General features: G+C 39.6%; 1 protein-coding gene across 5 annotated transcripts; it reads left to right on the top strand.

Annotated features, from left to right (window-relative positions):
• The first annotated feature begins 19,253 nt into the window (after nucleotides 1-19,253).
• Dab2 (DAB adaptor protein 2) lies at nucleotides 19,254-69,714 on the top strand. 5 transcript variants are annotated; one of them, XM_047555776.1, is made up of 15 exons: nucleotides 19,254-19,564; nucleotides 48,381-48,573; nucleotides 49,538-49,677; nucleotides 50,432-50,530; nucleotides 52,369-52,500; nucleotides 52,982-53,062; nucleotides 53,464-53,490; nucleotides 53,711-53,764; nucleotides 54,177-54,239; nucleotides 58,901-59,554; nucleotides 60,542-60,704; nucleotides 64,803-65,429; nucleotides 65,965-66,074; nucleotides 66,649-66,716; nucleotides 68,018-69,714. In XM_047555776.1, exons 2-14 carry the CDS (start codon nucleotides 48,483-48,485, stop codon nucleotides 66,709-66,711), a joined length of 2,304 nt encoding a protein of 767 aa, XP_047411732.1. In that variant the 5' UTR covers nucleotides 19,254-19,564; nucleotides 48,381-48,482; the 3' UTR covers nucleotides 66,712-66,716; nucleotides 68,018-69,714. The 5 variants fall into 5 exon arrangements, with proteins under 5 accessions (XP_047411732.1, XP_047411734.1, XP_047411735.1 ...); XM_047555777.1 differs by lacking the exon at nucleotides 19,254-19,564 and adding an exon at nucleotides 20,953-20,974; XM_047555778.1 differs by lacking the exon at nucleotides 54,177-54,239.
• The last annotated feature ends 2,375 nt before the right edge of the window (nucleotides 69,715-72,089 follow it).

Genomic DNA, 72,089 nt, shown 5'->3' with positions numbered 1-72,089 from the left:
TGAACTCTAAATGGGACATTTTTTGAACAGATTGTCAAGCAACCCATTTTTTAAAAATTTATTTATTTTGCAATACTGAGGGTTGAGCCCAGGGCCTCACACACAAGCACTCTACAGTTAGCGACAACCCCAAAAGTCCTCTTTTAATTTGAGACAGAGTCTTGCTAAGTTGCTGATACTGGCCTCAAACTGGAGATCCTTCGGCATCAGCCTCCAAAGTAGCTGGGATTACAGGCATACACCACCAGATTCAGCAAAAAATTTAAATATATACATATGTATCCTTCTTGAGGAAGCAACAGGTTTTATTTAAAACATTTTGATAAAATATTTCAATGGGTGATAAGAATGGAGGATGTGAAAAGGACTGAGGTGTAAGTGATAGAGAGATCAGCATGTCACCGGCAAGGATTTGGTTGCTGTCAAACACAAGAAGTGTACTCCAGAGGCTGAGACAGAAGGATGGTAAGGTCGACTCCAGTCTGGGGATCTTAGCAAGACACAGTTTCAAAATGAAAAGTAAAAAGTTCTGGAGATGCAAAACAGTACAAGAGTGTCCCTGGGTTTAATCACCAGTACCACCCTTCCCACAAAAAAGGTGAGGTATGGAGGAACTGGGGAAGTAGCTCATGGTAGAGTACTTGCCTAGCCTATAGAAGCCCCTGAATTCATTCCCCAGTACTGAAAGGAAAAGAAAAGAAAAGACTTTCATAGCCATGCATTGCTTAACTAAGAGCACATATTATGAAAAAGTGTCATTAGGCGATCCTGTTTTGTGGACACATTCAGTTTGCCTACCTAGACTATACAGTATGTACAGGGTGTAGTTATAGCTCCTGGGACCACAGTGAGCAAAGCAACACAAGATTAAATGGTGCACAAGAAAAAATGGTGCAATCTGAGATGCAATAAATGCAAGATATTGTAGGCTGCCACTGGCATTATATGGCACACTGTTTTACAGTTAAGCTTTTTTTTTTTAATAAGGAGAAGGAGTACACTCTAAAATAATAATGAAAAGTATATTATAATAAATATACCAACCAGTAGCGTAGTTCTTACCATTGCCAAGTATTATATATTGCATGTAGTTATTAATGCTGTACTTTCGTACTGGCAAGGCAGTGGTCTTGTTTATACAGCATTGCCACAGATACCAGGACATCACTAGCTGACAGGAATGTTTCAGCTACACCATAATCTTACGGGAAACAATTGTATTTGTGGTCCATTGTTTATCAAAGTGTTATAACATGACACATGGTTGTAATTAAAGGGATTTTCTACTATTCTAATATATGTCAAAATGAATATACATGCATTTTAACATACATTGAAATATATGATATAAATTTTAAGAACATATGTTTATTAAATATATATATATATGTGTGTCACATTTTTAAAGTAAATATCATTCTTTTTTGTACCATCAGAAAAGACTAGGCTTAAAAACTTTGTTTAGGTGGGTTTCATGTGGGCATTAGAGTGAACTGATGAGGGAAGAATGTTGAGTTTGAAGTGGTGTAAAACAGGGATGGTAGGCAAGGAAGAGCAAATTGAACCACGAACTGAAAAAAATTGTCATCAGAAAAAAGAGCCCAAGTCAGTTGTGGCCAGGAGAACTGTAAATCATCCACCCTGGAGAATCCTTAGACAGGAAGGAAATCAAGATTTCAGCAGAAGTTCAGAGTGTATCACCTGACATCTGAGTTGCTTTTGTGCAGTGTTTCTGAGCCTTGAAGAATGCAAGCAAACCCTGTAGCTCACTAACAGAGGCTGAATTCTACAATGTATGTTCTCTTAATGAGGACCAAACAGAAAGAGTTTAACATAAGTAAGGACACAACTGAAGGTCTCAGGAATGCCCTTTGCTGGAAGTTTTATAGAGTTAGTCGAATCACTTCTTGGTGCAGGAAGAAGTATTCTAGAAGCATTGTGGGTGCTGGACTAGAGGACCCTGCATTCTTAAGGATTTTGAGAGGTGTTGGTTCTAGAAGCTACACAGACTCTGCCCATTTCAATTTTCCCCAAATGTAACTAAAGTAAAGCTTTAAAATATACTGCCTCAAAGCTCTGTTAGCAAAGCCCAGCAATACCACACGGTAGTCCTTATTCCTGTTCAAGCGGGTGATGGGGAAATGGATGTCTTGCAAAGCCTATTCCAGTATTTCCTGTTGGATAAACCCTGTCATTCTCTAAAAACACTGAAAGGAGCAGTATACCGCATTAGAGGTGGAAAAGCTTTCAAAACCAACAGGAGAGACCAGGTTGGAAGAGTGGGTCTGCCTCTTACACCAAGGACAAGACTGAGTTTCTTCTCTGTGAAGAGGGTCTGTGTGCTGAGCTGCAATTTGTATTTATAATGCTTCCTCATAAGTATCCCCTGGGGATTTGCATTTTAATTCAGGAAGCAGTCTTTTTTTGGGGGACAAATCAGTAAAACGGGTCGACACCAACCTGTCATTTTCCTCTTCTATTTTGAAGCTCTCTGTAAGGGAGTTAACGTCTCCCAAAAAAAGCATTTAGAAAATTCCTGGTTAGGTCACTTTGCTTGTTTTGTGAATGACATTTGTGGTCAGCTATAACATATATAGCATGCTTGCTTCTTACTGCTGCCTTTTTCATGCATGTTTTTGTTATTTTGGCATTTTTCTGGAAGCAATTAAATATTATTTGGTTTCAAGCCGATGTAGAAACTATGGAGATGAAGAAAATACTCTGTAGCCAAACTCCAAACACACATACACGTGCAATCATAAACACACACACATGCATGCAACATTCCTCAAATGTGTCCAGATCTTTTCTGTTTGATCCAGCTTGCTTGTTTTCTTGACCCCCTCTCGCCTCAAGAGAGAGAGTGTACAGGAGGGAAATGAAAGTAAATATGATTTCCATTTCATTTTAGGCTTGCTTTCTAATAGAGACAGCATTTGTTTGCATGTCCAAGCTTCCTGCTTTGACCCAGACTTAAATGTTGTAGAAAAGTCTTCCAGTCTTATTCTGAATGATCGAAAGACGTTTGCAGGGTGACACCTTCGCAGCCACCATCAATGTTTACTGTTTGAAACAGAAGTTCTGTTGCTTTAGTAACTGCTATAGGGATGTTCTTCCCCACCCCAGCCTACCTCCCAAAAACATGAAGCAGAAGAGAGAGTAAGCCCTGGTGTTTAGACCAAAAATTTCTAATGCACTGATAGTATTTAGTAAGTTCCAAAATCCATCCCAAAGAAATGCAATGTTTCTTATTCTATTAAATCAGTTTAATATAATGTAATATAAGAAAAATTAACAATTTTAAGATAAAATCTCTTTTTGTTACTAAACTTTTGTTTTCATTTGGGAGATGGAAATATGAAATATAAAAATTGGGTTTTGTACCAGAATATATTTTTATGAAGAATCCTAAAACTCTTAAGAGTAAAAATGCCCGCTCAATATTCCATACCAACTTATTGATAACAAGGAAAAAACTCTATTCCATTTAAACATTTCCAGGCTGGGGTTATATTATAGCTCAGTGGATATGTCTAGGGCCCTGGATTCAATTCCCAGCATCACACACACACACACACACACACACACACACACACATGCACACACACACACACACAAAGGCCCCATTTAAATACTTTCTAGAAGGTTTAATTAGAATATTTGGCTTCATTGCTATGTAATCCAGTAGTTAGGTCTGCATAATATCTATAACTGAGATTATACATGGATACATTTTAAAATATTCCATGTCTTCCTTATCTTATTATAATAATAATTCTTTATTAAAGGTATATTCCCAAACTTCTTAGCTCTCCATATTAGTTAGTTGCTAGGACACATAAACTAATTGTCTAATATTATTATTAAATGAGTCATAATCTACTTCCAAATTCACAATGCCCATTATTTTGGGACTGCATTTCTTCTAACTGTAGACAAACTGTATAATCAGTAAAAATAACAATATCTTTCTCTACCTGGTCTTCATTCACAATCTGGGGTCAGGTTAAGAAACATGAACTATACAAAGTACCCTAAAATATAAAATGACTTTTAACTCAGAGCATGGTAAAATTATTTGCAATTTGGAATCATTTGTTGGGGCTGGGGATGTAACTCAGTGGTACAGCGATTGCCTAATATGAGTGAGGCCCTGGATTCCATTTTCAACACTAAAAACAAAACAGAACAAAGCAAAATCCCACCTTATTTGTGATTTACAAAAATCAACTGAAAGCAAATACCCAATGTGTTTAATTCTCATTTTCTTTTATTTTGGTGTAGGTGGGTGAGTACTGGGGATTGAACTCTGGGGCACTCAACCACTGAGCCACATTTCCAGCCCTATTTTGTATTTTATTTAGAGACAGGGTCTCACTGAGTTGCTTAGTGCCTCACCATTGCTTGGCTGGCTTTGAACTCGGAGACCCAGTTGTCTCAGTCTCTGGAGCCACTGGGATTACAGGTGTGCACCATGGCGCTTGGCTTAATTCTCATTTTCAGAACAAAAATCTGTGACATCAGCTCTTTCAAAACAGAATATTTTATATAATGTTTCCATCGGGCTTTTATCTCTTTTATCATGAGATACAGAACAGGGTTTTTTTTCCATATTTTTTTAAGACAGGTATTTTTAGAGGAATGCCAGGCATTCTTCTAATGTGTCATGAAATTAGGCATTGAGATTAAAGATTAATCATCTGCTACAGGCTGGGTGAGGTGGCTGTGCCAGTACCAGACACTAGGCCAGCGGTACTCCAGTCAAACGTACTCTTCCATTGACTAAAACCAGACTTCTTTGTTGAGGAACATCAAATATTAGCCTCTCTTGTTATGAACAATTATCCTATGATTTTATTTCCTTACCAGTATTTGTGTTCTTTTTCACTGTTGCTTCTGTTGCAGTGCTGGGCACGGAACCCAGGATGCAATACATCCCAGGCAATGGCTCTATCACTGAGCTATATCATAAACCCTTTTTATTTTATGTTTTTATTTTGAGACAAGGTCTTGCTAAGTTGCCAAGGCTGGCCTCGAACTTCCAGTCCTCTTGCCTCAGCCTCTCAAATAGCTGGGATTATAAGCGTCACCTCAGGGCCAACCCCCCTGACTGTTCTATAGAGTTAGCATCTTCTGTTATAGTTTAAGAATATCCACTGAGTAAAATAACAAGTGTATTTAACCAGTTCTTTTGTGAACATTGTATTTCTACTGTTAAAAATGCTTGGATTTTTGTTGGGTTCAGACTTACCTGGCAACTCAATCTGGAGACTATTCAATAAAAATGAGTAAAATGAATTCTCCAAAATGATTATTGCAACCCCACATGTTTTCCAATTCAAAAGGTAAGCTTTCCACTTGATTTAAATCAGGTTTTACTCTTTCTATAAACAGCACCTCCCTGCCTGCCCTACATCTATTCCCTCACATTTTTCTCCTTGCTTGGATTGAAGGTTTTATCTCTTTTGATGAGTTTTGTTCTGCGCTGCTGTAACCGATGGGCATTCCTCAGCTAAGGAGAACCAGATGGCTATGAAGAAACACTAATGTTTCCTTCATGTCTCTTCTGGGCAATCCTTTCTCACAGGGGACAAGTATGCTGGCTTAACACTACTCTTAGATGGACAACAGTCTAAATACTGTGGCAGGTGTAAGAATCCTATATTTGTGTCACAAGAAGTCAATGTGTTCAGGAAGATAAAGTCCTAAAGATCAAGATGAGGACTAAGTCATACTATTACAAATGGCACTAAAATAATTTTTTGAAACTATGAAAGTATTTAAGAAAAATCTAGCAATATAACACATCATAGAATTATAAAGTATAATGTAAATACTTAGAGAAACTTGGAGATATACATTTACATGTAGATACATTTACACATAAATATATAACTATATATGTGTGTGTGTGTATCTATATGCAATTAGAGAAAAAAGAACAAAATCCAAAGAACCTCTGCTAATGGAGACATTGTGGATAATTTAAATGCGTAATAGCTATATCTTTCTTCTTTTTTATTTATCAAGTATTTAAGAGGTCATGATTTACAGAACAGTTGAAAGATCACCAGGTAGGGTACTAAAAGTAGAAGATTTTATTTTATTCTTGGCAACTTCACCAGCAATCTACACATACTTGAAGGCGTTCCTTGACTTCTTCAAGATTCAATATTATCATCTGTAAGAGACAATTATAATGATCTATTAACTTGCAAGATGGATATTAGGATCAAATTAGAATTTTTTAAGTTTATTTAACTATGAAGTTGCATGCAAATAGTTCAAAATCAATATCATTTTCATCAAGATGCAAGTCGTTTCCAAGTTTTGGCCCATTCCTGTTTCTGTTCTCCATTGGAGGCCCTACTAATGCATAAGTAAAAGAATAAAGAGAACTCACTCCCCCCAAATATAAACAGAGTCAACACAATATAGAATTGCCTTTGCAGACATGTCCTGACTACCAAAGATGCCCCTAAAAGTAGATCTCCTTAGAGCTTTGCGGATTGATTTCTTGACTTTCTGAAGCCAGGAAAAAGAAAATAGACTCTGGAACATCTCATCAGACAAGCACATGACAGCAATATAAGTCTCTGTCTAAGACTCTGAAGCCAAACAGACTTTGTACCTATTTGTTCTTCTCATCCTACCCTCCACCCCCATGAGAAGCAGACAAGAAAGAGATGAGGTTATTTCACAAACCATCTGACTTCAAACTGCAATTAGTAACCCAGAGAAATAAGCCTGTTGGGAGCATGGGGTAACTAAAGGGGCCCTGGTCTGTGCATTCTAGTAAGACTTAACACTGGGGAGAGTGGTTAATATGACTCAATTGATCCTTTATCCCAGGTGGCTCTCCCCTGGCACACACAGATGTCTGGGTCCACTGTGAAGGGAATTGGAGGAGGAAGATCAAACTCTCTCAGTCACGGGAGCGTCAATTTGTGACGTTCTCTGATGTAAATCATAGAAATCCCAGAGAATGGGTTTGCAAATTGTTATCTCCAGCACCCTACTAGTGACCCAGTAGCAACTGGCAAGTGGAAAATGATAAAGGAAGGAAGGAAGGCAATCAGTCTGTGGAAAACCTATTGGAAGTATGATCTTCATTTGTCATGGAAATTTTCAAATGTAAACAAAAAATAGAATTATATATATATAAATTACATGTAAACTTGATTTAAAGGTCCAAGAATCATCTTACACTAAGTGATGTGAATTAAAAACTTATTCTCATCTCAATTTCAGTTTTAAATTAAAAAGCATTAAAAGTATATTGAATCCACATACACCACTGACTCTTCTTCATCAATCTTGTTTTCTTTATGTCCCTTTAATTTTGTGGATTATTTTAAGGAAAATTCAATATATCATACTGTCTCACCCACAAATATTTCACCGTATATCTCCAACCCACAAAAATGGTGTACTCACACACTTTTAAAAATAGCAATTATTTCTTAATAACTTCCAAAATAGCAATTTCTCTGTCTCAAAAGTATCTTTTATCAAATAGTTGGAATCAGAATCTATAAGACTCACAAAATCACAAATTTTTTGTCCCCTTCGTCTCCATAAATCTCTAATAATCTCTCCCAGTTCACCCTACTGCATTTGTTAATGCCATCTGTAGACTGGTTAACATTCTGAATTTGGCTAATTTGATCCTCTACCTATGCATTCCTTCTAAACTGGTAGATAAATCAAGGGACTTGGTTAGTCTCCACATACTTCAAGTTAACTTCATTGTTGGCTAAGTACTTCCTACTGTATCTCACAGAAGTTGTCTTTCCAAAAGCACCAAATAGAAATAAATTCAGCCTGTCTACATGCCAAGTAAGAATAGAGCAGGTATGGGACTAGGGTCTGGCTCAGGGGTAGAGAGCTTGTCTAGCATGGTGAAAACCCAGCATTGGGGGATGGGGCAGGGAAGAATACTGAAGGTCTATATTCTAGACCCACTAGAAACTAGATCTTGAAATTTAATTATATGAACAGTATATATTCTGTCTATCACCAGACAATAGACTATGGGAAGTGTAAGAGCAAAAACAGTTAGAGGTTATTAAGTATTGCTATCAGATCTGCTATTTTGCTGCTGCCATTATTCTCCCTCCCCCAGACCACTTTACAACCCAGATTGTTAACCCGGAACTCCTTAGCCAGTAATTGGTCCAGATTGTTAGCCCTTGAACCTCCTTACCAGCCATTGGTCTGTCTTTAGCCCAGGAAATTCAACTACTTAAGAATGGCTCCACCGCCATTTTTTCTCTCTCTCCCTCACTCTTGCTCTTGCACTTGCTCTCTCTCTCTCTCTCTCTCTCTCTCCCTCACCCTGCAGGCAGACACTCTGCCTGACTACTTAAGAAAATTTCTTGCATGAGTCCCCACATCCAGAGTGTTTTGTGGTTTCTGGGTGCTTTTCATTAAGTAACCCATGTGAGACGGTGATAGCTTAGCCTGGGTATAGAAGTGAAGGTAGTAAGATGCATCTGACTATAAGAGCAATACATAAAAGTGTTGTGATGTTTTTACCATCAGTACTTACCTGTTCTGTAGTCAGGTGCTTTGTGTCTGTGAGTACTCATTACTAAATAATGAATGCAAGTACCAGGAGTTTATGAATTCTTTTTATAAACCAAACAAGGTAATCCCAGTGACTGACTGAAGCAAAAGGATGGCAAGTTCAAGGCCAGCATGGGCAAATTAGTGAGCCCTTCTCTAAAAAATTAAAAGGGATTGAGATATGGCTCATTGGTGGAGTGCCCTGGTTCAATCTCCAGTACTAAAAAAAAAAAAAAAAAAAAAAAAATTCTTTTTATGAGAAAACCTTAAGATGGAAAGATTGTGAATGTTTCCCTTTATTTCTGCAATCAATAACAATAGTTAACCATACATTCCGGTATTTGCCAGAAATTTGTTATTTATATCCATTAGTACATTATTTAATTCTCAAAACGAACCAGCAACATGAGCATCATTTTCCATTTTACAAACAAGAAATTTAGGTTGCAGAGAAGTTAAGTAATTTATATAAAATTAAAATTATACAAATAATTAACGACAGGGCCCAGATTCTAATCTTGGTCCCACACTATCTCCATTAAGCTCCAAAGTGAATTATGAAATGCCACCATTCCATTTGAGTCTCTAGTCTTTTGGGACCAAATCTTTGAACACTATATTCCCACAGACTTCATTGTAGATTCTTCATAAGTCTTTGATTAATTATTGACTTGACCAATTGTTATTGGCCAGGAATGTTGTGAAAAGAGGGTCTCCAATGGTGAACATATTAGGAAGAAAGACTAGATCCAATCTCCTAATCAGCATGGGGGACAGCCAGCACTGCTCCCCATAAGAAACAATTCTGTGCTCATCTCTTCCTGACTCCACATTCATCACTGTCCCACGGTACCTCAAAAAATCCACGATGGGAGTTTTAACCACCAGAAACCAACATACACAGTGAATTGGGGCATTTTTAAAATTCAGAGATGTAACTGCCAGCCTACTTTTGCCTGCAACGTGAGAAGAGGGAGGAGACTGTATTATCAATGTGCTAGGTGTGGTTAATGTCTAACACTAGTTTTTAAAAACTGCCTAATGTTCACTAGAAATCATAACAAAGTGTCTACGTGTCAGAAAAATGTATCTTAAAGTTTATGATTACACATATCCTGATTGACCTCAGCAAAATGCCTCTAGGACTTACACATCTTCGGAGGCAAATCTCAAATTCTAAACTCTGATTTTCCCTCCTCTTGAACCCACGCCTAGCATTCTTTTTTAATTTTTTTTCCCCCAGTGTTGGGGATGGAGCCCAGAGCCTCATGCATGCCAAGCAATCTCTCTACCACCGAGTCCCATACCCAGCCTACACCTCCCATTCTTAGGGGATGTTTCTCTAATAATGTAAAAATAGTGAGTTCGATTCTTTCACAGAAGACCCAGGCAAATGCAATCCAGTTTGATGAGTGGATATCAGAAGCTTGGGCTCCTCTACCAACAGTGGCCAGTCTTGTAATTTCCTCTGATGGGACAACCTAAGAGAAAGTCCTTTCACTAGGGGAGGCTAGGAGGAGAATCAGTCTATTAACTGGAATGACTGATTGCTTTGCCACTGGAGAAAAAAATCAGAATAGCTTCACTTACATGGATTGAATATCTGAAAGCCAAGTAGAAATCATTTGAGGGACACTGAGTCCTGTGGTGCTCGCTCATAATTCCAGCTTCTCTGGAAGCTGAGGTCAGAGGCTTACAAGATGGAGGCCAACCTCAGTAACTTAATGAGACCCTCAACAACTTAGTGAGACTCTGAAAAAAAAATGTAAAGTTGTTTGAGGGTCACTGGGTATTATGGATTTTTTTCATATCTCCCACAGTATTCTGCTAAAACCAGCAACTTATAGCTATAAAACACACTCACACCTGTGCTCTGCTACCACCCACCTCTACTACCCCCTAAATTCTCTTAAGCCCTTTCTTAGGGAACCTTCTCTCTCAGTCAGATTTCACTGCTGTGCTGAGCTTCCATGTACAGCTTCCCATTTTCTCTTCTCTGTCACCAACCATTGCCCATTCAATCCAGACCCAGGCTTAGAGTTGAGTCAGGACTTTTTCCCTTATGGTCAAAGTCCAGACATGCCTGGAAAGGGTGCTGAGGTTGCAATCAAAGCAAGAAAAATGAATCTAAATGAAGTCATTGATGCAGGGAGAAGATAACAGGAACTGATGTGGGATTCAAAAAAAAGGACAGGGTCCTGGAAAGCTAAAACTCACAATGCAGCAACAGGAACATATAAGTTGAATGTGGTCAACCCACATCCCACACTGCATTGAGTTGATGCCGCTTGCAGCCTTTTCACCTCTTGGTATAGTTCTGAGAGTCAGTGGAGCCCGGAAACAGGCTATGTTCTGTGATCCTCACCAATTTCCTCAGTTTCCTCATCTGTAAAACTGTGATAATAGGATTTAGCTCACAAGATTTTTTATGAGGTATAATAAATTAATATCTTTAAAGTGCTTAGAAAATTATCTATGAATAGATATTAAAGTAAAATAATACCCATGCACACTTGCCTAGCATACACAAGGCCCAAGGTTCTCCCCAGCACTGACAAGAAAAGAAAAGAAAAGAAAAGAAAAGAAAAGAAAAGAAAAGAAAAGAAAAGAAAAGAAAAGAAAAGAAAAAGAAAAGAAAAGAAAGAAAAAGAAAAGATGACAGACTTACTGACATGAATGGAGTCACCTTTACTTATTCCCCTCCCTTCTCTCAGAAGTAATCACCATTTAGAATTTGTGATTTATCACCATCATTTTTTAAAATTTAGTTAGTTTTGCAGAACTGGTGATCAAGCCCAAGGCCTCTGGCATACCAGTCAAGCATTCTGTCATTAAACCACATCCCCAGTTGTTTCATTTTTATGTGTTTAGTGACAGGGTCACTAGGTTGCCCAGGCTGGTCTCAAACTTATGACCCTTCCACTTCAGTCTTCCTAGTAGATAGGATTCCACATCACCTGTCTCCATCATGCTTTATGTCTTCTACAATTTGTTTTGCTTACCCAATCCACTCATGCGGATACAGGCAATTCATGCCACTACAAGCAACCCTCCACCTCCCCTCCACATCATTCCTGTTACTGTAAGAATATTCCCATGGATGCATGCGCCATAATTTATTTGTCTGTTATTCTGTTGATAAATTGCTTCTATCTTTTTCTCTCCTAAACACTCAGACATATATATGGCAAATGAGTGAGAGCTCTTATAAGGTTGTTCTAGGAGTGAAATTTCAGAGTTTTAGGGTAAGATTATTTTCAAATTTACTTGTTACTTGAAAAATATTTTCAAGATATTTGGACAAATTTACCTTATCCTCAGCACTGTACTATGTGAGAACTACTGCATAAACCCTATTAAGACACACTAATTTTGTACTTCTGATATTAACACTTTAGCAACTTTCCTTGGGTCACAAAGCTAATGAAGTGTGGAACTGGGATTCATGTCTAGAGACACAGTATCTAGAGTTATACAGAATGCAAAATGTAATGTAATAAAAATTGGAGACACTCTGACCAAAAAGTAGTACAGTGCACATAAAAAAGATTTCACTGACACTGACAAGACTTCATATAAACTAGCAGAACCTCGTCTCAACTATTTAGACCTGCAAACCCTATTTCAAAATCAGGCACATTTTGAGGTCCCAGGAACAACTTTGGGGAGACACCATTCGACCCACTCCATGATCTCTTTCTCCTCCAAAGAAAGGAGTGGAATCCACTGTTTTTCATGACAAGCCTTCGGTTATTAGATAAGAGCTTTACTATTAGCACATATGTCTGCTCTGCCCCACCTCCCAGGCCTACAGCTACGCTTGTCCTGGCAACACCCGCCCTTTGCAGTGAGGCCACATCTGCAAAGCTCTTAGATGACCTTGTTGCCTGCAGTGTCCCTTCACTATCCCAGTGGCTCTGCTTGGGACACCTTTCCACTTGCCAGTGTCTTTTTCCTGAAAGAATAGCCATAACAAAATTATCTTCCAGTCATAGACAGAACAACACCGGGTACTGTGAACCCTGAGAGTTGTCCCTAACAAGTGGAATTATGGCTAATACGTGGCTGCACCAACCACACAGTTCTCGATCATTCAGGAAACTTGTAATAGTTCTAGCTCGATCTCTAACTCTGCGAAACGAAATAACCCTGGTTTTTGCACTTAACATTTCTTAATCTTTGGAATCAGGAATATCTGCTCCATTCTGTTTAAGGATCTAATTGTGAGAATAAATAGCAGATTGGTCCAAAAGACAGATAAAAGCCTCAGATAAAAATGGAAAGGAAGAATGTGAAATGACTATCAGTTTACAATACAATGGGAATTAGCTTTGTTTTGTGCTCTCGGGTTTTTTGGCAATTCAATAGAATCTTCAGTGCATCTTGCCAGAAAATACACTTAAATGACCCTGAAGTTCAGAAAAAGGTTTCCCTCCATTCTTCAAATAATAAATGACTTTTAACAGGAAACGCTGGCATACACCTTGGAAGACTGAGGGAGGAAAATCCCTTGAGGCCAGGAATATGAGACCAGTCTGACCATCATGGTAATAACTCATCTCAAAGAACAGTCACTTTTGAGTCAGAACATTAAGAGTTGAGCGGATGACAGTCCTTCTGGATTCACAGTGGCTGCTCCACCACAGAACTGAGGTGACTGAGCTCAGTGGCAGAGCAAGCACAAGGCCCTGGGTTCCATCCTCAGCTCTGCGACACAGCACTGAGGCTACCAAGCCAGCCCGTGAACCTCAGCATGCTGTGTGCACACAGTTGGAGTTGAGTGGAAGTTTTTTAGATTGAACTGAATATCTGTGGACGATCAGGCCTCTTTCTTAGTAGGAACAACAGATTTAAGAAATAAGTTAGTCTTTAGTGCCAATTTTCTCATTTTCTACCTCTTCCCTCTTTTAATAGTCTCATTTCAGCATAAATTTACTCATCTCTCTTTAATAGGATTAAATTGATCCATTCAACTAATCCTCACTAGTATCTTAGAAAATTGAGGTTTGAGACTATGCTACTTAAGGAGTCAGCAGTAGGAAATTTCACCAGCTGAAGTAGCAGAGTTATTAAGCACATGACTTCGTAATAATGGAATTCTGATACTTGTCATAGAAATAACTAAGGACCAAAAGCTCTCTTCAGCAATAATGTGGGGTTTTATTGCATGCTTCTACATAATTTACTTCATTTTAATGCTTTTATACCTTCTAAAATCCTTTCATGAATATAAGTTCATTTATTTCCCACCAAAACCAACATAGGAGGAGGCTATAGAAAAATTAAGTCCTTGAGAAATATGTGAAAGAGGTGACTACTACAGCCTTTCTTGCTGGTAGTAAGATGTGTAGCCAGAGCCAAGTGTGGTGGTACACACATATGATCCCAGTGACTCTGGAGTCTGAGGCAGGAGGATCACAAGTTAGAGGCCAGCCTTGGTAACTTAGTGAGATCCTGTCTCAAAATAAAAATAGAAAGGATGGGGTGTAGCTCAGTTGTAAAGTGTCCCTGAACACAGTACCAGAAAAAGAAGAAGGAGAAAGAAGGAGAAGGAGAAGATATTCAGCCAGGACTACACACCAGATCTGATCCTAAATTCCACCCTACTTTGGTATATCATGAGGTCAAATATCCCTAAAATGCAATATCAGTGTTCAAATGGTCGCTCTGAGGCCAAGATACAGTATGACCTCCGGGAGAGTAGAGAGAAGATTGTCCAAAATATTGGAAGTACGATTCTTTAGGGTAACTTAAGCTTGGTGCAAAGTAGAGTTGACAGTTGCCTCCATCTTCTAAAGCAGAGGAAGAAAAATCTCTCTTTGTTCTTACAAAGGTGACTGAGAAGCCTTTTACAATGGGTTTCATTCCATGATAAGGGACAGGATTGAAAAAGCAAATATCTGGGTATATGTCAATGCAAATGGCTGACACCAGATCTTTCTTTGAAAATAATCTTTGATAGGTAAGGAGGCCAGGAGGGCTATTACTATCAGAGTCAGAACCCCAGCTGAGGTTTCAGAGAGCCAAAAGGAGAGACAACACCTGGTGGCTAATGCCAGGAGGCATCCACCTCTCAACCTTGTGGCTCTGATTGTGGCGAATCCCACCCCCACGTGTCATCCTCATCCCACACAGAATGAGAAGTAGATTTCCTCTGGACCTCAAGAGAAATGCAGCATTTCTCAAAGTGTGGTCCTCACAACCACAGCATCAGAATCACCCAGAAGTGTCACTGAACATACAGATTTCCAGGTACTACACACACACACACACACCTTTCTATAGGGATCTTTGTGGCAAGGCCCAGAAATTAGCCTTTGTAGCCAGCTCCCAAGATGACTGAATGTTAAAGTCTGAGAACTATCACTCTAGAGGCTGAATCATAGATACTCTTTTTTGAAAGACCTGGAGGTGCAGCTTCATGAAGGCGATTGTGTGGGCTCTCTTTTGTATTTCTTTCCTTTCCTTATCTGAAAATCGCAGGATATATTTTTTAAATTACACAAACCTAAGCATGTCATTTCACTTTGAAGCATAAATATATCTCTATCTATATTTACACGTGGACTATTTTTCTTATTTCTTATTTTTGCATGACTCTCATCCTTTCTGCTCTCTTATCTACCCTCATCTCCACCAAGACCTAGGAATCTGTATTGTAGTCTCTCATTTCCTTTATAATCATTCATCCACATGCACAAACATACACTCAAGCTTCAATGTGTAGGGGTTGCTTTATGTCTTAATAAAACAGTAACATATTTCAAATTCTTTTCTGTATTTTACTCTTCCCACCCAACAAAATCTATTAGAAATGTTTCCATATTACAAGACTGAACTCTAATTCTTTTGAATGACTGCCTGTGATTTCACAGCATGGAGAATCATCTTATCCAACCATTCCCCAACTGATGGGCATACTTTGCTTCCCAGTTCTTACTGTTAGTAATAATGCAGCAATTGACATCCTGACACATTATATATGTTTTATTTCTAGGTCACAGATTCTTATTCCCAGGATGGGAACTGTACAAGTGTTTTCTTAATAATAATTAATATTAGTACTTTTGTAGGATTGTATATAATTTTTATTATTCCATTTACAGGGCCAGGTGTACTTTTATTTTTGATAATTCTTGTCAGCTTTCTTTCCAAATAAAACAATATTTTAGTGATCATCTGTATAAAAACACTTTTGCCACTTTAAACTTCTCGTTATGAAAATTTGTATTGGTGGGCAAGCGTAATCAGTTATATAAATTTATAATCTTGAATTTTAAAATACCCTTCATTTCACGATGTTCCCATTTCTCAAGGCATGGTAGTGGCTCCTCCCTGGAGTTTCACTAATATTGCACATCACAAACAAATAAGGTACTATAGGAATGTAAGCAAGAAAACAAGTCAACGTAGCCAATAAGACTAAACACAGGCAGTCTTCAATGAGACTATCCTCTGAATATTTCAGATTTGACAGGTAAGTAGGTAAATAGGATAAAAAACAAAACAAAAATCACCCTTATTTGTCCTGCTCTGCCAACAGACAAATCTGATATGGTCAGATTTTTCTACAATGTTAAATATTCAGGAGCAGTCAAGGTCAAAGAACATTTTCTGGGAGCAAAAGCCATTTTCTTCTCCTTCTTTAATGACAGCGATGAAGGGGGGAAAATATGTGAACTTTGCACTTTTCACTATGCATTTAAACCAATTCTGGGGTTTTTGTTGTTGTTGTTGTTTGTTTGTTTTTGTTTTTTGGAACTGGGATCTTACTCTGTTGCCCAGGCTGGTCTCAAATTCCTGGATTAAAGTGATTTTCCTGCCACAGCCTCCTGTGTAGTTAGAACTTCAGTCAGGCACCATGGGCTCAGCTGGATTAGTTCAATTTGTTAGTTTTTATGGTACTAGGATTGAACTCAGGGACTTACACACTCCAGTCAAGAGATCTGCCACTAAGGTTCATTGCCAGTCAGTTGATTTGTTTGATTGGAATATCTCTTAAGAGTCCAGGAAGGCATCAAGTTGCATAGACAGTTTACCCTGCAGTCATTTCCACCATCTATAGTTCTTAGGAAATGGCAAATCAGAAGTTTAAAGAAGACAAGAGGAGTAGATAGAAGAGAAAAAGGAGAGAAAGTATTTGGTCCATGAGCTAAGAAAGAAACCAACTTAATTATGGAAGAAAAGACACATACATAGGATAGCTCGCACAGGCAGAGTTGCTGTGGAAGCACATTCCAGGAAAATCTTAAGAGATTACTTTAATAATAAACCATGCATTCTTCAGCAAGCCATCACGGGATTAACTACCCCTTTCCTAGGCTGGGAGCACAGTCCTTTTTTTTTTTTTTTCCTTCTCCCTCACAGTCACAGTTGTCATGTGGGAACATAGTTTTTCTTTCTTTTTTTCCTTATTTATATTGGTGTTTTATAGTTACACAGAATGATGGGAAAACATAGTCTTTTTGACTACAGCATTGAATTTTCTTCACCTTAATTTTCTGAACACATTTCAGTGGTGGCAATAAAAGAAGCATGGTTTAGGCAGGTGAATGTCTGGGTGGGCTTTGGTGTTATTGTCCAGATGCAGAGATGTTCATTTTAGAACTCGTGAAAAGTGACAACTTAGATATGACAGCAAACAGCACTTCCTGGGATAAAACGAGTTAAATTTACTTTCACACCCCTCCCTTTTTTTCCCTTAATGTGAGCAGGACATTGGATTACTTCCAGAAGCAATATCAGCACCCTAGAGATATAAAAATACTCTTCAAACCAGAGTTCCTCGTTGTCAACTCAGGATTTCTGTGTAAAACAAGAGGTGTCCATTTTAAGCTGTACGTCTGAGCCCTCGGTTCACAAATGTACTATTTTCACCAAAGTCTTCTCTTCAAACTATAGTTCACAACAGATGAAATCATCTTCTTCTTTCTCTGGTTTCTTAGGCAAATCTCTGCCATTTGGTGGAGTACAGTAAACATAAGTTAAAATTTCTTTTCTTTCTCTTTTGTTTCTACTTTTTCTGTGATGCAGAAAATAAGTTAACATTTTTTGGTAAGAGTATTAGAATTTTAAAAAATTATATTTTCAGTATTGGGGATGGAACTCAGACCCTTGGCATGCTAGGTAATTGTTCTACCACTGAGACAGAACCCCAGCTAAGTTGAGAAAATATTACATATTGAAGGTCAAAGAGACCCATTTCTTCTGCATTGTCAAAACCCCCTTTTGGCTGAAATCAGAAGTCTTTTTCTTTTTCTTTTCTTTTTTTTTAATCCAGCTACTTAACTTTTAGAAGTGAAACCATTCCTCTGTACTTTTAGATTTTGGAAATAATGTTCTCAGATTCTCCAGAATTTAAGTTCTTTGTCTAAATGTTTTATTTACAGGGTTAAAACTTATATACCTCTTGTCATTCACACAAGGCATTTAAAAAATAATAGCAAATTACATCAGAAAGAAAATTTCAGATTTAGCACCAGGTTCCCTGCCCTTCATGTACAGGTGTGGGCAGATAACACTCAGAACAGAAACAGTAGAGACGAAAAAAGGTAGTATCCTTGGCCAGCTGTGCTTCATGGTGCCCCTCAATCTCTTCTGCACACTAGATGTTCCAAGCCTGACCTACTTGCAAGCAAGGACTGCCACTCACATTGAGTTACCCCAAATTACACAGTGGCTTTGCAGTCCGGGATAGGCATTGACCACAAAATACATCCTTGGTGTCCCATAAGCCCGATTTGAATCCTCAGGTTCCAGCGGTAAAATGCAAATCCATTGTGTTGCTTACTCAATAAAATCAATAACCCCGCCCTTCCAAGTCACAATTTGGCATTTTCATATTCAGTACACTCTACCTCCGACTTTGGGGGAGAAAAGGAAAACATGCTTTTTATAAGAATAATTTCATAATTATTTTAAAAAGCACCAGAGCGTCTGTGGAGATTTTACAATTGTTCCTGATTTTAAAAAATGGAGAAGACGAATTCCTGGCTTGTAAGTCTATACTGAGATAGGCTGCGCAGTGCCTTCTACTGTTGAGCACTGAATTTTGAAACATTATTTCTTACATCTGCTTTTCGTGGAAGGAAAGAAAACACTGAAAATTAGTGCTGATAAAGTCATGTTACGTGTCTATGGGTGTACATGCACGATAAGGGAAACCAATATACAATTATATGTATTAGAAATTTAGCTCATTTCAATAGGTTACATTTTGTATCTGTATATGCAGGATTATATTTCATATATAAATATAGTGTGTTTTACATATGCATAGATTTCCCTCCAATTTTAAGTGCATCCACGTCTGCAATGAGACCCTGTTTTCTTTAAAGGGGGCGACTGCACGTTCAACTTCAGAAATAGCAATCCCTTGCTGGGACCCGCAATCCCTTGCTGGGACCCACAGCCCCTTGTCGGGAAAGTCAGAAGTAAATACAGCTCTTTGTTCAAAGGGCTCCAAAGGGTTAGGATGACTTCGCGTGCCACATCACTCGAAGGAACGGATTTGTGAAATGTGTCTCAGTGGATCCCACCCCTTTCCTTTAGAGTTTCCCTTTCCTGTCCTTATTTGCACCCTGCCCCCACCCCGCCCGCATCGGTCTGGGGATCCGGACTTCTCCCAACTCAGTTCTCCTCCGCGTCGCTGGGGTTCCTGCGATCGCCCCCAGCTGGCGGGGCTTGCAGCCAGGTCCTCTGCGTGTCTGCGGCGCTAGTTAATAAACAGTTAAGTTTGGAAGACTCGGCAGACACGTTGAGGGGGAGTTACCAAGCCCAGGCAGCAAAAACATCCCGGCACATTCCTGGGGAGTCCTCAGCTGCCAGCATCTGATTAGAACCATATCTCTCGCCGGGAGTGGCCGCGCGGCTCCAGGCTCCCGGCCGGCGGCTATTTAAGCGGGGCCCACCGTGTCGGCTGCGCTGCAGCCTGGAGGCTCCGGCGCGGCGCTGCGCGGGGAAGTCATGCTCGCTTCGCAGAGGCGCTAGCTAGCCGGTGAGTAGCTCTGCGATCCTTCTTTCCTTTGGCTCCGTTTTTTTCGACCTCCTTTTCTCCTTTGCTCCCCCTTCTCCGGTGCGGACCTTGGGCTGTGGGGAATCTTAGAAATTAGGCAGTGTACTGGGGGGAGCGAGCGTTTTTGTTGCCTGACATCTGTGGAATGCTTCCACGGAATGCATTTACCTTTGGGGTCGGACTCCAGATGCCCATCGTCATGACATTTAACAAGCGCCTCCTTGTGTGTGTGTGTGTGTGTGTGTGTGTGTGTGTGTGTGTGTGTGGTGTGTGTGCGCGCGCGCCTGCTTGTTTAAAAGCTCTGCGGGCAGCCCTGGTAGGACGCTGGTGTGGCTGCTGACCGCCTAATTAACTCCTCCAAGGGTGTTTATTTTTGCCTTATGACAAAGGCTCCGGACCTGGTTTGTGCCTATAAGGAGTTTTTTTTCCTGGTGACTGACAACATATGGCATTAAAATGTGAACTTTATCTTGCACCAGCATTCCTAAGAAAGTATGTGCCCAAGGGACTTAACGAACTTGTTTTAAATCCCCGAAGCTTTTAAATGGTGCTTGCTTGACTGCTATAAACTGTTAGAAAGATTTAGTAAAGGGGGAGAAAAAATGAATGGGTTAAAACCTTGGAGCCCCAGTCAACATAGCGGTTTTCATAGCATAGAGCTGACTCTGTTATTTGTTTCTGCCGTGTTTCCTTCTTGACTTAATTCTTAGGCTGGAATTCAGGCCCACAGTCAGTTTCAGCAGGGAGCTGTTTGAGTCCAAAGGGAAATTTAACTGGATTAAAAACACTTAAAGAATCTGGATGTTATCTCCACCCTCTGCTCCCCCCCCCCCCCAACCTTTTCCTCTTTCTTTTTAGCTTGTATTTGGAAGGAAGAGAGCCACACTGTAAGACGAGAAGAGCAGAAACAAGCTTCCAGACACATGGAAAGACTTAAAAATTATGGAGGGGCAGCCTCATGAATAGTAAATGTTGCTATTGCTCTATAAAGTGACTTAATGAAAAAATTTCTGACCCTAATCAGGCAAAGTAGGAGAATGGAGGAGAAGGAGGTAAGATGTAATTCAAAGAGAAGTAAAGGCAGGAAAGAAGGAAGGCAGCTACAAAAACGTTTGTCTTTGAGATGTCTGATAAGGCTCCCGGAATGACTTTGATGGAATATATAATGAATCTCCCTTAAGATCTCGAGGTTGACTTCCCACACAGAAGCAACTCCTGGCTTCTGGGGAAGGAGGAACCAGCAGGGGAAGGTGGAGCCTCCTAGCTACCAAATGGCTTGTCACCAGGCTCTCTTCTTGCCGTGATGAGGCTGCCCTTCTCTGGGCTAGGTGACCTCCCACCTACCCAGCTTCTCTCTCTCTTCTTTGAAAGGAAGTAGGCCTCAGTGACACAGTAAGTAAGTTTATTGCCTTGAGAACTCAGGAGTATTTGAGATGTGAGCTATCCTTCATCTTTGAGGAAAGACCTTTTTGGTGAACTGCTGGGTATCTGGAAAAAATCAATGAGTACATCGTGTCCAGTATCCTAGCAGAAGCATGGAAGAAGCCTGGTGATCTCTCCCAAAGTATATTCAGGGACAGACCACTTCTTCCACATGCTTCATCACTTTCCTGCTAATGCCAACCAGATTCTTTTTCCCACTGTTGGTGACTGACTTCCCCCTTCTCTTGCTACTCCCAGTTCCATCCCTTTGTATCAAAGACTGCCACAGGAGCTGAATGCCCCAAGCCTATATTCCCTCTTACGTTTAAGGTATGATGAGAGCAAGGAGATGGTGGAGGAATGTCTCCCAACTTTGAGCTCTAACGCTTGTATTGCTGCCATTCTGGTGATCTTTGGCACAAAACAATTGATCTTCATCTGAAGATATAATCATAGCTGTCATTGAAAAGCCCTACTTTATTTGTGAAGGACAAAATTCAGAGTTTGCTAAAGACTTTTTATAGTTCTAGATGAAACCAAAAGTCCAAATTCCTGTGCTTAAGATCCACATTTTGGTTGGATTTCAGTCATCTTGTTAGGGTTAAAGGATATTTATTGCTTTTAAGGCACTTGTTGGCATGATGATGATATAGGGAGCTCTGGAAGCTTCTGACCAGCTTGTCGGTGGTATTTGTTGGCCTGCTGAGCCATGCCTCAACTATCTGAAGATTGAGAAAACAGAGAAACATATGCTTTGCTGACTGGCTTGTGGCCAGCAGGAGGCTTTGTGGTGATATGGATTTATGGTGGGACATTTAATACCTGTTGCTTCATTTCTTATCTGTCCTCCTATGTCCATAAACCTAATATTGTTACAACCAAAACGTCAACCTAGATAGTTTTGAAGGCACTGTGTGTTTTCTTTCCTCGTTTTCTCAACTTGGAGATTTGATTATTACTTTTCATAGAGATAGAGGTAAGTTGCTGAGAAAAGTACATGGTATCCAATTTTGATAAAGAAATTCTCCATTTGGCTACTGAAGATGGAACTCTTCTGGGTTTAAGTTGCCTTAATGCTCATCAGAATTCATGCCTCCTTTGAAAGGTGACTGGCCAGGGAAGGTTAGGTAACTGACTTACCATGTAAAGTATTCTACCCTTCAGACAGACCCAGAATGGGAGCCAGATTGGCAATATGAAACACCTGAGGAACAGGATGTGGTTATTTTAAAATTCTTTCTGGAGCTGCTGTATAATGCTAAAGTTGAAGCAGTGCCACTGAATTGCACAGAGGTTGGCCAAGAGATACACTTAGATGAAGTATCTTTGACATCAGATATGTGTATTTAAGGGAAACCTAAATCATGGTAAGATGTCCTGACTGGATTTGATCATGCAAATCATAGGAAAACCAGGCTATCAAGTCTCCTCTTAGAGACAAAAACACCCACCAATTCCTGATGAGAGAATTGATGCTGGGTGGGGACCCAGTGACCAAGCATTCACATGCTTGCTACTGCCTCTGGCCTATCACAATTGGGTAGTGGTTAGAAACACAGGTTCTGGAGTCTTATTCTGTAGGTTCAGATGCCATCTTTACAACTTCTAGTAAATGACCTTGGGAACATTGCATGACCTCTCTGTACTTGCACTTTTTTATCTGGGGAAGAATATACATACCTGAGTTCATTGGAAGACAAGTTCGTCTAATGTACTTAGAATACATTATTCAATCTGATTTAGAAATGTGTTTCTGTTCCCCAAGCAATTGAAATTCATCTTTGTGAAAACTGAAGACAAATGGAGAATTTCTTTATCAAAATTGGATACCACCCACTTACCTGAAAATGTTAATCATTCAAGCACTTAATATTAACAAAGCCGGTGTGTTTGCTTGTGTTCACGCTAGAACAGACAGGGAGTTACTCTCTGTTCTCAACCTGGAAGCCTGTTGTTTGGTTTGGTCAGAATGACCTCTGGTCTCATTGAAGTCTTCCCCACACTCTCTCCAACTCCCTGCAGAGAAGGAGCAAGGTTTACCCCTGAAGTCAGCATTCTAGAAGGAAATGGACAGGGAGAGACCACCAGGACTAAGCAGAGTGACTTGGCTAGAAATGAATTTTCTTCCCAGTGCATGCGGGGCCCCATACTCTCCTTGCCCAATAGCTGGGCAGGTTGCCATGGCTACTCCCCTTCCCGCATCCTTCTTCTACCCTGGAAGGAAGCCTACCTCTCCAGGGCAAGCAGAATCTGAAAAATTACTTCCTGATCTAAAAATGGAAGTTTCTAAGTGCAGTAGATCTCCTCTCTGCTTATATCGCTCTCCCCCACCCCCGAACTTAATTTAATCCCAGTACTTAACTTCCAAATCTTTACTAGTTCTTACATCAACTAGATAACAAAACATAAAGGCTTATAAAATTTCAGAAACAAAATTATTGCCTCAGTTTAAAAGTAGCCTGGTAATTGTTCTCTACTGACCTAACTTACACAAGCTAGCTCAGGGCAAGTGACATTTCACTAACGTAAGCTGGTAAGAATTCTGAGTAAATGGGGTAGGGTGACTGAGTGTTAAATTGTAGGGAAGTTACCAGGAAGCAGAATGTATGATGACTATCACTTAGCTTTTCAGGTGGTTACAGAGTAAAGGGAAAGAGTAAAATAGGAAGTAACAATTCTAGAAAGTTGGATTTGAAATATTGTTCAAGGGCCAAGGATGTAGCTCAGAGATAGGATATTTGCCTAAAATGCATAAGACTCTGGGTTTGATCCCCATTGCTGCAGAAAAATAAAGGAATAAAAAGTACTGTTCAATTTGGAAGAAATCTGGGTGATGGATATATGGTTGCATTTTCTCTTGGTTAAAAAAAAAAAAGCTACTCTATTTTTCCTTAGCAACATGATGCAAAGTGTCCAAAACAGAATTAGATCCTATGTGACAGATGAACTGCCAATATTTAAATTCACATGCAACAAAGTAATTTAAGATCGGGCAATCAGTACACTTGCATGTATTTTACAACCAAGGAGAACACATTTGAGGCAGTGGTTCTCAAAGAATGGGCCCTATCCCAGCTATCTTGAACCACACACTGACAGAAGGGTCCATCCAGCTTTATTTCAGTAAGCACTAAGAGATAAAGTTCTATAAAAATGTGATCTAAAAGTAACTTTTATCATTCATTGGTTTTATGATTCAGTTGTTCTGTGAAAAGCGTAACAAAGTATTTGATTTCCTGCACTCATGAAAATAAATAAGCAAAATTATTTAAACACAATTTAACTAAATCTTTCAATACAGAAAGAGGAAAAGGCACAGACTTCGGCCATCTTCCCCAGTATCCCACGGACTGCTTTCTTGATATTAGGAAAATCAATATACTCTTAGCTTTATCTTATCACCTCACCTCTCAATTCTTTCTCCTCCACTGAGGATATTAAAGAGTATAATTAGTCCCCCTTTATTAGGAGACTGTCCCAGTTACTTCTTTTTGAAAAGACTCCAGTAAACTAAATCAGTTCCCTTGAATCAGATGGTTTTCTCTAACCCATAAAGCCCTTTATTTTGTTTTCCATGCCATGTCCAGAAGTACAGATAGAGATTTCCCCATAAATGATTCAACTTCACTTAATTTTTATAGAGCTTTGTGTCTTAGGAAGCACTGTCCCATTCTCCCCTTTGGCTTTGATTTTAAATAACTTGTGAGAGAAAAGATGTCTCCATTTCTTTGCTCCTGTGTGGTCAGTAGCTATCAGCTTGTCCAAGGTTGCGCATCACCAAGTGGTATAGCCAGGATTCAGGCACGAATCTTTTCCTGTCTGGACCTTGGTGTTCATCTGAATATTTAGTAAGTTCCTATATATGAAGTATGGTACTAGGTTGCAGCCTGGCCATTTCTAGGCGTGCTACTAAATGTTTCTGACCCGTTTGCCACACCCACCTTACAAAACGGTCCTATGGATGACTGGTGTTAGGCAGAGACAGATGCTTGGCAGAGATCACACCTCAGACTGAAAAACACAGACTGTCATCCTGAAGTAGCAAACTGGAGATCTGGCTTTGAGGAGAGACATAGGTTAGTGGTTAAGAGTTTGGGCTCTGAGCTACAAATGACTGTGTCCACAAGCCAGCTTGGGCATATAAGACAAGACATGTAACATCTGAGATTCGTTTTCCCTACCCTAAAATGAGTTGCCTCAAAATTAAAATTAAAGAGAAAACTCCTTCAGAACGGCTGCCATTTCAGACAAATATCTGTTCTGAGCTACAGTGCTCAGTGCACCAACTAAGCTGATATTTGGAAGATCATTTTGTTCTTATTTTTGGCGAGTTTTTAAACAAGCTAAATTCTAGAGATGAACATAGGCTTTCCTTTATACCTTGAAATTACTAAATATGAGGGTCAAGCAAGAAAATGTAACAGTGCTTGGTAAACCAGCAGGGGATGCACAAAAGTTAACTCTGTGTGGCAGGGGGCAGGGGACAGGGGCTGGTGATTCAACCAAGGGCCTCAGGGATGCTAAACCAGTGCTGCACTCTGAGCTGCACCCCATAAATGTTAACTTTTGAGGTACCACTTTTTCTAAATAGGATAGTCAAGCCCTCTTAAGGTCTAGAGTTAATCCACACCTGAAAAAGTGGAAAGTGGAAAATAATCCTTCTTGAGTTCATGTTGGACACAGTTGCCCTCTGTTCTAAGTACTTTACCAAAATGACCTCACTTATTTTTCATATTTTATGTGTCTTATGAGGAGGAGAGGATCTGTTCTAATCTTCTATAATATGTAATTCAGATGCTAAAGTGCTTTTTTCTTATTCTTTAATGCAGTAGAAATAAGCCAAATGTATACGAGAGGGCTGGAATAATCTGAAGAATGCTGGGAAAGTTTGGATTTGGGGTGCAGAGTTAATCCATCAGGGAAGCATAGTGTTGTCCTCCAGGTCAGAAGATCAAAAAGAGCAATGATTTTACATAGAACGTGTCTTTTAAAAGAAAGTCTCAGATGTGCTTCAGTTACATCAATACTGGGTTTTGCTGCTATTGTTATTTGTTTTTATTTTTTATGGTATCTCCCTTTCTCCACTAAAATTAAATATTTTAAATGTGACTAATTCCATTTTTGAAGTAGAAACAAATATATAACTAATAAAACAGGCTCTTAAATCAATATAGTTGATTGATAATAAAGATGTTCAATATTGATTTCTGCCTGGACCAAGATTCAGCTCTTCAGCTCTTTAGGAAACATACATATAACTTGAATTGAAATGATGACTAATTTTATTTAATGCCCAAGTTGCCTTTTGTGGATTCCTTGATGTAGAACTGCTTGCTTAACTGCCTGATTTATATTGGAAGGAATTTCTGATTTATCTAGCTATCTAAAGTTCCCAATGATTAAAAAGTAGTTGTAACTGAAAATTGGGTATGAATATTTACCTTACCTCTTCTAGCGAACTCATCAATTACTGCCTACTAGAAATTTAGAGAAAATGACAACTATTCGATTGTGATTTTATTGTAATTAAGTGGTGTAAAAAGCATTACATGGATCCAGAGGAAGAAAAAGTCACTGCTGTGATAGTGGAGTTGACCTTAAAGCAACAGTGGAAGTCAGTTAATCGAAGGTAGAATGAGAAAATGCATCACAGGAAGAGCGCATGGTCAGATCCCGCAGCTGGGCCAGTAGAGCTGTGCCCAAAGAACATCTGCTGGCCAGTTTGGCCCAGGGAGAGTACAGGTGGCAGAGAGCTGAGAAGTGGTATCCTATGGAGAGGAGAGGTGAATTACACCAAGCCATGGAAGTCAGGACAAGAACTTAAATCTTAATGTGCTTAGCAACGAGGCTGGAAGTAAACAACATGCTGGGATAAGTTAGCTCAGCGAGGCTGGCAGGATGGGTTGAATGGAGATTGCTTAGCAGAGGTATAAAAACCTGTTTTTCACTGAAAAATTGGGAAAGAAAATATTTGCTTACCTTCATTGATCTATTTTTGGTCCTGGGGATTGAACCCAGGGCCACTTTTCCCCTGAATATAGCTCCCTGTCCTTTTTATTTTTTTTTTTTTTGTTTGGAGGTGGGAGGCTCGTTAAGTTGCCCAGAATGGACTTGAACTTGAGATTCTCTTGCCTCAATCTCCCGAATCACTGGGATTATCAGTGTGTGCCACTGTGCCAGGCTGCATAATCTAATTTAAGGAGCAGAAGGGAAGTGTGCATTATCCTTAATATCTTAAATCCCAATACCCTGTACCAGGCTGTGTAGCATTTACAGAAGTGGCGCGAATGATTTCCCTGACTTCAAAAGCTTCTTTGAGTTGAGGGAAGAGTTCTACATGAATCAGAGGGCAATAATAGGTCATGGCTAATGTGGAAAAATGGCATCTCTGGTGAGGGGCCAGTGGAGGCTACTCATCATGAGTGGACTTAAGTGACAGATTGAAGTTGGTAAAGGCAGTCAGGATGACAGGCTGAGCAGGCAGCATCAGAAGGCCAGTCTGTTCAGGGGAAGCAGAAGGTGCTGGTGTAAATGTACACTCTGCAGCTCCAGGAGGGAGGGTTTGAATCTCTGCCTGAGCACGAGAAGAGGAATCAAACCCTGGTACCCAAAGAATACAAAATCAGTAAAGCTGAGGCCAGTCTAAAAACCATCAATGTAGATCAGGTACAACTTGAGTCTCCTATAATTTGGATTCTCAATTGTAACCCTTGGGGGAAGATGGAAGAAAGATTTCATCTCATGAAGAGTCTTTGACGTCAAGTATTTTAAATATATTAAGAAGGGACTATGCTGTATGTGTGGAAATGATCAAAATACATTGTAATGTGAGTTCAGTAACATGAAGGATGGTGTATATGATACAAGGTGGTATGGCTCTTTGGACAGGGGAATAAAGGCAACAAAGTAAGGCTGGGAAGAGATGTTGGGACTCAGCAAAAATTAATATATGATGGGGAGGAAGAAAAGTATGAAAATATAGGGTAATTATGGAAGCAGAAGAGGTTTTCCAGATTCAGTAGACATGGGAACCATCTAAGATAAAATCTCGGCTTCATGCTGATCTACAGACAATATTACTGTGTACAAAATAAATTCCACAAGTCTGTTCCCAGTTAGTGTATAGCAAAGCAAATATTCAGCTTTCTATATAAAAACTTTTTCGTAAAATTAATGAATGTAGCCATGGTTGCATTAAAACTTGGTCTTCAAAACTTTATGCAGAAAAAAATTGTGGAAGTTGTTATTTGGGGTGCTAACGTAGACTGTTTTCTTGATGAAGTCTAACATAGCAAAGTGCTACCTAGTATTCTCCTGGTAGCGCTCTTGTAACTAGGTTAGTGCTCTTTAACTAAATCCAGCTGTGGGGGCTCCTGGTTACATTTCTGTAATATTGTTTGGCTTAAATCTGAGATTCAGTAGCTTGGCCTGATCTGACACTCTTGTATTCTTAGAAAATCTGGTGATTAAGAGTGCCACAGCATACGTGGGGCTCTCGAATGGAAACCTTTGCCTCCCTCTGAATTGCCTGCACTTCCACGGGGGCAAAACTGAACACCAAGTGAGCATGCTGTTTCCTTCTGGTGATTAAGAAGGTAGTTTTGATTCAGAACTTTGTATTTCAAGACTACTTTGCAAGAAACGTCATTGAAACTCTTTCTCTTTTTTTTCTATTTATTTATATATTGGGGGGGTATTGAACCCAGGGATGCTCTGTATCTAAGCTACAATCTTGGCCCTTCTTAGTTTTTTTTATTTTGCGACAGCTTCTCACTAAATTACTGAGGCTGGCCTCAAACTTGCGATCCTCCTGCCTCAACCTCCCTTGTCACTGGGATCAGAGGTGTGTGCCTCCACGCCTGGCTTCACTAGGACTCTTTAATAAACTCCTGTGTTTTACAACTCTTCCCTCCCACTAGCATGTCATGAAAATGCTCCTCTAGATTGCAAGATGATTGAGGGAGACTTTCCAACATTATACACAAAGAACCCTCATCTAATTAATGTTTTAAGTATATATCATAATTTTAAAACTGTTGAAGAGGAGAAGTAGCCCTTTAGACAAATGTGGTATCTTTCCAAGGTAGATTTCAATAAGAAAGTAATTTATATAGAATTCATTGAAATAGTGCTAATTTTTCTCTCTTTCTAAACTTGATGGATGGCAAGGAAGTCTTCTACTCTAATCAGAAACATTTCCTCCCAAACACAGTCTCAGTTGTAACCATTACTTGCTTTTTCTTTCTCTATTATCTATACTATAAGCCCCTTGAGAGTAGAAACACTTTGTTACTGTGTACCTAGCATAATACAATGCTTGGCACATAGTAGGTGTTCTATAGGCAATAACCAGATGGCCACATGAATGTGTAACTCAAGCTACTCTCATTTATAATATTAATTTAAATTTATTATTAAGTGAGCAAAATGGAAAACTTGTTCCCCTCCATTTTTAACTTTAAATCAGTTTATAATGAACAATATCCATATGTTCTTCTATTTTATATCTGCTCAGGGTCTGAGAAAGGTAGATAAACTGTTACTGAAATTCTCCAGATGCTGTGGTCTTTCCAAGTCATTGGTTTAAAATTTACCAATGGAGTATTCATTGTTACTCAGACATCCTTCTGACCTGCTGGATATAATCACCTAATAATTGCAGTAAAAATTTTAACCTGATATTTCATTCCTCCTCTGTTTCTGTTTTTAAAAAAGCCTACCATCTGTTTGTTAAATGACTGATAAAAATTCAGAAATAAATAAAAGGCATTTGGCTCAGGGCTGGATAATTCATTGCTTTGACAATTTCAGCCCCAATCCAAAGAAACCTGATTTTTTAATTTGCCTGTGAAGCTGTATGGTGGGTTAAGATGTGATACCCATTAGGCTATTTAAAATCCTGACGTTAGATCGCCAAATCTTTACTGTTTACACAGTCCCCAGCGTATCCAAGAAACCTGGATAAAAGCCAATCTTAGACCATATCCTCACCAACTTCAAAATCCTACCATCAAAGAGCTGTTTCAAAATCTAATTATTACTTGATTCAGAACTTACCGTTGAATTTTTAACTTAGCCGGATATTTCACCAACAGTTTTGGATAGGTAGGTATCAGGTATCAGTGTCTGAGATGGTGTCATGGGGCCAGCTACTGGGGCTGTGTAGCCTTGCAGTGTGCTTGTGTTCTCTTTGTAGTTTCTGTTGGCTTTCGAGTTTCAGGGAATGTGACTGAAGCTTAGAATATGGACTATAGATTTAGCTCTTTCTTATATATATATATATATATATATGTATGTATATATATATGTACGTATATACATATATGTATACATATATTTGTATATATGTACGTATATATATGTATATATGTATATATGTGTGTGTGTATATATATATATACAATTGTGGATGGAACCCAGGTCCTCAAACATGCCAGGTTCTAGCACTGAGCTGTGCCCCAGCGCTACCTATCCTTCAAATACTGCTATGGACAGATTAACCTGTCTGTAAGGAATTTAATTTGAAAATTATAGAAAGGCACATGCCACCCTAATTTGTCTATTCCAACTACAAGAAGCATGGATTTGTCAGCCTTCCTAATCAGTATTTCCTTGGTTGTGATCTTTCTAGGTATGTGTGTGTGTGTGTGTGTGTGTGTGTGTGAGACGTGAGATTGAACCCAGGGGCACTGTAGCCACCAAGCTTTACCCCCAGCCCTTTGTACTTTTATTTTTATTTTGATATAGAATCATGCTAAGTTGATGAGGCTGGCCTCAAACTTTTGGTCTCCTGTCCCAGTCACCCTAGTAGCTGGGATTGCAGACATGTGCCACCACACCCAGCTTCTTTCCGTATTTTCAATAGTTATATGAGAAACATATAAAATGTGAAAATGCTGTATATTCTGCTTCAAACAAGAAGCTGTAATAATGTGGCTGTTTTAGTCAATAGCTGCCTTTAACAAAAGATGCTTTTTGTGTTTGTTCTCCAGGTGATGACGTGGGAAAATATCATTTTATGTATAAAAATTTTTATAAAACTGAGATTAGGGGAGTCCTTTTCTTTTGAAATGGATCTCAGAATGAAGGAAGACATAATGGCCTCTGGCTTTTTTAAAAGCCACCTTTTAGGATACTTATTTGAAGTTTGAGGGTCACTGAGCATCATAGCTTGTGGAGAAGGGATAACCTTGAATCTGATATTTGAGATTGTTAGACCTTAACCTTTCAATTAAAAGCCTTTGTTTCCACAAGCTTAGCCAAGTATTTAAATAAAAGAAACCACCGGCAGTGTTGATCATTCAAAGTGGCAAATCTATGCAACTATCATACTACAAAGTCATCTGACTCTTTGATGCCTCCCTGAACTCAGATTTGTCACCACCCTAACCTCCACACCATCACTCAAAACCTCAAAGTCTTCCCAGTACGTCTAGACGAAATAGAGTGTGGTAAACCCACCCTAATCCAGCCTGACCCACCTTTCAACCTTTCCCCGGCATAACCCCAGGGCACTGTGTCTTAGCCATGCTGCCATGAATATACTTTATCCATTGTTATTAATTCCTCTTTCCCACATGCATTTTCTGACTAATGAAATTCAACCTATCTTGGAAGAACCAGTTTAATTCTCTCTTTTGCTTATATTGTTCTAAAGAGGTTAAGGCATAAGAATTAGAGATGTGGGTTTTCAGAAGGTTGCTTAACACCTGTATTTCAGCTCCTTGGGTCAAAAAGGAATGATAATACCTTCCCCAGAGAATTAAATGAATTTAGATAGGGAATTTCAACGCTAGAGAAACTAAGAAAGAGACTGTATTCATATCCATGTCTGATACTTAGCCCTAAAAGTAGACCTTTGCTTGTTTTAGAGAGACAAAGAAAACTAGTTGGTATCGTATCCTTGGTGGAACAAATTGTTTACATGCTTCTGCAGTTTGTAGTTTGTTAGTTAAGGAAGACATCGATAGTTAACACAGTATTGCAACTGTTAGTGCTTTCCTGACTTCAGAATTTCCTGCACTATAAGGTTTCTGTGGGGTGTGGAAGAGTTTGATCACTACTTTTTGAGGATTTGTCTTAACCTCCTTGACTACAATATTGAGTATTTTTAATAAAGATTGGATTAGGAACTTAATAGGGGCTTTCAAAGACTTGTCTTTGCATAGGGCTATAGAGTTCAGCTAAGGAAACAAATGATCTAATTGCATTCTTTGATGCTAAAATGCCTACAAAATAGGAGTAGCAAATAGCAGATGCCACCATGGAGTGAATCTGCCTAAAGCTTCCAGAACTGACTTAATTTACTCTTACTTAATGATCGTAACAAGGATCTTAAAGCTACACATAGAGCCCCTAAATAATCATTTATGTCCATCCCATGTTTTCCTAAGTATTGAAGTGTCATTTGCTTATCAGGTAAAGAATTTTGCAACAAGTCACGTAGGGCCTCAGAGAATAGAAGACACTGTGCTGAAATAACATAAAAGCTAATGAAACATCTTGCTTAAATATTACATTTTTTTATGAACCCAGGACGCTTCCTTTAGAGTGACTCACTGATGTTGACATTCCTGGGTAGTCTAAGCAGAAGATTTTTCTGGTTCAGTACAAATAGAAATATCTCATAAAGGACCAACAAGTCTAGTTGAAGCCCAGAAAAGTGGTATCAAGGAACCATTCCTATTCATTCATCTTGTACTAGAACTATATCAGAGTGGTGCCCACATGATTAGTCATCTAATAGGAAATGAAATCTGATAAGACTGAGGTATATTCAACAGGCCTGGCGAAGGAAGTGCCCTCATCCCATCTGCTTGCTCTCTGGGAAGGTATTTCAGTGGTAACTCAAATTTTTGGCCGATCCCTTCCTCTAAAGTGAAGCCTTAATGATTTAAATGATTCCTGTGACTCCAAGTGCTGGGCAGGTTTGTAAATAACAACTTAGTAAAAAGGACAAATATTCAACCAGTACTGGAGAATATAATGTAACTTGTAGTTGTTTTGAGTTAAGACCCACTATTGGATGTACAGTAATCTCATCACTAATATAAATCAAACTTATCTATTATGGCAGGAGCAGAGGGTGACCCAGTGTTAGATTTACTTTAAAAGTACCTGTAACTGGAGATGATTTTGAAAAACAAATTTTAAAATATACAGACATACATCTAATAAATGAATCTTTATAGTCTAGAAAACCAGAAAAACTAGACTTAATATATAAAATTATCCTTTCAAATAAATTAGACCTTTTGGGAAATAGAAACTCATGTGACACAACATGATATGATGATTTGTTTAGTTTATTCATAACTTTTAAAAATACCCAAACCTGAGTTATCAGGTAAGCAATAAATGTTTAAAAGGAATAGTATGTTGCATGGAAATGACTTCATATTAATATAAAATTAAGACACTAATTATTTCAATCTCATAGATTAGCATCCAAATCAAAATTATGAAGTCTATTATATGGGACAAGGAAGGGAAGAAAATTAGTGTTTTTCTAGGATCCCCAAAGTTATTGGTTAATGTCATGTCAGGAGCTTATCTTAAAAATCAGAAAAAGTATTAAATGAAATAAATATTTAAGACTTGAGCCTTTGGAAATGTTGTCTAATGATATAACCAGGATGACTTTCTTAAATAATTTGTTTTTACACAGCTGGTATAAATTTGTTTTTCTTCTTCAATCCTCAATAGTTATAATACTAGCAGAGGTGGTTTGACAATCCAATTGAATAGACATATCAGAAAATCTTTAAAGTCACTCATTAGAACAAACTTTCTGAAACTTATAGAGATCAAGGTGATACTTGAGGTCTTTCCTTGTGTTATTACAACCAAGAAAGAAGATCAGTGAGCTGTATATTCATTTCCTAAGTATCAGCTATCTGAAAGGCTATGTCATGCATTATACTTTTACTTATAGAGGTCACTGAAGCAATTTGTCAAAGATGATGTAGAAAATGAACTTTCATGAGTTTTTGTTGTTGTTGTTTATCTGTTTTGATAAGCTCATTGTTCAGGACCTCAAAGGTGGCTCTGTCCTGCACCTTCGGAGTTTCTTGACTCAACCTTCTGAACTTGGAGATTATGCATTTCTGCCAACTTGGCTCATCTTGTACTCTGCAACAGTTTCTTACAGATTTTTTTTCCCAATAACTTAAAGCACAATTTCAAGAAAGATAGATTAGTCATTTCAGGAAAATTTTTTTGACTTTGTGTTCTAAATTTTCAAGATTAAGGTAATAGTAATATTTCATCCCAGGAAGCAAGGTAAGTTGTATAATGCAACATGACATTTTCTAGGAATTTCCAATCTCTTAACCTGTCTCTTTTGTCCAGGAACCAAGAAGTAAGCAAATGACACTAATATTCTTTTTTCTTCCTTAAGAGTTCTTCTGGCCTTTTAGATAGGATTCTGGAGACTCTTACTGAGCTTCAGTGTGCTCAAACACAGGTATCCAAGGAAGAATGAACTGGTATCGGGTTGCTGATTCTTTGTCAACCTGAAATTCAATAAGAAAGTGGAAAGTTCCTAGTTGTTTTCATTTTTATTTTATTTTATTTTTCTGGGCTGACATAATCCTGCTGCCTCAGCTTCCCAAGTAGCTAGTATTACAGGTACACACCACTATTCCCCACCACCTTTGATATTTTTAGTTTTCTTTTTCCTTCATCTTATTTGAAAGTAACCATGCCTACTCCAAAAGAAGTCAGTGGTGTCATGAAGAACCATCCTTACAGTGATAATTGATATACTGAGTACACAAGAGAGCAGTAAATGGCTTAAAAAGTATCATTAAACATTGGAATTAGCAAATACACCAGTATTCTTGGAGATGAAACGTAAATGCCCTGTTGGCTGCAAAATCTTGTCTAACTAGACTAGATCATATCAGACATGGAAATGTGAGCCAATGGTAAGTTTCTCATTGAAGGTTAATGCCAACCCTAAAGGGTAAATGAACACCAAAACAAAGGGCATATTCTACCAAAAATGCCACCTCAGACCTGGAGATGGCATATAAGAATCAGAAAACTTAAACTGATCCTATGTTTAGTCTATTTAAGCCCAAGAATTTTTTTTCAGAGTTTTGGTCTGTATGTAGAAATGTAATAAAACTTAAGTCCCACCTGTCTGTACACATTTACTAGAGACACCCCGGTTTGACTGTTCTGTGCTGATGTTACAGGACAGCTGGATTCTTCTTCCTTTAAACTCTTCAAAAGTCAGCATGTCTCTGAAACATGAGTTGCACAAAGGTAGAGCAACACTCAAGCAATGCCTTTGAGGATTATATACATGTGGGTCTCTGCCTGGAAAGGGAAACCACTTTGGGATTTTGTATAATTCAGCCACACCATTAAAGAAGAAAGCAAATATCAGGCAGTATTTCTTGCATCAGTTTTTGCAAAAGGAAAAGTTTAAAGTTACCTACCTGCTTTTAACATGCCCTGGTGTGGTATATATTATAAAATAATGCTACTAGTGTATGTGGCTCCTCATTTATAGCTTATGATTTTAAATGCAGATGCTTCTAAATAACAGGCTTTCTCAAACTCTTCAGACTTTCAGAATAACTGCTATAATGATACTTAAGTGTACAGTGGAACATGTTAACTGTCAGCATTGATGTGCACACATATCATAGGTGAAGTCAAGAAGGACTGAGACGAATAAATGACCATATCCTGAGATCCACATGCTAGATATACTACTTATCCATGTGGACTTAACTCAGGGTTCCATATGTCAACAAGAAAGCAAAACATGCATTTTCTAAGAATCAAACTGCTACCATTTTTATATATGAATTAATTTAAAAACTAGCTTGGAAACTAGGAAAAGGAGTTAGTTTGGGTCGATGTATCTAACCTAATTTAGGAAGGACAGCCTTAAAAACAGATATTTGCTGGTCACTTTGCATAACTGTATGAAGAGAAGATATGAGGGATTGTTGGAAAAGGTATAAATAATGTTGGGCTATTGCCTTAGAAATCAAAGGAATCCATGACTAAATTCTTTTCCCTGCAGGGATTAAACATAATATCCATTGTACATTTAGATTATAGGTAAAAGGAAAGTTCATGAATTTACTTTTTTTGTATCTATTCTGTTGTGGTTCTTCTTGAATCACTGCCCCGAAGACCCTGCAATAGAAAAATTCTGGAGACTTCTCTGTCAGTAATTTAATTTGTTTTAAATATTAAAAACTCTAAAATTGTTCATTTCTTAGGACATTTTCTTCCCTTGGATTTAGGGTGGAAGGGAAATAGCATGAAGCATAATGTTATACTTTATCATTTAATAATACAAAATATAGTTCTCAATTTTTAAAATGGGTTTGTCCCATTCATCTACTCCAGTTATCTGTGAATACTTCTACTTTTTAAATCTTCCTTTCCTTTTCTTTTGTGCATGTTCCTGGCTATTATCATTTTAAAATTAGACATACAACCTCGAGCACATCCTCTGACCAGTGTCACTATGGCAATGGTGCCTCCAGCATTATCATCGCCACTTAATGCAGCTCACTGAGCTTCCACTAAACACCTGCTGGGTTCCATCCACTGAAGAAAGAATCAAGGTGACCATGGCAGGTGCTGCCCATGCCTGACCCTGTGGGTAGTGTCTCAGGGTGTGGGGGGGTTGGGAAGAAGGGCTTAGCAGAGTCCATCGTGTCCCCATAGGCCCTCTAGTCAAATAGGACTTTCAGTGTGTTCACACATGCCACCCACCCATCAGTGTACCAGGCTCAAGGTGCCAAGGTGTCTTCTTGTCTGGGTTAAGTGAGAGCCCTGGCGTTTGAGTTCAGTCTTTAGTCATTTATAAACTCCTCATCTCGTACCCATAAGAACCCTCCCCACCCACCCCACCCCCTGTTAGACCACTCAGTCCATTGGCCATTTCCCAGAAATGCTTTGCCTTGCTATACAAACTTGCTCACCATGTTCCCAGACACGTGAGGTCTAAAGCCCAAATTATAAGGGGCAGGGAAGCCTTTTCCAAGCCCTTCTCACTCCTCAAAAAGCCATATCAAAGTCCAGGATGGGATGACTTCCTGCTGCCAATTCAACCTCAAGCCTCAGTGTTCATGCTTACATGATCAGAAGATCCCGGGAGTATTCCAACACCTACCCTCCCCTCTGTCTTAGAACCTCAATGAGTGTAAAAAGGGATTCGAGAATCAACCCTGGCTTCTGTTCATGCAAGTCTATTAACTTGTGTCCAGCTCTGCCAGGAGGCTAGAGCGTATTCTGATTAGAAAGACTAAACTACTTTTTTTCCATGCTAGTGGAATTAGGCATGCAAACTTAGAGTCTTTTACTGAAACAATTGAGTAAAATATAGTTGGAGAACTAGTCATAAACTTAATTCTTCAGTTCAACTTGTGAACCCTGGACAGACACTTCCAGTGAGTGGGTGTACTGCATAATCTAGAGATAGGCCGTGATGTGGGTGCATAAAGCCTCTGTAAAATTCACCTCCTTCTGAACAATGATGATGATGACTATTTTTTTAAGTTCTAGTAGGAGATATTCTTAATAAAGTTATTGAAGAAAACAGCTGAGGGTAGGTACAAAATTAGAAAGGTCATCATTAGTCAAGGATATTAAAAGTTGCCAATTCCAGAACTCAGGCTTCCTATCATGCTAGGGAAAAAAAAAAAAAAAAAAAAAAAAAAAAAAGGCTAAACACTGAATAATAGAGAATGTACTGAAATAAATTTAAATTCTTTGATCTGTGGCTTGTATCTGAGACCTAGCTAAAGCAGCCAAATCAATGGGCCAGTTTGACCAACTATGCAACCCAGACAAAACATTATCCAGTGACATACAGTTAGACCATGTGAAACCCTTTTCTCTGTTGGTTCAGGAAACACTTGTGAAATACCATGTTCAAAATACCTTGCTAAGCTATCTTCTTTTGTATTTCATCTACTAAATGGAGGGCATTTTTCTTTCTTCTTCCTCTATTTTTTTTCTTTTTTTCTTTTGGGGTGTGTGTGTGTGTGTGTGTGTGTGTGTGTGTATGTGTTACTGGGCATTAAACCCAGGGCTTCATGCATGGTAAGCAACAACTCTACCACTGAGCTACATTACCAGACCTAGAGGTGTTCAGTCTCCATATAATGGGCTTCGTACAGTCTGCTTAAAAATGGTTTTAAAAACTAACTTATATAATCTCTAGGAGTAGGACAGGAGAGTCTCATTCTAAGATGTAGAACTCTCCTGGTACCAACTCTATCCCAATCTTCTATTTAATAATTATACAAGTCATGCACTCTTTCTAGCCCTCAGTTTCTTAATATTTTCTTTCTTAAAATTAATTTATTTATTTGCTATGGCAGGGATTGAACCCAGGATCCTGTGTTTACTAGACAAGAGCTCTACCACTGAGCTACACCCCCAGCCCTCCTAATCTTTTGACTAAATTATTCCCTGGAGTTCTTTCAACTCACTAATAGTCTAACCCACTTGGTATTTCTTTAAGGGAACAAAGAGTTGCTGTAGACCATTAGAGTTCCAACTTGTCAGTACAAAGGAATCATATGGGAATCTTTAAGATATATGATGTTTCTTTCCCCAGAAATCCTGATTTAATTTGTCTGGGTGTGCACAGACTTCAGTGTTTCATGGGTGATCTAAACTGTCATTGGCAATGATATAGACATGGGTTTGACTTAAGGTCCGTTAGAAATCTCCTCTGGGAGGTAACTTAGAGGAGATTCTGTTCCCTAAGCCCTGTTCCCATCGGAGCCTACTTTCTGTAGGCACTGAACAGAGTTGGGTGGGAGGTGTTCTCACTTTGGCAAACCCTCTCACTTTTTCAACTGGGCAAAACAATGAGGCCCTACTCCTCCCCATGTGTCTACTTATTAGCCATTTACTTGTGGTTTCTTGCTCTTCTAAAAGTGTTTAAACACCCCAGTGGAAGAGCAATGTTGGGTGCAGTGCAGTACTACACAACACAGAGCTTCCAGGAAACCTAGCTGCGGTTCAATCACAGCTACCATTTATCAGGCGCTTCCTGCATGAGGCCTGGGGGGTCCCTATTTAAGTGCCTATTGGTTTTTCCTAACAGCTCAGCAACTCTATTCCCATGTAGAAGATGAAAAAATAAACAATGAGTGAGTTACCTCAAGCCACAGAGCTAAAAACAGTGAGTCCTGGGGGTGGATGTGACTCCCAAGCCTAAATTCTTAGCTGCTATGCTATCTCACCCTTACTCAAAATTAACCATCTCAGGAATTCAACTCTGGTCTGACTTGGTTCCAAAAATAGGCAAAAACTTCTTGGGTCAGTGTTTTAGATGATAAATCTTGCAGGATCTACTCCCAGAGTTAAAATCAATGATACATACTCACCATAAATGCATAACCCATGTATAATCGACTGACACAGCCATGCCCTATTACTGAGGCCCCTATAACCATGTCAGCGCTTACAATAATGCATTCTAAGGACTCGTTTTCAGTCTAAGTTAACAGAACCTCATTTCCCAGTTTAATAGGCTGCAAAATGTTATTTCTGCTCAATGTTGCCTTTGCAGGGTAGAATACCTTCCTAAACACATAGTAATCAAAACGATTTAAGGGAGGAAGGTTTTGGGGCAAGGGTCAAAAACCGCCTAACTTTACTGCCCCATCTCAAGCAATGTGTCTTGTTCTCAAAAGATTACTGCAAAGATAGTGGCGAAGGCCGTTTGCTGCCCTCTTGGACCTGAGGTCTGTCTTAGAGGTTAATATTTCACACGTCCTATTCAGCACTTCGGCTGAGGCAGACATAATGTTCCAAAGGACAAGAAAACATGTCCTCTGTCCTGTACAAAGTACTGGGTGCCCTAAGCAAAGATATTTATGTGTCTCCTTAATTTCCTCCCCTATGTCTATTTTATGTGGCTCTTTCTGAAAATTTTAACTGGCATGTTAAAACCAATGAGATTTTTGAATGTTTGAAAATACAGGTTCAAACTAGTGGACTTTAAGAAAAGAAAAGAGAAACATGTAATAGAAAAGGGAGCACAGATTATACTCAGTTTTGAACTCATCAGCTTACTAGGGATGGATGTTTTGTTGTTATGTCCATTTCATTGTTCGTAAAATAGGGACGCTGCTTCAGAGGGCTTCCAGGATAAACACTGTAAATGCTTGGTATAAGCTGTCCTTCCGTATCTACAGGGGAATGATTCCAGGACCCTCCTTGGGTACTAAAATCCATGGATGCTCAAGTCCCTTCTATAAAAATGGGATAGTATTTGCATATAGCCTACACAATCTTCCTTTATACATTAAGTCATTTCTAGAGTATTTATTATACCTAATACAATATAAATGCTACATAACTATTTGTTATGGTGTATTGTCTAGGGAATAATAATTTTTAAAAAATGTCTGTACATGTTCAGTACAGATGCCATTATTTCCTGAATATTTTTCATCTGTAATATTTGAACCCAAAGATTGGAATCAGAAGATATGGAGACTGACAGTATTAGGTGCTTATTCCATTTCCCTAAACTTTAAAAACAGATGCAGCCATCTGTGGAATGGGGCTTCCATTAAGTCCTTAATCCAGCTTATTCCTTTTATCAGCATTTTGAGACCAACCAAGCCAGTTCCTGCCTGCTCTATATTATTAGATAAGAAGTAATGAATGCTTGGGAGTGGGGAACTGACAAACTGACAGGTAAAAGGTGTTGTTGGTTTTGTTCCTACAAAGTTCAGGTTGACCATTGTCCACCATGCTAGTTTTTCTAGGGTGCAAATATTTTCCATGAATCACTTTAAGAGCTAAACAGATCTTAGCTGGGTTTTTATTAGTGCAAAGGACATAGTCATTCCAAGATGACTCACACAGTCTTCTAGTATACATCTCCCAGAACCTTCTCAGAAACCAAGGAAGATGTTGCAAGCTCCAAAATCTCTTCTGGTCATCTGAGTCTAGTGTCACGGAAGGGGGAAATCCCCACATTCTTTCAGGGAGGTTTGAATGAAGTCCAAAATCCTAGTTAGATAGCTTCACTGAAATGGAAGCTAAGTTTATTGATTTAGCAGTTTCATTTAGAGCATTCCATTTTATATGAGGACTTAAGAAGGAGTCAAGGGTATAGAGTAACTTTAGAGTCCCATTTGTTTCCAGATGTGTCATCTTACTTCTCTTTTTCATTTTATAAGGAAGAAAGACAGCCCATCCTGGAGAGCTGGAATAACAAACCAGGTCTGTTTAGATGGGGGATTGCTCATGTGACTCTGTATGTTTTCAAGCTTTGCTTTGTAATCCCTGTCTTCTGATGACCCCCTTCTGTGTGGTTCCTGACTCATTTTGTGTTTCTTGGTCAGAAGGGCCTGGGCTTCAACCCAACAAATGAAAGATTGTGTACTTCCTCCTTGTCCTACACTCACTCGTCCCTCTTTATGAGAAATTTCTTATCATATTTCAGCTTTAAAATAAAGTGTAGTTTAACCTACTCCAGACGCTTCCTACGACACTTCTCTGGTTTGAGAAAGTAATCACAATAATCAAATTATTAAGACATGTTTTGATCCTCAGATCCCTTTTGCAAGCTTGATCTCTTTCAAAAAATCAGTTCATTATGAACCTTCTAAAGGCTTTATGGCACAAATGATAACTCAGTAATACTGTTGGAAGGATTTTTGACTGTTGAATTTAGGTTGATTGCTCTTCTCAGAGGACTCTCTGTAAGCAAGCTTTCGTCCACCTACAGCATGTCAGATGGCATGTCAGATGTCAGAGTTTGGATCTGAACATCCTCCAAAGGCTCATGTGATTTAGGTTTGGTGCCCAGCTGGTGGCACTATTGAGAGGTGGTAGAAACTTTGGGAGGCAAGGCCTAGTTGAAGGAACTAAGTCAGTGGAAGTGTGTCCTTGAAGGGTATATATTGTCCCAGCCCCTTCCTCTTCTTTTCTCGGCTCTCCTCCTGACGTGAGCTAAGCAGCTCTTCCTCCACCATGTGCTCCCCGCCATGATACTGTGCCTCGCCATAGAATCATAGTGATGGGGCCACATGACCACGGACTGAAACCACCGAAACCGCAAGCCAAAATAAACCTTTCCTCCTTTTAGTTATTTTTCAAAGGTAGTTTGTCACAGTGATGAAAAACTGACTGGCCTCCTAGGATAAAGGCAAACATTTATACCACCAATATATGCATAACTAGATGCACACTTTTGTTAAAATCATTCAATGTTTTGAAAAATAATTTTAGAAAACAGTGTGAGTCTTAGAGCATGTGGGCAGTCTACTTTCTGATGATTATAGGAAAAAATACACTTTCAACTGTGTAGTTTGCAATGGAGACCTACACTTGGTAATTAAAACTCAAAATACACATCCATTATCTTCAGGGAATTTATGCCAAAGAAAGTTTTTCTCACTTTTTTGTTGTTTTGTTTTCCCTTGTCCCTGGAATTGTTCATTCCCAAATAATAAAAGATACAAAGGAAACCAAATACCTTTAAAACAATTTCAAATCTGTGAAAGTTGTACACAAGTGTCCGAAGAGAGAAGTTCTTGCTGTTTAAACCTATAGTAGGGCACCTCTCACTTTAAGCCCTTCCATTTGGCCCAGTCTGCCAACACTAGATTTGATACCTGTCTTGAGTTACATGACTGTTAAGTCTTGCATTACTTCTATGAATAAACCCATGTGATGCCATTCCCTCCCTGTGTCTGTCAAAGTGCTTTGTAGTACTTCTCAAAATTCCTTTAATTCCATATGCTTCCCACTGTGATGTCTTTTCTTGTCAGAAATAATATCCTGCGAGTAAGTATGAGATCAGGCTTCCACAATGAGCTACAGACTCTTAGGACCATGTTGCTTTTCAGCCAATGAGTCCACTCAGTTCATAGCCATCTTGCCTCTGCTGCCCACATGTACTTTGTTGAACTCACTGTAATGCTGACCTGAGCTGGACATACTTGAAGGGATCGCCATACAAATGCTACCAGTGCATCCCCCAAAGAGAGAATAGGATGTAATCTGTTTTGGGATACATTCTTATAGTTTGTGTTCTTATCCTAACAACTTAATATCAAAGAACATAGATATAGCCCTGAAAGCCCCCAAACAATGTCATTTTTAAAAAGCATATAAGGAAGGGCTGCAGATGCTGCTCAGTTCAATCCCCAGTACAGGAAAAAAAAAAAAAAAAAAAAAAAAATATATATATATATATATATGGAGAGAGAGGGGGTGGGGTGAGGGGGATTCTTAAATTACACTCTTGAATCCATGATATTTAGAGTATCCTGAAGACTAGTTCTTCAACTATTAAAATCAAAACAGATTAGTTTTAACATTGTATCAGTTAGAATCCAGTCCACACCAGCTATTTTAAAATATCATAATGTTCAATATTAACCAGATGTGAAGCTGTCAGCCGAATGACTGAGAAGGGAAAGGGAAAGCACAGAACCATCACTGTGTAAGCAGAGTACAGAAGATGGCCACCGTCCTGAGGGATGGGGATCAAAAGGAAGACAATGGAATCATCAAAGTTTTTGAACTTAGAAAGCAGGGTCCCCTGGACCTGCTACTATGAGAGGGGTGCTGCTGAGCTAGGGCTGGAGACCTTGTGCTCTGAAGACCTGGAACCATGGTGCTGGCAAGAGAGCAACAGAGGACGGATGCTGGTGTACAAGGGGACCACCGGGAGGCAGTTCTGCAAGTCTAGGAAATGCTGAAAACCACATTCAGTCACTGCTACAGGAAGAAACTCTTGCTGCTAGAGTGAAGGACCTCTCTGAGAATCAAGAATCATACTCACAGGAGCTTCAGGCGTCAGGAAAAGTCCACAAGATGCAAACAGAAATGGGTGGGTCCCTTGTCCAGCTTGGCAGTCTCCCTTTAGCACCCTTCTTGGCAGAGCTCACGTGCACCCTGCTGGCAAAGCAAACTGGTTGGCCGAGTCCCAGATCCAGCACTACAAAGCAAGGTACCCAGGGTCATTTTGAGACAACTTAATAACTGGCACAGACCACCCCTTCAGCTACTCAGCATCCATGCACACCCCACCCCTACACATTTGAACTACTCCTTCTGCACCAAAGCAACTGTTTCCATCAATTTAAAACCATCCTTCATTCTAAGGAAGATATTCGCACCCTGTTCCCACACCAGGAAGCTACAAAGTCCCAATAGGCATTACATCTTTTTCTGGAAAACATTCTGTGTATTTGGGCTACACAACCATTCCTAGAATTTAGTCATAGTCCCTTCTGAATAATCTGCTACTTCAAGATTTGGGTTCCCCCTAAAAAACCCTTACATTAAAAAAGTTGGAGAGATAAGAAGTAGGTAATACATACACATTTATGCACATAACAGGCAAGAAAGAAAATCTGTATAACTACCACTGTCCTTATTACCATCCACACAAATGGCTTCTATATGCCAGAATTGAGAAGTGAGTCTCCTACCCTCAAGGAGGTGATAGTCCAGGGAGGGACAGACAAGGAGACAGACTTGTGTGAAAACCAGGCAATGGGCATGTGTGTGTAGAGGGAAGAGGGGAAAGCTTAGGAGCTAAGCTTAACCTGTTGTCTTCAGGGACACATAAGTAATGGAGAGGAGGGACAGATGTTTGGCAAATGCGAGTCAAAACCACAAGCCATTCTATAAGAAATGAGAAACTTGAGGTAGGTGAAAAGAAATGAAGGTGAAGCAAAATATTTAAGAGCCTTAAATACAAAATGAAAAAGTCAAATCTTTGTCCTAAATTCAGAGGAACTACCACAGAATTGAGAAGAAAGATTTCAAGTTCTTTTTCTAATATTTAGATCTTTAGATAAACTTAATCCTTTAAAAAAAAATCATGTCATCCTAATTGAGCAAACACAAGCCACGGACTGGAGTTTCAAGTTTTCACGAGATCAAAGAGTGTGTGTGTGTGTAGCGGGAATAGTCACAAATATTATGTGTTTCTGATGTACGCTAAAGGTTACCCTCAAAAGGATTGAGAGCAAATTCGTTAGATTTGATCAGGAGACATATTGGAGGCTATAGTTGACACTGAGAGGAACGTTGAGATGAACAGTCCTTGAGGGGAAGAGAATAAGAAAAGGCAGAGGGTACAAGGCCATGAGTTTTAGATTTTTAATCCAATAAAGGTCATAAGATGATAATCAGAGAGCTACTAGGTCTCACTGAAGTATAGTCCTTATTTCTAAGATGAGATCTGAGAAATTCATAAAGGTGAGGGCTCATTGGGGAGAAGGGAAGAATGAAGAATGTAGTTGTGTCTCATTAGATCAGAACTTAATCTCACCTTCTAACATGGTTAACATGGGCAAATAGCTTCTCTGTTTGGAAAAAAATTCTCTGAAATTAAGAAAATGATTATTGACTGTTTAGTCAGCTTTTTTGCTGCTGCAACTAAAAAAATCTGAGCAGAACAATTGTACAGGAGGAAAAGCTTATTTGAGGGCTCCAGTTTCAGAGCTCTTAGTCCATAGAAAGCTGGCTCCATTCCTCGGGACTCAAGTTGAGGCAGGACATCATGGTGGAAGAGTGTGGTGCAGGGAAGCAGCTTACATGATGGTCAGAAAGCAGAGAGAGACTCCACTCTCCAAGTACAAATATATACCCCATAGCCACACCCCCAGTACCCCACCTGCATCAGCCATATCCTACCTTCCTCCAGTCACCACTTAATCCCATCAGGGATTAATCCACTGATTAGGTTAAGGCTGTAACCCAATCATTTTTCCTCCAAACCCTGCATTGTCTCACATGTAAGCTTTTGGAGGACACCACATTTAAAATATAACATTGGTCCTAAATTTGGAGAGTTTAGATATAAATTTGGGAATTTATTTATCATGTCTCAAAGAAACAAATTTGGGAATCACTGAAACCAATCAGGCATACAAAATAGAGTTGTTCTATTTCCCATAGCTGCTATAACAAATTATCACAAACTGGGTGGCTAAGAGCAAGAGAAACTTATTCTCTCACAGTCCTGGAGGTAAGAAATTCAAAATCGAGACTTCATGGCCTTGGTTTCTTCAGGAAACTCTGAGGGAGAACCTGTTGTGTGGCCCTCTCCTGACTTCTGATGGTTGTTTGCAATACTTGGTTTTCCTTTTATGTGAATACATCACTCTAGTCTCTGCCTTTATCTTCATATCACCTCCTCTGTGAGTCTCTGTGCCTCAAATCTCCTTCTGCCATTTTTATTTTTACTGTTTTAAGACAGGGTTCTCACTGTGTTTCCCAGGCTCATCTCAAACTCTTAAGCTCAAGAGATCACAAGGAACTGGGACAACAGATGTGGACCACCACACCCAGCTCTTCCTCTGCCTTTTAAAGTGAAGCATCTGTCACTGGATTTAAGGAACTCCTTAAATCCAGGATTATCTCATCCCCAGAACCTTAACTATAATTGCAAAGACCCTTTTCCTAAATAAGGTCACATTAAAAGTGTTCTGAGTTAGAACTTGGTACAGATCTACTATAGTGTATAATAGAGCATCTCTGTAGTTATTATGTGGCTAATTATTTTTTTTTTTATTGCTGGAGATTGAACTCAGGGACTCCTGAATATTGGGCAAGCACTGGGCTACATGTTCAGTCCTTTTAAAATTTTATTTTGAGACAGGATCTCGTTAAATTGACCAGGCTAACTCTAAACTCGTGATCATCCTGCCTCAGCCTGCTGAGTAGGTGGGATTACAGGTGTGCACCACCACAACCAGCTTATAGTGTTAATGCTAAGATGGGATTCATCCATGGATGTTAAGGAAGTCTGGCTTTGAGCCAGTTGATGGGCTAGAAACCTGGTTCTGCACTTAGCAGATGCTAACATTTCTGTGCCTGGGCTTTTCCTCTGAAAGGTGAAATAATGCTTGGTCATCATACTCACAGAGCTGCTATGAAATTTTTGAAGTTAATACAAGTTAAAAAAACTGATTTGTTAATCCTCAACAAGTCTTGAGTCAAGTAAGACTTGGAGTCTTCTACCATGTAAGACTTGGATCTGTAAATAGACTCTCTCCCTGGCTGCCTACCAGTAAGATGAATTTGAGCAAAATTAACTACTAAATCTCCAAATGAAACAATTCAGATAACATTGATCATACATAGATTATAGGTATATATTTACAGGCTTTTAAGATTATAAAGGCTAACCTCAAAGGGGGAAGAATTAAGCGCTGGCCTCCAAGAAAACACATTGACATTTATGAAGCAAACTAAGTGCGATTTTAGCCATCTGAGTAAAACCTTGAGAAGACTTTTTGCCTTTAGATGTCTAACAAACAGCATACATTCCCACGCGGTGGGTTTGATCTTTTAATTAAGTATTCAAATAAATGGGCAGTATAGGCACCAAATGAAGAGGGCTTTTATAGCAGTGATGGTGTGGGGGGTTCTAGCTCAGAGGTGATATTAACAGGATTATAAAATAATAAGTGACTTTTCTTTGCCTTTGGTCTGCAGTCTGACCTTCATACTCTAGCTCTCTTTAGAGATGTGTAGACACTTCGGCTGGTGAGAAGTCAAAACAACTTTTGAAACATGGGTTCACTTCTGTGGGCTTGCAATGACTGTTTTTTTCCCCCTCTTTTACCTCCTCTGATGCATGGGGAAGCTTTATGAGAGCATATGATACAACTATTTGAGGATGCTAATGCTAAACAACAGCATTAAAGTATTTATGGTCAGTGAGTTGCACAATAGGCACCCATACGTTCATTCCTTCTCTGGTAGTATCAGTGTCAAAATGGACACCTTTTAAAGAATGGCATTTGGAGACCTCTGAGATTAAATATAAAATCCTAGTATTTGTAAAAGTACTTATCAATATGATTCAGATGAATACATAACTCTGTGTGCGTGCCCATGTATGTTGCTGGGGATTGAACCTACAGACTTGCACGTGCCAGCCTAACACACTCCCACTGGGCAACATCCCCAGCCCAGAACCCCACTCTTGTCACTGCCTATGCAGATAAACAATTTATGAATTAAATCCATAATTCCCAATTTCAGATGCCAGTTACAATCTTAACAGACTCAGCATTTAATGTGTATCTACTTTGCTTTGAAACTCAGCAAGTGTTTTGATCCCTATCTTAAATGCTAGATTTTTATGCTGAAGTTCTTATACAAGCTATTCAGCTAGATAATCATTAATTTTCACCAGATACCAAGTGCTTAAGGAAACTGGTAAGCACCCTTCCTCCCTGCCCCTCCCCTGCTCTCAGACTTCATGCTAACAGAGAAGAAGGAACGGCGTGAGTCTACAGAGCTGTGAAGGAGAATCACTAGCTACAGACCTTATGACATAAAGCCTGGGTTTGCTGTATTCTGGTCTCATTATGCCTCTAAACTCTGCCCGCAGGTGTGTGTTGTAGGTTATGTTCATTTGAGACGTCTCCATTGGGGATCACCCGGTGTCACTAAGTGTCTGCTGGTGCTGGGGTTTGCTGCTTTCCTTCTTGCCATGTCTAACGAAGTAGAAACGAGCACAACCAATGGTCAACCTGACCAACAGGCTGCACCAAAAGCACCATCGAAGAAGGAAAAAAAGAAAGGTATGGAAAAAATCCTCCGGAAGCCCCGGAAGGGAACTGGAGGCATTTACCTCTGTCTTTGGAGAAATGTGAGATTCGGGGTACCACGAGTACTGCCTCTTGACTGACCACCACATTAGCTTCACCTCAGGTTTCCCTAAACAGCGAAGGTGTACTTTGGCAGAAGAGACTGGTTCACTCCATGTGTAATGAGGCTGGTCTCTGAATCTGCGATGGCACTGACTTAGGTCCTGCTGGAAACTTTATGGCATCTTGTTCAGTTAGTAATACAACCAACAGTTATCGTGTGGTTATCTTTTCAATGATCTATTAACCACTTTGCTTAATTGAAGTTACCATTCTTAAGAATCAAAATGTATATTTTGGTAGACGCTCTTCTTTTGTCCTAAAGCACCACTAGAAAGGCCAGAGTCCTTAATCATCCAGTGCTTGAGAATATGCCTTACTTGCTCAGTTTTTACCACTATTCTTTAGTATGAGACTGCACAGGTCATTTAAGAGGAGCAGAAGTAGTTACAAAGATGGGATAATTACCTTAATTATTGTCAAGGGAAATTACCTGTGTTTCCCTTCTTTCTGTTGATAGTTCAAAATGTTAGTAAATTGTATGTTAGTAAATTATTTTTCTTGCACTAAAATAAATAAAATCATCATTACATTCTTTCAAAACCTTAAAAATCCTTGAATGAAGAAGCCTCAGCTCTCGCTTCACATGTTCCCATGGTTTCCCATCACCCATTTACTGAGAGTTTATTTTCTCTCTATCCCAATTCCATGTTCAATACTACAAAGCATGATTTCGCTCAAAAGAAGAAAAAGACAGAATTAAATATTCCACTTAAGATAAATTATAATATAATCAAGATTTATGCTACTCAAAATTTGGAGATTCTGGAGCACATTTGGTCTTACCTAGGACTGGCATTTAAATTAAAATTTTATCCTGTATTTCTTCCATTCTCAGGCTCTGAAAAGACAGATGAGTATCTCTTGGCCAGGTTCAAGGGTGATGGTGTAAAATACAAGGCCAAGCTAATTGGAATTGATGATGTGCCAGATGCTCGAGGGGACAAGATGAGCCAAGATTCTATGATGAAACTCAAGGTAAAGGGGAGAAGAATGCTTTATCTTTATCTTAAGTATCTAGTAGAGGGAATTATTTTCAAAGCTCACGTTTACCTGTATCTCACTGATGTGAAATTTTTCTAATCCCGTAATTGATGCAGTCACATCTCATTCTGTGAGAAGCCCTGTGTTAGTTGGTACATGTCAATTTCTGCTCTGGAGACCTAGTTTCATCAAGGATATCAGGGATCTGGATGTATTTTCACTTTGGTTGACTCAGCACTTAAATGAACCAAGCCTGTCCCAACAGTCTTACCTCTTTAACTGATTATAGCACCTGCGTGCAAGGGTGTGCATGGTCTGATGTTGTGTGGAGGGCGTGGGAAGTGTCCAGGTAAGACTCAGAACCCTACCTAGAAACTGGTATTCTTTAGTGTTCTCCCTGTGGTGCTTTGAATTTTTAAAATTAGTACCACGTCACTACGTGGACCTGATTAAACAGGTCATTTTTATTAGACAGCATAAGACTTAGAAGGAGCATCTTTGAAGACCTTCCAGTCCAGTCCCCTTATCTTTACCTGAAGAACTACGGTGACTTGTTTGAGTTTACACAGTCCAGAGATGCCCTGCTCAATGGTCTTTGCCTCCATCCTGTTATCCCAGATGAAAGGCGCCTCGTCCTTTCACAACTGGCAAACCACGCTGGAGACAAAGCTACCTTTTAAATCTTTTGGCTGGAAAGCACTGTCGGATATTTCAAATTTGGTTTTTCTTGTGTTCCCAATCTCATCAGGGCATGGCAGCAGCTGGTCGGTCTCAGGGACAGCACAAACAAAGGATCTGGGTCAACATTTCCCTTTCTGGGATAAAAATAATCGACGAGAAAACTGGGGTAAGAATACGCATTTGCTGACACCTACTTGAGCAACCTGAGTGTGACAAATTACGCACTGCTTGGATTTCAGCTTCCTCTTTTCCTTCTCAAAGTTCTGTTTTTAAAAAAATGTATTACTTCTCCAGAAGTAATAGACAGAAAACAGAATAGAAGGTGGAGTCAAGATACCCTGTATAGAAATTTGTTTCCTATAAGAGCTATGAATATAAATCTATGAACTCAGGCATGCTATAAATACCACATTATTTGGGACCTCAGAGGTGTGGAACTAGATGAACCCTAATTCCTGGTTTGTGATTTTTCATGGGTCTATTCTTAGCTCTCACTTGATTTTTAATACACTGATCACTTGTGAACTTACCAACTCACCTAAAGCTGAATCTTATTTAAAACACATCTGTATTTTTTCTCCATCTGTCTTTTCCCCCACAGAAGTGACCTTATGTTTGTGTGAGTGTGAGTGTGTGTGTGTGTGTGTGTGTGTGTGTTTGCTATTGTTCCATCACTCATGAACAATTTTGCTTCTTTTGTTTTGGTTTTGTTCCTGAACCAAAAGCTATCATATTCAAGTTTTCTGGGTCATTTTTCCCCACTCAACATAAGACTCATCCACTTAAAATATTGCTTTTAGCCCATTTTCACTGGTGTATGATACTGTCTTTGTATTGAGACACTGTGGGAAAACCTCTAGTTACTACTCATTCCTCCCAGAGATGCCCCTTGTCTAGTCTGCAAAATTCACCAGTCACGCTCAGAGCGGGGACGCCTGGTGCACGCTCATCAAGCCTGCCGTGCTCAGGTCCATGTCCCTCATTATTCTTCAACCCTTCCCCACAACCCTCACCCTGTGGTACTGGGAATGGGACCCAGGGCCTTATGCTTGCCAGGTGCTCTACCCCTGAATTAAATGTCCAGTCTTATCCTTCAACTCTTAATTCTTGTTTGCCTAGGCCATGAGCATGCTCTCCCTCCCTCTCCTTGAAATACGATCTTTTCAGTGGTCTTAGGCATTTGGAAACACAAGACACATACTTCCACCTATAAACATACTTGATGAGCTGAATCCTGTTGCATGCTAGAAAGGGTCAAAAGAAATGAACTCCCCACCTCATGTAGCTTCTGGATCATGGCATAGACCATCTAGGACAAGTCCATGAACAATACTTGAAGACAGCATTTGATAGCTTCTAGAAAATACTGGGGATCCTCAGTCTAATAATATACAGAATAATTCCTTGGCCATCCTGAGGGCTGTCAAAGGTTCCCTGGGGACACTTCTTTAACTCATTTATGCCATTCACTTAAGTTTGATTTTGAATTGAAAAAGTAGACTTACTTGGGTTGGTGCAAGGGTTACACATTCCCTCTTTCCTTTAGAGATTCTTGGTATCCTAATCCTCAGTCATTCCTGGCTATGTGGCATCATACCTTTGGGTAGAAGATTCAAGTTTCACTATTTTAAGAAGGAACATTCCACTTTTTCTTAGTTCCTTGTGGGCCTTTCCTAGCAAGGACTCATGCAGCTCTAGCTTTTAACCAGAGACTAAAAAGTCTTATTCAGAGGATTTAACCTCTTCATACATGCTGTGTCCAATGTCTACCAGTGCTAGCCTAAAAATAAGTTCTCTTACCAATGGGTCACACCCCAGCCCTAGTTTACTCAATAAATCATTCTTTTTTTTTTAAATTTTAGTTGTACATGGACACAGTACCTTTATTTTACTTATTTTATTTATGTGGTACTGAGGATTGAACCCAATGCCTACGCATGCAAAGCAGGTGCTCTACCCCTGAGCCCCAGCCCCCAATAAATCATTCTTTATGTTTGTTTTCAGGTAATAGAGCACGAACACCCAGTAAATAAGATTTCTTTCATTGCCCGTGACGTGACAGACAACCGGGCATTTGGCTATGTTTGTGGAGGAGAAGGCCAGCATCAGTTTTTTGCCATAAAAACTGGGCAACAGGTAAGCTGTGAGCCGTGAGGTGTCCTTGGGGACTGGTCCTCGCAAACTTCCTGGGAATCATCAAATGTCTGAGAGTAAAATGATGAGCCAGAGCATTAACATCATTAAAGAAAGAGTCTTTGGACTAATAAATAGTCATTGATACCCATGTGGCACAATGTTTGTGAGAATAGACTTCCTTTTAAGGTCAGTCTTGATTTTAGAACAATAATGAATTGTTCCCAGAAACCTTGAAGAGATTGTGGAAATTGTCGTGGTACCTTTTCTTTTGTCTAAGTACTTACTAACCTTACTTCCTTTATGTATCTGAGAGTGGTGATGGTGGTGTGTGTGTCAGGCCGGGACAGGGGGCCACTCCCTACATGTCAGGAGAAGGTAATAAAGAGTTTTAAAAGAAAAAAAGAAACCAGAAATGATGGCGACAACATGAGAAATATGAAGAATAAAATGCTGATAACAGTGTTTTTGTTTTCTTCTTTAGGCTGAGCCATTAGTCATTGACCTTAAAGACCTTTTTCAAGTAATCTATAATGTAAAGAAAAAGGAAGAAGAAAAGAAAAAGGCAAGTCCTACTTGATACAAGCTGCATGGGGTTTGTAACTACGTTCAGGACCGTGTTCAATATTCTGTATACATAGGACCCTTCCGTAGATGGCGCTTCTCTAAGCCTCTTCAAAGCAGAGAACTTATGTTATTCCCAGTAGGGCAATGGGTGAATTTTATGGTCAGGCACTTCTGATTTCCAATCCCTACAAGATTCATATCGGTCACAGGAATCACAAAGGACAATCCAGGTCAAATATAGTACGTCTGTTCAAATCCAGTAATTTCTACAAAATGAGAGGGGATATAGATGAAATAGGCAAGACTCTTCCTTGCCTATGAGTCTGAAAGTATATTTGTTCTTTTATTTAACTCTTAACCACAAGTACTAATATCACTGAATTTCTATCTTTCCTTCAGGCTGAAGAAGCCAACAGAGTCGTAGAGGTAAAAGAGCATCGCCACTTCTTATAAATGGTGTATAAGCCCTGTTTGCTCCCTGCCCAGGTCCTCTCCCTGCCTACCTTATTACTATGCATTTGTGACCTCTTGGTCATGGAAAAGATATAGTTAAATAATCAGTGTCCAAGTCCTAACTGCTTAATAAGCCAATAGAGTAAGATGAGAACTCATCAATTAAACCCTTAACTATTTGCCATTTTTTCAGAATGGGAGCGAGACCTTAATGAATCTTGATGATCAAGGGAACAAACTGAAACTGGTATGTATGTGAGGTTTTATGATTCTTACTCACCTGAACATGGGTTCTACTTCCTGGAGATGTTGCTAATACCAGTTCTGAATTGAATCTATAAGAAAATCCAATTGCAACAACTATTTTCCTGAACATTAGTGTTACATTTATGGCAATATACAATAAAATCATTTTAGTAGAACACCTAAATCTAACCCAAATACTTTTTAAAGAGTGTGGACCAGATAGATTTGTTTGGAAACATGTCTACACTTCCAGACCTAAATAGCTTAATATCAAATATGTACAAGTTAAATGAAAATCAAATTGTGACAACTGTTTTCCTAAACTTTAGTTTAGGAAACAGACTATTACAACACTATACAAAATAATCTTTTTTAGTAGACACATGTGAATCTAATCCAAATACTTTTTTAAGGGTGTGGACCAGATGGATTTGTTTGGGGACATGTCTACACCTCCTGACCTAAATAGTCCAACAGTAAGTGTTTGTTTTTAAATTTGCAATGTAATGGAAATGACATCTGTAATTCAAATTGGTAATTTACCAGAAATCTTGAGCATCTTCATTGAAACTAAGAAGGTGATGACTGATTTTTCCACATAAAATACAAGTGACTACTCAAATTTGAATCTTAAGTCGCCATGGGAACTTATCAGCATCAATTCATACGTTAACATTGCTTAAAGGTTCAATCTGAGCAGGAGGTCAGGCATTATAATCCTTCTTGGAATTACTTAGGATCAGAAAGAGGAGCTGAATATAATCCTTGGCTTAAACCTACTTGAAGGAAGTCTGTCTGTTAGATGGTTAATCATGAAGCCTCCTGGCCTTTCTTCTGCTCTTTCTGTTGCAATTTAGCAGCAAAAGCTTATTATGAAGTAAGAATTCAAACAAACAAGAGGTTCAGTGATGTTCAACCAAAACCTGTCCTTGTTAGAAAATCGCTCACTTTTTTTACGTAACATTATGGTATATCAAGTCTTTTCAATGTTGATTGATGTGTATCAGCTATTTAGATATGTACCAAATGTTATAGATAAGAAAATGATGATTGAACAAAAACATCATGTACCCAATAAAAAGGTGCAGACCCAAGACTTAAGCCCTGGTCCTCAGAACTTCTAAAACAGATCTCAGTCAAAATGATTGATGAAACTTCAAATGACTTCTAGCAACTTGCATTGTTTATGTAACAACTTCTTGAGAACTTGCTCTTTGCAAGACACAGCAATAAGTAAAATGCCCAGCACTATAAAATGTACTGTCTAGTAGGGAGACCAACATTAAAATGAAACACAAAGCATATTAACTGGTGTTAATTACAGGGTATTTATCTAATTTAGAGGTTCAAGTTATGCTTCTGAGGAAGAAAGATTCTAGACTTGAGCGTGAAGGAAGAGAAGGCAATAACTAGACAAGCAGAATTAGTCTAGAATGATAAGAAAATATCTAGCTAGGAGTTTCTTACATAAGGAAATTACCAAGCAGATCTACAAAACAAAGGTCACAGAAATTCAAGCAGTTGGTGGGAGACTGGGTAAGATTCTTACCTCCCAAGTACTGCAGAGAATGCCAGGCCTGTGCAACCTCACTCCATAAGCACCCAGGTGAGGTTAGTATGGGAACAGGGGCTGCATGCACTCCTCTGTGCCCTCACCATGTAAGAACCTCACTGCACTGTAGCATCTTAAGGGCTCTCCAAGCCTGCAATGGAGAAATCCATTTAATGTTCTTTTAAGCACATTATCCTGTATTTCTATAGACTCACTTGTCTATAGAACCTTTCATTCTTCATAAAGTTTATTACTGTTCTACAGATAAACTTTTCAAAATACTTGAGTAGATGACTGTGAAAGCACCATTGTAGCTCTGAGACCTGTTGGATTCCTAAACAAATTTGCCCTTTCCACTGTTAGTAGCTCCCTCCTCAAAGGAATTTGATACTCATGCAATCTACTTTCCAAGAAAAACTCTCAAAAAAGAACACTGAACGAGAGTAGAACACTCAAGATATGAAATGAAATTGCAGAGGAAGAGGCAAGGAAAGCACTTACTGTTGAACCTACTCTGGTAGGTTTCCAGAACATTCTGCAAAAGGAAATGAAAACAACATGGATGATCCTGAATCCCATTCTTCTTAGACTTCTTAAGTTCTAAGACCTTTTCATTTGTAGAAATTCAAGTTTTAGTTAAACTAGCAACAAATTTAAATAATAAATATCATCAAAATAGTAACTAATAAATAAGAGAAAACTAACCCTTGTTAGTTTTATAACAGGGCTAATATTCTGGTTAAACTTTGACATGCTCTTATATATTGACTCTGTCTTCATAGGTCACAGAGTAGATTTCGCTCTACTTGGTAAAACCAGCATAATCAAAAAATATTTAACTCTTAACAAAAATTTCTCTGTGAAGTGAGAAAGAAATCTAAATCACCTTGACTTTATTAGTGGTTCCAAGTGACTGTAGCTGTCTGCAATGTTTTCATTTTGTAACTAAGCATCTTCCGTTAGGATTTTTTTTTTTTTTTTTTTTTTTTTTTTTTTAAGGAAAAGCACTTGAGCATTATCCTTCCATACTGTTTGAGAAAGAGAGAGCAGGGAGGCAGTGAAGTGGAAATGCATATTTGTTAACTTTAAAACTTCCATGTGAAAGCACAGGTAGTATGAAATGAATGAGGCATGATGCACCATCAAGGAGATTAAATATGGTACAAGAGGTAGGATCAGGGTGCAACATTCAAGTATCACTTATATAGTTGGGTACCCCCTAAGACACCACAGGGAAGACACAGGTAAAATTGAAATAGAAAGATCTGATGGGAAAAGGCTTTGAAAAGAGGAAAAGAGTGTGAATTTGAGATGGATCTTTGAATCATGTAGAGAAAATGTATTGGGCCAGAATTGAATTGGGTCTTACTGTGAATCATCTTGAAAGTTGGTCTAAGGAAGCATGTTTTAATACATAGGAAGGCAGGATACCACCGAAGTAGGAAAGCCCTCTATTTGGCAAGTTGGCATGGTAGGTGAGATTAGCTACCTGCAAGAGAGCTGTGGAAGTCAGTTTTTAAAAGCTGATCTTGATGCAGACCCTTGATTGCCTGCCCACCTGCTTGTAGCCCCTTAATAACAGGGACTATGGTTTACTTCAGGGTGTCAGGGCCTGTCTCAGGTGCTCCGAGGGTGGCCAGGTGGATGGAGTGCTGACAGTCTAACAGTATGAATGAAGCTCTGAGAAGGGGTTATGGGGAGTGCACCCATCGGTTGTGGTCTGTGAACTAGACTAGACTCTTGGTCTTGGACTAACAGCAAACCTGACCTGAGGCGAGCCTTATACATTTTACTTGTAGGGTGACTATTCAGAAGTCTAACATTGTGACTCCCGATTGGTGTCCTAAGAACTTCTTCTGAAGTAATTGAAAAGGAGAACTCTACCAGCTGTGAACACCCAACTGTCCTTACCTAGAGGTGGCTCATAGTGAATGAATATTGAAATCACAAACTTCTGTAATACATTTTATCCTCCCTTTTGATTATTTAAAGATCCTTTCATTAAGAGGAATCTTCCAATCCATTTCTTTGATTAATTTTTTTTTTAAATTACACGCTCTTTCTTGTGCCAAATTCTTCTAGTTACAGAGAAAAATGTGGCTTTTAAAAATTGTGTTTTTATACCTTACAGTAAAGGGAGTCAAAAGATAAACACCATTTAGCTCTGGTTTTGCTGTCTTTTCTATGACCACAAAGTAACATCTGAACTGGTAAAAATGTTCTTTTCTCTAAAAGCCAAGGAGACCTTCTTGAACCCTTTTTGTTCTTACTAGTTTGAGATATTAGTATTTCCTTAAAGTTGTTGTTTTCCCAATAATCAAAATATTTAGTACTCTCCCCCAGAGTATTGTTAAATGCCTGCTCTAACTTCCACTTCAGCTAGGCAGGTTTATTGTTCATGATCTTCTATGACTAGCATAGTTAAGAATTTAAAAGATCGAGGTCAATCAGAAAGAAGGAGACCCCTATCCCAGGATGAATCATAAATACTTATGTCAATAATTGGAATAAAGACCTGTCAGATTTATCAAAGTTCTTGCTTTTATTTCGACAAAAAAAAATTATATAACAATAGAGAAACCAAATAATTACCATCTCAGAAAAAGGATTGAGAGGAAGCAGAATTAGTAAAATTAGGCATTTGGTTATCTTTTAGATTAAGTCTTAAATCTCCATCTCTAACTCATGCTAAAGTAAAATATTAGTCATTAATTGATCTTAGCATTTAATAGATGAGATTACTACCACACAGACACCTGTAAGCCATGTTATGAAAAAAAAATGTACAAATACTCAGGGCCAATATATGATAGATGAGATGAAACCAGCATTTGAGTGTCACTTTCACAGAAGGATATACACCAAAAAAGGGTGTGTTCAGGGGAGAGACTGGGGGTGCAAATGAGGGATCCACTTTGGCGGGCCTCTTCAAAAGGGCCTTCAGTATTTAAAGAGGCGTAACTATTGACTGTGATATTAAAGGAACTACACGCCCCCAGGAAGAAATGAACCAATTATAGAGAAATGCATTAGGCTTTAAACTTTGTCATAACCAGGACTATAAAATCTGAATGTATTAACCAATGCATTGACTTATTTGGAGATGTGATGCTAATGACCCTGGAGGTACAATAGGTGAGACCTTGAATGCATCAGGTAAGAAGCTGGGCCAGGCTTATGAAATCACTTCTTATACATAGGCTCAGCATATTTGGCTAATCATTCAGAGTGACACAATCAATAACCTTTAAGACAGGAGCGAGGCATGAATTGAAACAGTGTGGTAGTGAACTCAGCCCAGCTGTGTGCATGAACTAAGTGAGCTTTCACTCGTGAAGGGCCAACGAAACTGAGGCATAGATAAAAGGCCCTGGGGTGAGGGAGGGGCAGGGAACCCCCCAGTGAACAGCTAATAAACGCCTTCTGGGAGATAACGGGAGGCTATCATAGTCAACCAGTTTATGGAGACCAAATTCAAATGGGAAATTTGATAGTCCTGGTCATTTTATGTAGTTTTTCTCATTTGAAGTCTTAACATGGACTAACACATGTTCTTTTTTTTTTTTTTCTTTCCAAATGTGATAGGAAAGCAAAGATATCCTGTTAGTGGATCTAAACTCTGAAATCGACACCAATCAGAATTCTTTAAGAGAAAATCCATTCTTAACAAATGGCATCACCTCCTGCTCTCTTCCTCGACCAAAGCCTCAGGCATCCTTCTTGCCTGAAAATGCCTTTTCTGCCAATCTCAGCTTCTTTCCCACCCCCAATCCTGATCCTTTCCGTGATGATCCTTTTGCACAGCCAGACCAATCGACACCCTCTACGTTTGATTCTCTCAAATCTCCAGATCAGAAGAAAGAGAATTCGAGTAGCTTGTCTACTCCCTTGAGTAATGGGCCCCTGAATGGCGATGTTGATTACTTTGGTCAACAATTTGACCAAATCTCTAACCGGACTGGCAAACAGGAAGCTCAGGCAGGCCCGTGGCCCTTTTCGAGTACGCAAAGCCAGCCAGCGGTGAGAACTCAAAATGGGGTATCTGAAAGAGAACAGAACGGCTTCCATATCAAATCTTCCCCAAACCCTTTCGTGGGAAGCCCTCCCAAAGGACTCTCTGTACCGAATGGCGTTAAACAGGACTTGGAAAGCTCTGTCCAGTCCTCAGCACATGACTCCATAGCCATTATCCCACCTCCACAAAGTACCAAACCAGGAAGAGGCAGAAGGACTGCTAAGGTGAATTGTCTTCTCCACATAGCCATTAGCAGAATGCATGCTCGGTACCAGAGGGTGGTGTGAGGCAAGCGCTTGTCCTGCTGCTCTTGTGGTTTCCCGTGTGGCTGTAAACTAGGAGGTGGGACGAGGCACATCCGTTCTCCAGGAATACTCTCCTCTAATCGCCAGTCTTGCTAAGCTTCTCGGCTGTGTTGGTCACACCCTGCCTTCCGTTTGCATGTCTTGTCTCTTACTACTAAACTAAACACAAGTTTTTTCCATTTTTAATGCTGCTATGCTTCTGTACCTCTGGTAAGTTTGATCGTCACGTTCTGGGATGGGAGGGCAAGAGTCCTCGCGACGCCCTTTGTGTCCTCCCCACACTAACACCCGCCCTGCACCCCCGGCGTGTTGCAGTCCATTCGTGGTGGTGGTATCAAATTCTCAAGTGTGTCTCCTCTTTTCAGCGTTGGGTCAATCACCCATTGTTCTAGGAGAAACTTAAGTATGTACTAGTCCCACTACCATTAGCAGTTTCATTCAAAAGCAATTCAAAATGTAGTTTCCAATAGGTATGCTTCTGAAACTCTCATAGGAATATGTCGGTTTGCGGGATGATTAAGACTTCTGTCATCTCTATGTGTGCTGGTTTAAATCCAGTAGAATGATCACTATTTAGGATGCTTAATTGTAGTTTGCCCTTCCTTTTCCCAGCTTCAAGCTTTGAGCCAATGAGAACAGACTGATACAAATGTCTAAATGAGCAAAAGGTTTCATTTTGCTAATCCCAGGTTGTATCAGTCCCTACACCCAAATAGTCAGTCCACTGCTGCCATCTGCATCTTTAATTTCCCCCATTGTTTTTTGTTTTGTTTTAATCAGTTATAGGAAAAAGTTTTCCTTTCTGTGGATCTCAAATTTGGGGTAAAGAGTAGAAGACAGAGCAGAGTTGTATTTCACTGATGCTGAATAATTCTTCTCCCTCCTCCCTCCCTCCCTCTCTGTCAGTCTTCAGCAAATGACTTGCTTGCATCAGACATCTTTGCTCCTCCCGTCTCAGAACCTCCAGGCCAGACGTCACCCACAGGACAATCTGCAGCCCCACAGACCAACCCTCTGGACCTCTTCAAAACAAGCGCTCCTGCCCCAGTGGGGCCCCTTGTGGGTCTAGGTAGGTGCCTAGTGACAGAGTTAGGTATGGTTCCGCCACTTTCACTCATAAAATGAATGAACAGGAGGAAGGACCTTCCTATCCATTGAGGTTCCATGGATAAAAGATTAGGCAACCTAGGCAACCCTTCTCCCACTTTTACTTCTGTGCCACCCACCCCTTGTTGATACTCTTGTCTTAAAACTGAAATGTGGCTCCTGGAACTGGCATGTGACAAGACATCCATTTTCAGTATTGCATGTAGCTGAACCAATTTGCAATAACTCTTGGAAGGCAGTTGTGAGAGACCATGAAGCTCAGACCAGGTCCAGTGATACAAAGGAGATGAGATGCAAGAGCTTCTCTTCATCTGCCATCTGTGTTGGAAAAATAGCAACATGGATGTCTTCCATGTCATATGCCATAACAGATTGCAGACCTATCACCTCTCAATGCCTGCCTGCCCCTTTAAAACATTAGGTGCCCCAAGAGGGACTAGTTAAGTCTGAAGCAGTCATGGGATGAAAAGCCAGGTTCTGTGCTCAGCTCTGGCCCCAGGCACACATCCTATTCAGTCTCTGAATACTTCCACCTCGCCAGCCTTTGCTAGTAGAGTGTCCCTAATAGAGTCAAACAAAGGCCGAATGTTTTCCCTGATAAGTGGATGATGATATATAATGGGGGCGGGGGTGGGGGTGAGAGAAGAGTGGAGGAACTTTATGTAGAAGGAAATGAGAGGGGAGAGGGTATGAAAGATGGTGGAATGAGACAGACATCATGACCCTATGTACATGTATGATCACCAAAGGGTTTGAATCTACATCGTGCACAACCATAGTACCCTGTGTGTGTACAAGGACCCAAAGGTAGTCTGTAAAAAAAATAAATAAATAAATTTTAAAGATAACTAAAGTAAAAAAAAAAAAAAAAAAAAAAAAGGTAAATAGTAGATAGCTGAAGTTGGAAGGAGAAAAGTTACAGAAGAGGTGGAATTTTACCAGATCCCTAGGATGTGCTGGTGCTATTGTTCATAAATGTATTCTTAGCTCACATGAGCCACGGGGCTTCTCTGCTGCAGGATGATGGCAGAGCCACCTGATAAGGTCTGGTCCTGCTACTCTTCATCCACAGCCTCCAGTTCTCTTCAGATTCCACCGTACCGTTTTCAGAAACTCCAACAATGGTCTTTGCTGTCCTGCTGGGGATTCTGTTTTTCTGCTTCTTGGCACCTCTACAAACTCCAAATAGACTCTGGCTTGGGAAATGGACCACAGATGAAGAAGGACTCTCCTTCCCCTTTGATAAATTTCACCAGGACCTTGGCTTTCTCTGCCTCCTGCAGAGTCAGTCACCCAGGTCTCTCTATTCCTGCAAAGGAAAATATTTTTGATCTGCCACAGTGAATCTGTTTAATCATATCTGGGGAGGGGGTGCAAGAAAAGGGGTACTGAGTGGCTGAAATCCATGTGAGTACAAGAAGCCAATGTGTTCCAGGTCTCTTTGTGGCATTTACTCCATCAAGAGGCTCTCCCTAAACACTGTGTGTCTCTGGGGCTTCCCTTTTCTCTATTGCTCTTTTTCCTGCACCCCCAAGGGGAGCAGGTTGGTTTCTGTCTCTCACAGGAAGGCAGAGAACTTGCATGCAGTGCTGTGACTAGATCACATCCCAGGGCTTTGTAGTCTAATATCAATGCCCTGAAGAATTTTTACAGCCAATATTTAACAAGTCAGCCTGAAAATACAGCTGGACCCTATAACTGTTAATTTATTCAGACGAAGTGAAGCTTTTTGGCTAGGTGCCCCTGTTGAGGCCTTTGGGTATACAACTGCAGAATACTGATGATTCTTCCAAGTTTGGACATGGAACTCAAACTGAGCTCTACAGTATAGCCCCTGTCCACCAGCAGGGATACTCAGCCAAACCATGGAAGGTTGTAGGTCTGGCTTCCGCTAGACCCAGCTGGGGGACTGTCTCCCCTGGAGCTGGGGGTGGGGAGAGGGCATTATAGAAAGCTGAGCCCTCTGCTTTGACTTGCTGCCCTGTGTTTTGATCTAGCTTCAGAAGGTAATAAAATTAATGTTTTATGCCCACACGCCCTTTTTCCTTAGTCCTTGCCCCTACTTTCTCCAGCTGAGTCATAAATGTCTCAGAAACACAATTGGGTACAATCTGGTGGGTTGAAATGAAGGCTGGCACAAGCATATCCTGGGAGAGCCTTTAATTCCTGGCAAATATCATATTTCTCTCTTTTATAAACACCACTCCCACTGACGTGATCTATGACCAAAGCCGTGCGTTTTCCTAAGGAATGGTAAGTGGTTCAACATGAAAGATGATAAAATCTGACCTTCTTTTTTTGCACATCTAATTGGTGGAAATGATTAGTGAGGGACTCTGGCTTCCCTTAGTAAAGTTTAAATAAATTTGTTCTAAAACAAAAGCAATAATTTTTTTTCAAGCTAAACCTGCTTTTAGGGCCTATATAAAATCTAAGAGAACCTGTCCCTTGATTTGTTATGAAGTCTAATTTCCATATCTGTGATTAGTATTTGAATTAACATACCACTTAAGAAACAACAACAACAACATCAAAAGTCCTGTGTTTTGGTGTCAGTGAGGCAGAGCAGGTGGATAGGGTGCTGGATTTGGAGCCAGTGTGCCTGAACTTGTCCCTATGGTCACAGACTGTGACCACCCCAATTGTAATTGTATTCTTTATGCTTGAAAATAATAATGTTGATTAAGTGAAGGGGCCTTTTCTGAAACCTGCAGTCACTCTGTGAGAACAACAAATGCATTTCTTTCCAGATGACCACATTCCTCAGCATACAGGATACAAATACTAGGAAGATTTAAGAGAGAATATCTGGCTACATCAGCCCCTAAGTAACATTCTTAGGGCACATATCATTCTGGAAGCAAAAGCATTCCTCACCCAAGTTTGATGGTCTTTTCTTAGTTGGATTAGAGAATTCGTAGTTAAAGAATGCTGTGCTCCAAACTTCAAAGCAAATGGGTTTCAAAAGCAGATCATCAGCATCATCCATGGAGAAATATGAGGCTGAATTTAGGGTTTTGTCAGTGGTGACAGTTTGACTTATTCATTAATGTACTTGGGCAGAGGCAGAAGAAAAATGCCCTGTATATTAGAACAAGCTGCAGGGGATAAGGCTCTCAAGAGACAGGGAAATTTAGGAGACCTGGATCTTTGTGATTCACGTAATTCCCAGTGACCCCAGCAAGGATGCAGGCAAAGGAGCCATTGGCCCAAGATCACGTACCCTGACACAGGCCATTCCCTTCCTGTAAGTGTTTTGGGTTCCTGTTGTCTTCTCTCCTCCCTTTCTCATTTAAATATTCTGTCCTAACTTCTGGCAAGGTTTAGTGAATGACACATGGCAGGAAACACTTTTATTTGAAACAGCCCTCCCAGGGTAATAGCTTTTCCTCCATCTTTACATATAAAAGTCTAAAACTATCTTGGCATCAGCTAAATTTTATCTTCCCTTTATATAGCTGTGTCAACTTTGGCAGCAATAAAAAGCAAGGAAACTTTGGAAACGGTTTCTTTAGGATGGATGCATGTTGGGGCCTTATGTACATACGTGATAGCTGGTTTCCATAAGTCTCCAGACGAAAGCCAGCTGCTCAATGCAAAGATCAAATCAATGACTCAGAGAGTCTAATGGATTATCTTAAAAAACTACTTCACAATCAATGTGGTTTGTGGACATAAACTCAACAAATTAGTTCCTGCTATTGACAGGCTCTGGTCTAGTTGTTTTGGATATATTAGTTTATTTATGATAAAGGCTCATTTTTTCATGATTAGTATTTATGGACTGTATAATCTGTCTAATGAGGAAAGTCAAAAAGGTGTGGGAGAAAGACCGTGAACTTCAAAATGCAACCAACATTCAAATGCTAGCTATGCTGTATTAGCTAGTTAACCTGCAGAGTAATTGAATCTCTGAGTCTTTATTTCCATGTTAGCTTCAAGGCTTAATGAAGGTACTTACCCTGCTCTATAAATGTTCCCTGGAAGGTTGTGCTTTTTAAAATTCAGGAATCCTTTCCAAGCTTGTCTCCTGATGAGTATTTCTTCCCTCCTCCCTCAGGTGGTGTGCCAGTCACACCCGCCCAGGCGGGACCATGGAACCCTTCGGTGGTCTTCAATCAGTCTGCTGCCATGATCCCAGGAACCATGATGGCTGGCCAGCCTACTGGTTTCAGCCAGCCAGTGGTTTTTGGTACAAGCCCCGCTGTTCAAAGTTGGACCCAGCCTTCATCATTTGGGGCCTCAAATCCCTCTCCAGCCCCTGCCATCTGGGGCTCTTCTACATCTGTGACACCCAATGCTTGGTCATCGACAAGCCCTTTGGGGAATCCTTTTCAGAGCAATATTTTTCCACCTGCTATGTCCACTCAGTCCTCTTCTATGATGTCCTCTCTCCTGGTCACTCCTCCTCAGCCACCTCCCAGAACTGGGCCTCCAAAGGACATCCCTAGTGATGCCTTCACTGCTTTAGACCCACTTGGAGATAAAGAAGTCAAGGAAGTGAAAGAAATGTTTAAGGACTTCCAACTGCGGCAGCCACCTGCTGTGCCCGCAAGGAAGGGAGAGCAGCCTTCCTCTGGGACTTCAAGTGCCTTCTCCAGTTACTTCAATAATAAAGTTGGCATTCCTCAGGAGAATGCTGACCACGATGATTTCGATGCGAATCAACTATTGAACAAGATCAATGGTAAGCTACTCACCTCTCTGCCTACTGTACCAACAAGGGTTTCCCAGAAGGTCTCTCAGAAGAGCCCTCCCTCACCCACCTGTAGCCCTGCTCTGGCTTCTTTTGATAATCAGTGGTTATGGACACACTTTTTTTTTTTTTTTTTTTTTTGAGCCAATCATTTACCTTGGCAGATTCTAAAGGATGGTGTCATCCTGCCCTCTAGTGACAGTACTTAAAAGAGCAGCCAAGAGCGATCGAAATGCCATGGACTGTGGAATTTGGAGGACTATAATAAAGCCTCATCTATATTCCAGGGCCTTCAACAAGGGAATTATGGAATCTCTTCCACTTCAGATAAATACGCATAGCTTTCTCTTCTGAGAGGGGTGGATTTTACTTCAGTAACCATTGAGAGTTCTAGTATGTGGTGGTGATTTTTAGTCTACTGATGTAAATTTCAGAAGTATGGAATGAGATTTCAGAGACTGTGGAGGATGTGTGCTATATTGGGGGAGAGCTTGTCTGCTGACTGTTTGGGTTTTTCACCTTCTAGAACCACCAAAGCCAGCCCCCAGACAGGGTACCCTGCCAGGTACCAAATCTGCTGACAATGCATTTGAGAACCCTTTCTCTAAGGATCCCTTCAGTTCATCACAACCCTCTGTAAGTATCAGTTCCTAAAAGTCGTTGCTCCAAAGTTCAAGTCACACTGAACTACAGCCTCCAGAATTAATTACGTATACTAACTTTTTGGTGATAAAACGTGTTTCACTAAGACATAATCTGAGAACCTTTGCAGTGTAACCATTTATTCAAACTGGGGTAAGATTGTTTTTACAGGAACTACTGAGAAACTATCATACAGGAAACATCCGTCTTCTCTCATTCAATCTGACTTCTGAAAGCATTTGGGGAGAAAAATCAAAATACTATTTTTAAAAACTTTTAAAAAATTTAAGTAAATTTCCCACCCATGGTTTTATAGCTCATAAAAAAAATACATCCCATTTGGGGGATGCAAATGTAATTTACCTGAGTCTTGGTTTTGAATAAATAACATATATCACCATCTACAAGCAGGGGGGCACACGATCATTATAGACCCGTACAATGTCTGATTGGTATATGACCTGAGTGATTTCTAAAGGAATTTGAGAAGTCTTATGATAAATTTTCTTTTATATTTTTGTCTTATGACTATAATTATATTTGTTGCTTGGATGGTTTTACTCCTTAGGTGGCTTCTCACTCCACATCTTCTGATGTACATAGGGATCCTTTTGGAAATCCTTTTGCCTAACTTATGTAAGTAGAAGATGCTATTTAAGTTTATCTTGGTGAGGATTGGGGAATAGTCAGGGAGAAATGATGACATTGGAGATAAAAGGTGTAATTTTATTTTTAAAGTTGGGAAGAGTTTAATATTTGTATTTTAGGAATAATAAACATGAAATCTATTGGTTGCTAATTCAGTAATGAATAGACTTGGCAGTTGAGAATCAAATTCTAAAATACATCAAAAATTATAACATAACCATAGGAAATGGATTTCTATCTCATCTTGTGTTTTTAATATTTCAGTTCTGTATGGAAGTCAAACTTAATGTAACATGTATTTTGGGCTTTCTAGTATTTTACATTCATATTGAAGTGATTACAAAGGATCCTAGTAAGAACTTGATTTCCTTTACGTTTCAAGTACAAAAGACCTTCTGAAGTCAACAGACAAGTCAGCTAAACAGATACCACTTATTTTTTTGTGAACCATCTTGATTAGCCTGCAGTCGTCTGGTGGGATTAACCGTGAGAACAGTGACAGCTGTTAAGATCACCTTCAGATGCAGTGAAAGATGAAATGAGTCAGAAAGTTGTTTCTTCTCCAGTGGACTTTATCCTAGACAAGGGTTAGGAATAACACCTGCAACCGAACCCCCTGGAGGACTCAGTGTAACCTGTTCTTTTTCAACAGTAAATGGCAGAAACTGGGTTCTGATCTTGAAAGATTGAAGGCGGGAGGGAAAAGGAGGTATATCTCCATTTTAGAAAAGGTAGGGCACAGCTGGTTGGGGCAAAACAATAAAAAGAATGAAAGGGATCTAAGCAGGGCCACTAAATCAAGTCTTGATCCATCTATATGAGAATATGTTCATTAAATAAATATCTTAAGTGTGATATCAACAATAAGATTAAGTTTATAGTATTCTCCCATCACCCCCCCTGCTTCCCCACAGGATATTCTCTAACACCCCCAGAATATGCCTGGAACCATGGGAGTACCAAATCCTGCATATACTCTGTGCTTTCCTCTTCATGCACACCTATGATGAAGTTTAATTGATAAAAGACACAGTCAGGGATTAACAGTGACAATAGTAACAACCTGTTAAGTAAGCAGAGTCCGTGGGGAGACCCGTCATACAAGAGACGTTGTTGAGCACTGTTGTTAATCAAGTCATTACATGTTCTGTATTTACTCTCACTCGATCCTCACATCAGCCCTAGGAGATGCTGTTACTGATGTCTTCAGAAACGACTTGATATTTAATACATGCATTTAATACAAAATTTCTAAATGCAGTATTTTTATTTTCTCCATATTTCTTTAGGAACTTGGAATGCTGACTATCCAGAGGAACATAAAGGTTGGCCTTAGTTGTCAAGGACAAAGCTAATAGCCAGATGCTTCCTGGCTTCTGTCCTTGTTCCAGCTTTGATGTATTATCTGTTGCCTTATATCTCATCTCTTCCACTTGTAAAATGCCTTTCACTTTCTGCCTAAGCTAAATATAAATTGAATCTATGGCTTTAAGTAAATTAATTTCCCACACTCTATAGTTTAAATGTAAATTAAGTAGTTTCCCTACTGAGTCCTTGCCTGTCGTGACCCTAGAACCTTCCAGGACATTCTACCTTCTATGCTCTGGTTGGAAGATGCAGCCACCACAGCCCCTCCTACCACATACTGTTTTCAGTAAATTTCCAAGTCCTTGCTGCCCAAAGGCATTAGGGGGTTCTGTAACCTAAACAAGGCCCTTGTTTCAGACCATCTCTTACAGAGAATTTTTTAAATAAAATGGAAGCAAGTCCAACTCCTTATACACTTTGGAATCCAATACACCTGAGATCTTTTTAAAGATAATGGTTTCTCTTCTTTCTAAAGATCAAGTTCTCCCAAGATTATCTTTTTCCTAATCTCCTGTTAGCTATTGCAGATGAGGGGAAAATGTAATTAACCTCTCTTCACCTTTTCCCTCTGATTCTCTTTCACCTCCATTTTTCTCCTGGATTCATGTAGCATTACCTCCCCTTTGCAAGCAAAGACTTTCATGGGGCAAAAAAATTAAAGAGGGAACTAATTAAAGAAAGAACAATTCACAGATCTTGGACCTGTGTTCCTCTTCAATAATTGCTAGTCCCAGAAACTAAAATTGCAAATAGGTGCAACCTGTACCCTTCCTGTGGATGGGGCGACCATCCTCTTGAGCTGACATTCCAGAAGAACAGTTAATTGGAAGAGAAATTGATCTCAACTCAGCAATGAAGGACAGTATTCTGAAGAGCAGTACATATTGAAGATAAATCTAACTGTGCCAACACACTGGGTTCTTACTGGGGGCCATGCTAGACCTTTATCAAGTAACTGGAAAACTTTCTTGAAGCCACAGTCTCATTGTGAGGAAGAAGATAAATGGCAGGGGAAAAGGTGATGGACAAGTATTTGGGGTTATCGTCAAACATCTAATGTCTGCAATTTTTTCTCCTCATAACCTTGGAAATCTTCCCACTTCATCCTCAGTCCTGTTGTTAGCACAGTTCTGAAGGGTTTGTTCTTGCCAAAATGAGATTTGTTTATGTTGGATTTTTTTAAATGTTATCTCTTGGACCTTAATGCTCAGGTTCTTGTGGGTCCTAATCAACCACATACAATGTTACCTTAGGTGGAAGAGGAGGACAGCTGATCAGGATTTAAGCAGCATTGTGGGCTCCTGAGCCTCTATTGATTAGCACCAAGGAGTTCAGCTGAAGTCCTGTGGTTTTATGTTTAATGGTAATAACTGATTATATATGGCATAATTTTCTGTCTGGCTTCCCACTGTGTCATTATAAACACAGACTTGAAATAGTACTTTAAAAGTCCAAATACCTAAACATGCAAAACTGGAGGTAACTATTTCTAGGTAGTTGAATTTTTTTGAAAATGATGATCAGCCACACAACTGTTCTGTACATACTTTTTATCTCGTGCACTTTTCTGTATGCAAATAAAGCTATAAATTTACTCATTTGAATAAACTGGAATTGCAAAATCTCATGTGTTAACATCAATTTATTCTAATATTGATAGTCTGCACTGGTCGAGGGTTGAAACATACCAGTGAAAGTTGAGTCAAGGTTAGTTATAATACATTCTGTCACAAAGATGACTAAAAATATAAATCCATGGAATAGAACTGGGAATAAATTGTCATCCAGTCAATGCCTCATTGTCCTCTCTCAGGTCCACACACGTTCCCTTCCTGGGAGTTTAACGGAGTTCAGTGGATAAGACCTACACAGAACAACTTCCACTGACGTTCAATATAAAAACCATTTATTGGTACAGTATTGGCCTGATTTACTCTTTGCTTCTTCTCGTTCTTTATTTAGTCCTGTTTGACCCCACCAAGATACAACTGTGGGGACCAATTGTGGTGGGTTTGAGCTCCTCAGGAGAGTGGCCGTGTGATATGGGCAAACCAACATTCACATGTTTTCAGCATTGGGACACTCTAATACATTCTCACCTGCTACAAGATTCAAGACTCTCGTTCATTTCAGGAAGACCTGGAATGGGCTGGCGGTGTTGCTCAGTGGTAGAGAACTTCCCTAGCATGGGTAAGACTCTGGGATTAACCCCCAGCATTACAAAAACAAAACAACACCCCTTGAACTACAAGAAAGAGGGAGGGAAAGAATCCTAAGGTAGACCTTGCTTGGATGTAGAGGTCTTAATGTTGCACCTAACTTCTTTAAGGTATAAGACACGTGTGGGAGGAGCCATCTTTTGGTGCAACCTGTCACGGGATGTGTGGTAGTATGCCTTCTTTTTACCCTTAACAGAAGCACTTAGTCTCTTTCTGACAAGAGTGAGCCTGAAGCTAGAGGGACAGACTCCACATAAAAAGAGCACCCAGGAGAGCTGAAAGTAAGCCCAGATGAGGATGAACTGGAGAAGGATGTTGCTAAGAATGTGTTGCACAGATTACTTGGCTTCTCCAGGTGCTCTCAGTGTATCTAACTTGTTGGGACTGTGTGCTATGTCCACGGGGCTGAATTTGTGAGATCTTGCTGGAGGTTAATGCTCACTTACGTGTTCAAGAGGAAGACATTCATCTCAGGGTATTAGGAACCACTGCTGGCCAGGTAGAGGGAGGCACTTACTGAAGTGTCCCTGCAAAGTGGGGACTGACCTGCTCTTCAATCTCTTTAGTAGTAGTGGTATTCATATCTGTGTGCTGGAAGTTCAATAGTTTGAGGGGACTCTATTATCCTGGAAAGAGGGTTTCATTTAGGCATCAAATACAACTAAGCTAAAAGCTGAACTTTTAGTATTTGTGAAGTTCTTTACCATTCGCACAAAGTGCTTTTATTCCATTGATACCAGAATCCTGTGAGGTGGATCTGTTCCTGTCACATCTCATGTTAGACTGCAACCATGCTTTAAAATGACTGCCATCTATTCCTACTCATAAGGGAGTGTTTCCATTGGGTATTTTACTGCAAAAATGTATTGCAGGGAGATCCTTTCAACTAGTGATTTCTGATTCCTTCCACAAAATGTCTAGAGAAAGTCAAACAGGGTGACCCTGATTCTTTCCTGTGCTGAACAGGGAGGGGAAAGAACAGAGGATGTAGCTAACTAAGGAATTTTGTTGACCCTGGAATTACCTGCTGAGTGAGGACTCTGACCCATACGAAAGAGATTCCATACAAAGTCTTCCAATGAAAGATAGGAACTGCCCAAAAACCCCTGGTAAATATTTAAGCTATTAACATTAGAGAAGATTGCAAAATAATAAAACACCTAACTCTTGCTGGGAAATGGCATGCTTTAAGCTAATTCCTTTCCTCTAAAAATAACTAAAACTCATGTTCTCAATTGATCTACCAAATGTGGTCATGAACAAGGCTGTGTACCAACAGCAGCTCTGTTAACAAGTCCTAATTTCAGCAATGCTGATGGAGGAGGGCCAGCCATTTGTCATCCCACCTAGTGAGTGTCCCAGCCCCTTGTTTGCCCTTGCTTTGCTGGAAGTATGTGCTTAATTACTAAAACTCTACCTTGTACTGAAATCACATACATGCCAGTCTTCAGAGAGACCTCAGTGTATTGTATTGGTGGACCAAAGGTGTATTATATTTTAAAAAGCCTGACTCTAAACGTCTTCCTGACTGTGTTTTTCTCATGATGTTGATTATGGAGTTGTCTATCAATTCTTTCTTTATTTGGTTAACTTTTATCATTCCTATTTTATCTTGGGGGGAAAAAAGAGAGAAAGAAATACTGCTCTAAGAGTTAGAGGTTGACCTGACTGGACTGGAGCTAAGCTGTAGACACTTTAGGGATATGTCTCAGACTGCCTTCTGTAGGTGTCTGCTTATACTGATTGATCAGCAAACAAGGTTTTGTTTAGGATA

The sequence above is a fragment of the Sciurus carolinensis genome, chromosome 6 (genome assembly GCF_902686445.1).
Source record: "Sciurus carolinensis chromosome 6, mSciCar1.2, whole genome shotgun sequence".
NCBI lineage: Eukaryota > Metazoa > Chordata > Mammalia > Rodentia > Sciuridae > Sciurus > Sciurus carolinensis.
The sequence above is the reverse complement of the archived record's forward strand: the minus strand, read 5'-3'. Positions and strand labels throughout refer to the sequence as shown.

What these genes read in the sequence shown, in the direction of transcription:
- Dab2 (XM_047555776.1), top strand. Translation starts at nt 48,483, where the DNA reads ATGTCTAACGAAGTAGAAACGAGCACAACCAATGGTCAACCTGACCAA. An exon ending in GAAGAAGGAAAAAAAGAAAG is followed by an intron (nt 48,574 to 49,537) that starts GTATGGAAAAAA and finishes TTCCATTCTCAG; the next exon opens with GCTCTGAAAAGACAGATGAG. An exon ending in AAGGGAACAAACTGAAACTG is followed by an intron (nt 53,765 to 54,176) that starts GTATGTATGTGA and finishes TACTTTTTTAAG; the next exon opens with GGTGTGGACCAGATGGATTT.